This window comes from Mobula hypostoma, chromosome 15, assembly GCF_963921235.1.
Source record: "Mobula hypostoma chromosome 15, sMobHyp1.1, whole genome shotgun sequence".
NCBI lineage: Eukaryota > Metazoa > Chordata > Chondrichthyes > Myliobatiformes > Myliobatidae > Mobula > Mobula hypostoma.
Genome location: NC_086111.1, coordinates 22,251,661 through 22,317,939, shown reverse-complemented (window position 1 = coordinate 22,317,939; position 66,279 = coordinate 22,251,661). Strand labels below are relative to the sequence as shown.

The window sequence follows — 66,279 nt, the reverse complement described above, 5'->3', positions numbered from 1 at the left end:
AACTTCTGAGAAAATATCCTCATCAATGAAAATAGGATTCAGCATTCCATGTGAGCATGTGCAATTCTGATAAGAAATAAGCACCACTAAACTTAAATGAAAGCACAATCCAGAAAAATGAAGAAATCATCACTGCTGAAAAAAAGTCAACCAATGGAAGAACATGAGCCTCCATGGAAGATATCCCCATGATCCGAGCAGGCTAGATGTTGACAAGGAAGCATCGAACACCTGTCTCCTTTTGGCAATACAGGACCAGATGGTTAACACAAAAAATATCAAAAATACATAATAAAAGACCAACAAATTGAAGCTGATAAATGCAGAAAATGGCAATTGAAACCAGAAACTATGCAACACATTACAGAATCCTGCAGTAGCTTCTCCAACTTCTGATAATTCCCTCCCCCTCCCTTCCTCTATCCCTATGTCACTCTGCCCCCTCCCCCAGCTGCCTAGCACCTCCCTCATGGTTCTGCCTCCTTCTATTTCCTTCTTCACCTTTATTCCTCTATTTTTCCTCTATGCCTTCACCTTTCCTGCCTATCCCCTCCCTGCCTCCCCTCCCCCACCCCTTTATCTTTCCCCTTACTGGTTTTTCACCTGGAACCTACCAGCCTTCTCCCTCCCCCCTCCCCCCACCTTCTTTATAGGGCCTCTGCCCCTTCCTTCTACAGTCCTGACGAAGGGTTCCGGCCCGAAACGTCGACTGATCGTTTCCACAGATGCTGCCCGACCTCCTGAGTTCCTCCAGCGTGTTGTGAGTGTTGCTTTGACCCCAGCATCTGCAGATTGTTTTGTGTAGCTTAACTTAATCTGATTACTTACACAGGCTCAATCAAGTGGCAAACATCATTCACCAAAATCTTGTTTTAAAATACAAACTCATAAAAATGCCATACCTTACTATAAATACAACACTGATCCCGTTTTAGAGTCGGAGGCCCACAAATTATATTACGACTGATCCATTATTACAGATAGAACAATCCATTATAAATGTCCGGATATAATGTTACAGGATAAACCAGCAAGGACAACTTACTTAGTAGATATAGCCATTCCAGACTCACACAACATACAGCAATTAGTAAGAGAAAAATACCAGAAATATGTTGAATTGAAAGAGGAAATTGATAAACTCAAACAACAGGAATTCTGCAGATGCTGGAAATTCAAGCAACACACATAAAAGTTGCTGGTGAACGCAGCAGGCCAGGCAGCATCTGTAGGAAGAGGTGCAGTCGACGTTTCAGGCCGAGACCCTTCGTCAGGACTAACTGAAGGAAGAGTGAGTAAGGGATTTGAAAGTTGGAGGGGGAGGGGGAGACCCAAAATGATAGGAGAAGACAGGAGGGGGAGGGATGGAGCCAAGAGCTGGACAGGTGATAGGCAAAAGGGATACAAGAGGATCATGGGACAGGAGGTCCGGGAAGATTTTTATACACACATTCTTTCTCTCACTCTCCTTTTTCTCCCTCTGTCCCTCTGAATATACCCCTTGCCCATCCTCTGGGTTCCCCCCCCCCCACTTGTCTTTCTTCCCGGACCTCCTGCCCCATGATCCTCTCATATTCCTTTTGCCAATCACCTGTCCAGCTCTTGGCTCCATCCCTCCCCCTCCTGTCTTCTCCTATCATTTTGGATCTCCCCCTCCCCCTCCAACTTTCAAATCCCTTACTCACTCTTCCTTCAGTTAGTCCTGACGAAGGGTCTCGGCCTGAAACGTCGACTGCTCCTCTTCCTAGAGATGCTGCCTGGCCTGCTGCGTTCACCAGCAACTTTTATGTGTGTTAATTGAAAAACTCAAACATGAACAGGCTATTCGTTGTCACAATAATAATAATATCTGCAACTGGTACCATCCCAAAGTCACAACACAATAGCATTAACCAATTTGGCCTACACAGTAATATTTGTGTAAATCTCTGGAAAGCCACAATACTAAATACCAATAAAATAGTCTGAAAGTTCCTAGCAATTGATAACTGAGCATGCTTGGCTATGTCTGTACCTTAGGTTTAACCAGCTTGAGCTGATAAAAAATAAAAATATAATAATCATAATAATAATAAAAATTATAACATCATGCATCTTGCAACTAATTACCACTCACTTAGATAACCACGACAGAAAGGATGCCATTAGACTATAAAAGAATGTAAAGAACAACTGATAATAGAGACTGGGTGACAGTAAGGAAGGGGAAAGGGGTTACCCCTGTGGCTATTCCTCCCAGCAACAGGTATACTACCTTGGGTACTGTCAGGGGAGATGACCTAGCAGAGGAAAGTGACAGCGGTCAGATCTCTGACACTGTCTGAGTTTGTCACTCAGAAGGGAAGGGGGAGAAAAGGTGAGCTGTGGTGATTGGCGATTCAGTAGTTAGGGGAACGGACAGGAGGTTCTGTGTATGAGAATGAGATCCCTGGGTGCCAGGGTCTGGGACATCTCGGACTGAGTGCCCAGCATTCTTAAGTGGTAGGGTGAGCAGCCAGAAGTCATGATCCGTATAGGTACCGATGATATAGGTAAGAGAGTGATGAGGTTCTGCATGGGGAGTTCAGAGGGTCAGGTGCTAAGTTAAAGGGCAGGACCTCCAGGACTGTGGTCTCAGGATTGTTACCCATGCCATGTGCTAGTGAAGGCAGAAATAGAAATATCGGTGCTGGTGATGCAGAAAGACTAAATAAAGACTTCATGACCTACTGAATAAGCAGTGGAGCACCCTTTCAAACAGACTCATTCAGCTCCACTGTCTCAAGGATCGTTACAGAAAATCTTCCTACCAAATGCGATAACAATATACAACCGTTCATCTCTGTGCAACAGGTGAACCCACATCACAGTACAATAGTCTCTGTCTTATTATTTTATACATTATTCTCGCACAGTATTGCACATTGGTAAATTATTATCATGTATATTATTATTCAGTACTTTATTATTAGTTAATATTATCATTATATTTATTATTATTATTTATTATTGCTAAGTGTGTTTTTAAATGTTGCTGCTGTAACAAAATAATTTCCCACTCAGGATCAATAAAGTGCTTATTATTATTATATAGTTTAACATGTGGCTAAGGAGTTGGTGTAGGAGGGAGGGTGTCAGATTTTTGGATCATTGGGCTCTTTTCCAGGGAAGGTGGAACCTGTACAGAAGTGATCGTTTGCACCTGAACTGGAGGGCGACTAATATCCTCGTGGAAAGGCTTGAAGTTTTGCTAGTGCTGCATGGTGGGGGTGGGAGGTTAAACTGCAGAGGCAGTGGGATGTGAACCAGCGTGTCAGAACAGATAGTGGAGAGGTTGTGGAGACGGATATTGTTAAGAACTCAGACAGAATCAAAAGGTTCTGAGCTGTGTATATTTCAATGAAAGGGGTATCGTAGGAAAGGCAGATGAGATCAGGGCATGGATCAACACCTGGAATGATGTTATTGTAGCCATTAGTGAGACTTGGTTGCAGGAGGGGCAGGACTGGCAGCTCAATATTCTGGGCTTCTGTTGTTTTACACATTATAGAGAAAGAGAGAGAGAGATTTAAGGGAAAAAGGTGGTGTTTCGAGTCTGAAAAAATGTCATGGCAGTGCTCAGTCAGGACAGACTAGAGAACCCATCTAGTGAGGCTTAGTGAGGGATTTGAGGAATATGAAAGGTACGGCCACGTTAATGGGGTTACATTACAGACCACCCAACAGTCCATGGGAATTAGAGGAACAAATGAAGGTAGGACCAATTAGAGATAAAGGTGGGAAGATGTGCCTGGAGGCTGTGGAAGTGAGCGAGGTCCTCAATGAATACTTCTCTTCAGTATTCACCAATGAGAGGGAACTTGATGACAGTGACTATAATATGAGTGAGGTTGACGTTCTGGAGCATGTTGATATTAAGGGAGAGGAGGTGTAGGAGTTATTAAAATACATTAGGACAGATAAGTTCCCAGTGCTGGACGGAATATTCCCCAGGCTGCTCCACGAGGCGAGGGAAGAGATTGCTGAGCCTCTGGCTAGGATCTTTATGTCCTCGTTGTCCATGGGAATGGTACCGGAGGATTGGAGGGAGGCGACTGTTGTCCCCTTGTTCAAAAAAGGTAGTAGGGATAGTCCGTGTAATTATAGACCAGTGAGCCTTATGTCTGTGGTGGAAAAGCTGTTGGAAAAGATTCTTAGATTTGTGGGCATTTAGAGAATCATAGTCTGATCAGGGACAGTCGATATAGCTTTGTGAAGGGCAGATCGTGTCTAACAAGCCTGATAGAGTTCTTTGAGGAGGTGACCAGGCATATAGATGAGGGTTGTGCAGTGGATGTGATCTATATGGATTTTAGTAAGGCATTTAACAAGGTTCCAAACGGTAGGCTTATTCAGAAAGTCAGAAGGCATGGGATCCAGGGAAGTTTGGTCAGGTGGATTCAGAATTGGCTTGCCTGCAGAAGGCAGAGGGTCGTGGTGGAGGGAGTACTTTCGGATTCGAGGGTTGTGACTAGTGGTGTCCCACAAGGATCGGTTCTGGGACCTCTACTTTTCATGATTTTTATTAACAACCTGGATATGGGGGTAGAAGGGTGGATTGGCAAGTTTGCAGACGAAACAAAGGTTGGTGGTGTTGTAGATAGTGTAGAGGATTGTCAAAGATTGCAGAGAGACATTGATAGGTTGCAGAAGTGGGCTGAGAAGTGGCAGATGGAGTTCAACCCGGAGAAGTTTGAGGTGGTACACTTTGGAAGGACAAACTCCAAGGCAGAGTACAAAGTAAATGGCAGGATACTTGGTAGTGTGGAGGAGCAGAGGGATCTGGGGGTACATGTCCACAGATCCCTGAAAGTTAGGGTAGTTAAGAAAGCTTATGGGGTGTTAGCTTTCATAAGTCGAGGGATAGAGTGAGTCGCGAGGTAATGATGCAGCTCTATAAAACTCTGGTTAGGCCACACTTGGAGTACTGTGTCCATTTCTGGTCGTCTCACTATAGGAAGGATGTGGAAGCATTGGAAAGGGTACAGAGGAGATTTACCAGGATGCTGCCTGGTTTAGAGAGTTTGCATTATGATCAGAGATTAAGGGAACTAGGGCTTTTCTCTTTGGAGAGAAGGAGAATGAGAGGAGACATGATAGAGGTGTACAAGTTGTTAAGAGGAATAGATAGAGTGGATAGCCAGTGCCTCTTTCCCAGGGCACCACTGCTCAGTACAAGAGGACATGGCTTTAAGGTAAGGGGTGGGAAGTTCAAGTGGGATATTAGAGGAAGGTTTTTTACTCAGAGAGTGGTCAGTGCGTGGAATACACTGCCTGAGTCAGTGGTGGAGGCAGATACACTAGTGAAATTTAAGGCACTACTAGACTGGTATATGGAGGAATTTAAGGTGGGGGGTTATATGGGAGGCAGGGTTTGAGGGTCAGCACAACATTGTGGGCCGAAGGGCCTGTAATGTGCTGTACTATTCTATGTTCTATGTTCTAAATGTGTAGAGATCACAGAATGTTGCAGGAAACATAAGATTGTTAAAGTAGGTGATTTTAACTTTCCAGATATTGACTGGGACTCACATACTGTAAAAGGACTAGATGGGAGTTTGTCAAATGTGTTCAGGAAAGTTTCCTTAACTAGTACATAGAACTCCCAATAAGAGAGCATGCAATACTTGATCTGCTATTAGGGAATGAGACAGGGCTGTTGACAGAAGATATTGCAGGGGAACACTTTGCATCTAGTGATCATAATGTCTTTAGTTTCAAAGTAAATATGGAAAAAGTAGGTTGGATCCATGGGTTGAGATTCTAAATTGGAGCAAAAGCCAATTTTGATGGTATCAGAAAGGATCTGGCAATTGTACATTGGGATAGGCTGTTTTGTTGCAAAGGTGCACTTGACAAGTGGGATGCCTTCAAAAGTGAAATTTTGAGAGTACAAAGCTTGTATGTGCCTGTTCCTATAAAAGGCAAGGATAATAAGTTTAGGGATCCTTGGTTTTCAAGAGATATTGAGGCCCTAGTTAAGAAAAAAATGGGGGTGCATAATGAGTATAGGCAGATAGGAACAAATTAAGTGCTTATGGAGTATAAGAAATGCAAGACAATACTTAAGAAAGAAAGGAATGAGCTTGCCCGAGCATACAAAGTGAAGGAAAATCCTAAGGATTTTACAGATTTGTTAATAGCAAAAGGATTGCAAGGGGAAAAATCCTCTGGAAGATCAGAATGGTAATCTATGTATGGAGTCAAAAGAGGTGGGGGAGATCTTAAATGGATTTTTTTGCAACTGTATTTACTCGGGAGATGGATACAGAATCTATAGAAGTGAGGCAAAGTATCGAGGTCACAGACCCCATCCAGATTACAGAGGAGGGGATGATTGCAGACTTGAGGCAAATTAGGGCCTGACAATGTGTTCTCCCAGACCCTGTGGAAGGCAAGTGCAGAAACTGCAGGGGCCCTAGCAGAGATACTTAAATCATCTTCCATGACAGGTGAGGTACTGGAGGATTGAAGGATAGCTAATGTTGTTCCAATTTTTAAGAAAGACTCTAAAAATAAACTGGGAAATTATAGGTCGGTGAGCCAGACATCAATATTGGGAAAGCTATTGGAAGGCATTCTAAGGGACCAGATATTTTGGATATTTGGGTAGACATGGACTGATTAAAAATAGTCCGCATGGCTTTGGGTGTGATAGGTTGTGTCTAACCAATCTTATAGAGATTTTGAGGAGGTTATCAGGAAAGTTGCTGAAAGCAAGTCAGTGGATGTTGCCTACATGGACTTCAGCAGGGCATTTGACAAGGTCCCATGTGGGAGGTTGGTCAAGAAGGTTCAGTCGCTCAGCATTCAAGATGAGGTAGTAAATTGGATTAGACATTGGTTTTGTGGGACAATCTAGAGAGTGCCAATAGATGGTTGCCTTTCTGACAGGAGGCCTGTGGCTAATGGAGCGCTGCAGGGAACGGTGCTGGATCCATTGTTATTTGTCATCCGGTTTGTGATCTGGGTGATAATGTGGTTAACTGCTCAGCAAATTTGTGGATGACACCCGGATTGGGGTTGTAGTGGATAGTAAGGAAGACTATCAGAGTTCACAGGGGGATCTGGACTAGTTGGAAAATGGGCTGAAAAAAATATCAGATGGAATTTAATGCAGACAAGTGGAGCTGTTGCACTTTGGTGGGATCACCCAGGGTAGGTTTTACACATTGAACGGCAGGGCACTGAGGAGTGTGGTAGAACAAAAGAATCTGGGAATACAGGTCCATTATCATTGAAAGTGACTTCGCAGGTAGATAGGGTCATAAAGAAAGCTTTTGGCATATTGGTCTTAATCAAAATATTGAGTACAGGAGGTGGGGTGCTATTTTGAAGTTGGTGAGGCCTAATTTGGAGTATGGTGTATCACTTACCGACATGAAAGATGTAAATAAGGTTGAAAGAGTACCGAGAAAATTTACAAGGATGCTGCCAGAACTGGTGGACCTGAGTTATAAGGAAAGATTGAATAGATTAGGACTTTATTTCTAGGAACATAAAAGACAGATGAAGACTTCCAGACAAGATGACACCTGCGTGCAACGCTCCTTTGGTCGACATCTCCTGGATAGATCATGAAACCACGTGTTTCACTTCTTTTATGTCTTTTACATTTGTTTTTCATCTTGGATATGATTCTGGAACTGTTGGAGTCTGATTTGCTGTTTGGAGATCATTTGTGTTGTTCTAGTGCTCTGCAGTCTCCGAGAGGATGTCGGGAGACAGAAGCAGCGTGTGGGTAGCTCATGGCGATTAGGCTGCAAGCTGATGTTCAATTCAATTTCACCGATTAAAGCTTCCATTGTTTGCCACTTAAAGTAACGAGGGAGATGAAAACATCGAGACAAATGATTGGAGACAGTTTGGGTGCTTCAATGCTCTGCAGTCTCTGAGAGAGACTGAGACAGGAGACAGAGGCAGCGTACGGGAACCTCGTGGTAAAAAGCCTGCGGGGCAGGGTGCAAGCTGATGTTTGACTCCATTTCACCTATTAAAGCGACGAGTGAGATTGAAGCATCAAGGCGAGTGTGGAGGGTAAGTGCTGGCTGCCTGGCTTTTGATGGCACTGCTACTCTGCTGGAGTAGGGAGAGCCTGCCGCTGTGCCCAGAGTGTGTTCCCCAGGTTTTCTGTGTTCTGCATGTGGACTTGGACTCTAGACTTTTTTGCATTCTTAGAGTTTTTTTTTGGTTCTGTGTTTTTTGCCCGATCTTTCCTGTTTTTTAGCATGGGAGGAGGGATTTAGGGGTCAATGTTGCTGTTCTGTTTTGTTTGATGTTTTGTGCGGGTGGAGGGATTTGGGATTTGATGTGCCTGTTCTATTTTTGTTTGTTTTTTGTGTGAGGAGGGGGGATTTTGGGAGTTGATGATTGTCTGCCTTTCTTTTCTTTCTTGGTTTCATGGCAACCTGGAGAAGAAGAATTTCAAGTTGTAAACTTTGATAATAAATGAATATAGAACATAGAACATGGAATAGTACAGCATGGTACAGGCCTTTCGGCCCACAATGTTGTGCCGACCCTTAAACCCTGCCTCCCATATAACCCCCCACTTTAAATTCCTCCATATACCTGTCTAGTAGTCTCTTAAATTTCGCTAGTGTATCTGCCTCCACCACCGACTCACCTTTGAACTTTTTGAAACCTTTGAAGATTGAAGGGAAATTTGATAGAGGTATACAAAATTATGAGGGGTATTGATAGGATAAGTGTGTTTTCCAGGCTTTGGGTGAGACTACAGCTAAACGCTATGGGTTAAGGGTGAAAGCTGAAACGTTTAAGGGGAACATGAGGGGAAACTTCTTCATTCAGAGGAAAATGAGGGTGTGGAACGAGCTGCCATCACAAGTGGTGAATGCGATTACAATTCCACTGAGAAGTTTGGATAGGTACGTGGATGGCTAAGGTATGGAGGGCTATGGTAAGGGTGCAGGCCGATGGGGGTAGGCAGTTTAAATGGTTCAGCATGGACTCGATAGGCCAAAGGGCCTGTTTCTGTGTTGTACTTTTCTTTGACTCTGTGACTCTATGATTCTAAAATCTGCCAAACAAAGCTCAATTGTAAAAGTATAATAAATGTGATGAACACTTTTGCTATACCCTTATTAACATATTCTGTTGGCATAATATTTGGTCCAAAACTGATACGGAAAATTTACAAAGAAAAATAAGAACTCGAATAACAAATTTTAGGAAACACTATGCACACTGGAACAAACATGGATTAACACTACATAGGACAGAAGGAGGAAGAAGAATAATATACATAAAAATGTGCACAATAATTAGATAACATTTCTGAGGATATATTTTCATCAATGAAAACGGGTTCAACACTACATGCAAGCATGTGCAATTCTGATCAGAAGTACACACCACTAAACTTAAAAGAATGCACAACCCAAAAAAGTATAGAAAGTATGACTACAGAAGGAAAAGTTAACCATGACCCTCCATGGAAGGTATCCCCATGATCTGAGCAGACTAGTAATTGACAAGCAAGCGTTGAATGCCAGGCTCAGAGTTGGACACCTCGTCCCAGAAACAAAGAGGTTCCTGTGCCAATACAGGACCAGGTGGTTAGCACATAAATTTATCAAAAATACATAATTAAAGACCAACAAATTCAAGATGATAAATGCAGAAAATGCCAAAAGAAACCTGAAACAACTCATGCACATCTCAGAGAAAGCGACGCAACGAACTTTTAACATCGTAAATCGGGGAGATGTGAAATGAGGACACCTTTTTTTCCCTTATTAGGGAGAGAGAGAGAGAAAGCCTATGGTATGTCGAATTATCGGTTGAACGAGGAGTTTTTGGGGTACTGCAAGTCTGTGTCTTTGCTGCACGCTTGAGTGCTTGGTGGAGGGTGCTGATGCTTTTTTGCTGGTGGGGGTTGTGGGGTGGTCATTGCCTTGCTGTTGCTTGTGTATGGGAGGGGGAGTTGTGGGGGCTTCGGGGTTCTAACGTTTAACTGCCATTCATTCTTTGGGGGCTCTCCTCCGTTTTTGTGGGTGTCTGCGAAGAAAAGGAATTTCAGGATGTACAGTATATATTGTATACATTTCTCCGACATTAAATGCACCTATAAACAGGATCCTGCAGCAGTTTAATTTGATTACTTACACAGGCACAATCAACATTAACCAAAATCATGCTTTAAAATACAAACTCATAAAAAAACACCATTCCTTGCTATAAATACAAGGCTGATCCAGTTTTGGAGTTAGAGTCCTACAAGATTATATTACGACTGATCCATTATTACAAATAGGACAAATCACAATGAGCATCAAGATATAATATTGCAGTATAAACAAGCAAGAACAAATTACTTAATAGATATAGCCATTCCAAACACACATAAGATACAGAAATCAAGAAGTGAAAACCACCAGAAATATGCTGAATTAAGAGAGGATTTTGAAAGACTATGGGACATGAATGGCTGTAATATCTACAACTGGTATCATCCCAAAGTCACTGTACATTCAAACAGTTAGGTCTACACTGTAATATTTATGTAAATCTCCAGAAAACCACAATACTAAACACCAGTGGAATAGTCTGAAAGTTTCTAGCAATTGAGAAATACTGTGCTCGGGTTTTACCTGCTTGAACTGAGCAAAAATAAAAATTCAACAATAATAATAAATTAGTTAATTAAATAAATAGCACAGAGAGCATGAGTTATAGAGTCCTTGAAAGTGAGTCCATAGGTTGTATTCACTGTTGAGGTGAGTGATGTTATCCACACAGCTTCAGGAGCCTGACGGTTGAAGAGTAATAACTTTTCCTGAACCTGGCTGTGTGGAACCTAAGGTACCTCTCTCCCATTCTCCAACCCATTTCCCTTCTGACCTTTTTGCCTTTGGGTTCCTGCACCATTTCAGCCATAGAAAAGCAGCATCCATCATCAAAGTTCCTCACCACCCAGGCCATGCTCTTTTCTCACTGCTGACATCAGGTAGAAGGTACAGGAGCCTCAGGACTAGCACCACCAGGTTCAAGAACAGATACCACCCCTCAACCATCAGGCTCTTGAACAAAATGGAGTAGCTACACTCATTTAAGGACTCATTTATCTTGTTATTTCATGCTCATTATAATTTGCTGTTTATCTATTATCTGCATTTGCACAGATTGTTTACAGTTTACAGATCCTGTTTACAGTTACTGTTCTATAGATTTGCTAAGTATACCCACAGAAAAAGAATCTCGGGGTTGTATGTGGTGAATATGCAGGCATTCACAGTAGATACAAAGAAAAAATTGAAATCATTGAAAAAGTCTATACACAAACAAGACATCAAACCATAAGACTATAAGATATAAGAGCAGAATTGGGCCATTTGACCCATCGAGTCTGCTCTGCCATTTCATCATGGCTGATCCATTTTCCTCTCAGCCAAAACCTCCTGGTTTCCCCCACCTCCTGCCCATATTCTTCATGCCCTGACCAATCAAGAATCTATCAATCTCTGCCTTAAATATACACAAAGACTTGGCCTCCACAGCTGCCTGTGGCAATGAATTTGCACAGATTCACCGCTCTCTGGCTAAAGAAAATCCTCCTCATCACTGTTCTGAAAGGATGCCACTCTATTTTGAGGCTGTGACCTCTGGTCTTAGACTCTCCCACGTAGGAAACATCCTCTCAACATCCACTCTATCAAGGACTTTCACTGTTTGATAGGTTTCAATTAGGTCACCCCTCATTCTTCTGAATTCTAGTGAATTCAGTCCCAGAGCCATCAAACCTCTTCATATGATAAGCTATTCAATCCTGGAATCATTTTCAGGCACCTCCTTTGAACCCTCTCCAGTTTCAGCACATCCTTTCAAAGATAAGGGACCTAAAACTGTTCACAATACTCCAAGTGAGGCCTCATCATTGTTTTATAAAGTTGCAACATTACATCCTTGCTTTTATATTCTAGTTCTCTTGAATGCTAACATCAAATTTGTCTTCCTCACCAGACTCAGCCTGCAAATTAACCTTTAGGGAATCTTGCACAAGGACTCCTAAGTCCCTTTGTGCCTCAGATTTTTGTATTTTCTCTCTATTTAGAAAATAGTCAACCCTTTCATTTCTTCTACTAAAGTGCATGACCATACACTTCCCGACACTGTATTCCATCTGCCACTTCTTTGCCCATTCTCCTAATCTGTTGAAGTCCTTCTGTAGCCTTTCTATTTCCTCAAAACTACCCGCCCCTCCACCTATCTTCATATTTGTCTGCAAACTTTGCAAAATAAAAACATCAATTCCATCATCCAAATCATTGGCGTAAAAAGAATCGGTCCCAACGCAGACCCCTGTGGAGCACCACTAGTCACTGGTAGCCAGTCAGAAAAGGCTTCCTTTATTCCCACTCTTTGCCTCCTGCCATGGACAGATACGTTAGGGACATCTAAAAAAACTCTTAGATAGTCAGGTGGATGATAGAAAAATGGAGGGCTATGTACTGTATGAGGGAAGGGTTAGATTGATCTGAGATTAGGTTAGATATTTGGTACATCATTGTAGGCCAAAGGATCTGTACTATGTTGTAATGTTCTATGTTCTATATAAACCTCCCTTTGTGTATAAGAAAGAAATGCATAAGTATATGGTTCTCTGAAAGTGGTAGACAGAGTGGTGAAGAAGGCTTTTGACATGCTGGTCTTCATCAGTGCAGATTTACAGGACACTGGTGAGGACATTTGGAATATTGTGTTTTGGTCCCCCAACAATAGAAAGATGCTATTAAGCTGGAGAGAGTGCAAAGGGATTTAGGGGACATTACCGAGACTTGAGAACCAAATTCTGGAAATAGGTCAAGATCTATTTTAGGACCTTTTTCATTGGAATGTAGGAGAGTGAGGGTTGACCTTATTATAGAGATGTATAAAATTATGAGAGGCACGGATAGGGTGAATGCACACGGTCACCAGGGTTGAGGAATTAAGAATTGGAGAGCATTAGATTAAGGTGAGAGGGAAGAGATTTAATAGGCACCTGAGGGGCATCATTTTCATCCAGCGAATGATCAGTATACGGAATGAGTTGCCAGGGGAAAGTACATTAGCAACTTTAAAAGGTAATTGGACAGGTACATGATAGGAAAGGTTTAGAGGATATGGGCCAAACATGGGCCTAGAGACAAACAAGCAGAGATAGGAATTGTTTGGTATGAACCAATTGGGCTGAAGGGCCTTTTTCCATGCTATATCACTCTATATCTTTACCCTCTCACCTTAAGTCTATGCCCTCAAGTACTTGATTCACTGTATCTATGCCCCTCTTGATTTTATGCACTTCAGTAAGATGCCTGCCAGTCTCCTATGCTCTAAGGAAAAGAGTCACAGCCTGTCCAACATCTCCCAATAACTCAGTCCCTCAGGTCCTGGCAGCAAGTCTAGTTCAAGATGGCACCAAGCTGCGACATCCGGCGAGGTCATGGCTTGGACTTAACTGTTTTTTTAGGTTCATAGGGATGGTTTTTGGGACAGTATGGAGAGTTAGGGGTCATGTTAGTGTTTAGGGACGGGGATGAGGGGCAATTAGAGGTCATAAGCAGGAGCTGATGTTTGAGTCCACGCCACATGGCTCTGCAGTCAAAGGCCTGCCATCCCCAGGTGTTGGATCGGCAGACACTGAGGACAAAGATCAGTAATTCCCCTGGTCAGGAACCAAGGTCAGCAGGCCCCGACAACATGGGCTCATCATTCCATCATGCCAGCAAGACTCAGGGTAAGAGTTCCATGTGGGCAGGAAGCACAAGGGCCTGTTGAACACCAGGTTGGTAAGTTCTGGGGTTGAAAGCCTGCGTAAGTCTGGATTGATGCTCAGGTTTCAAAGTCCCATGGTTGACAAGTACTGGAGTTGATACCAGTGGTTGAAGACAGAAGGCAGCAAGTTCAGATGTAGAAGTCTGAAAGTCAAGCCCCTGGGTTGGCGTGTCCAGAGGCTGGAGCCTTGATGTCTGTGGCTGTGAGTCTGGGCCAGAGTCTGGAAGTTGGAGGCCCAATATCTGCAAGTCTGAGAGTCCTAGGCATTGTTCCTTCGAAGCTGCATTGATACACTGCCGTGCAGTAACCAAAATGCTCGTAGTTATCATGCACATAGCCTTTTTTGGTACGCAGCTGGAATATTCTTTTACATAATGTTTTATCTAACTGAAATGCTCATAGTTATTATGCACATAGCCTTTGTTGGTACGCAGCTGGAATATTCTTTTATGTAATGTTTTATCTAACTGAAATGCTCACAGTTATCATGCACATAACTTTTGTTGGCATGCATCTGGAGTATTCTTTTATATACACAGTTTTCAGGCCATATAAAAACTTCCTGCTCAGAGAAATGGTTGGTCCTCATAACTAAAAAAAATGAGAGGGAACATTGGTCCGGGGCCATGGATTCCAGAGGCGGCCTGTCCAGGGTTTGGAGATCTGTCTTGTTTTGTGGTTGTTGTTCTGCCAAGCATTGTGGGCATGCTATGTTGCTGCTGGAATGTATGGCAACACGTGCAGGCTGTACCCACCGCATTCTTCAGCGTTGGTTGTGGAAGGCAAATGGTGCATTTCACTGAATGTTTCACATGTGATAAATAATTCCGAATCCGAATCTGAACATCTTTGTGTAGCTTTACTGAACCTTTCCAGTTTAATTACATCTTTCCTACAGCAGGGTGACCAAAACTGAATACAGTACTCCACGTACAACCTCACCGATATGTTATATAACCGCACCATAACCTCTCAAATCCTAATTTCAATGCCCTGACTGATGAAGGCCAGCATTCCAAAACTCTTCTTTACCATCTGTCAACCTAAGACTCCACTTGTGCTCCAAGGCCCACAACACTCTTCTGTGCCCTACCGTCAACCGTGATAGTCCTACTTTGATTTAACTTTTCAAAATCCAACATTTCACACTTATCTGAATTAAATCCATTTGGCATTCCTCATCTCACTACCGCATTGATCAAGATTCCCCCGTCAGTTTGATACTCTTCTTCACTGTTGACAATATCACTTATTTTAGTGTCATCAGCAAACTTACTAACAGTGTCTTGTACATTTCATCCAAATCATTGATATAGGCTTGGCATTGACCCCAGAGACACACCACTTGTCACTAACCCCTGAGGTACACCACTAGTCACTGACCCCAGCAGAGGCACACCATTTGTCACTGATCTCAGAGGTACACCATTTGTCACTGACTCCTGCAGAGACACACCACCAATCACAGACCCATGAGGCACACCACTAGTCACTGACCCCAGAGACACACCACTAGTCATGTGCCTCCTGTTCGAGATACAACCTTCCACCAACAGTCTCTAGATTCTACCATCAAGCCTATTGTGTATCCAATTAACTAGCTCTTCCTGGATTCCACGCAATTTAATTTTGCAGAGCAACCTACCCTGTAGAACCTTACCAAAGGACTCACTCACCATATAAACCATGTCTACCACCCTGCCTTTGTCGACCTTCTCATCAAAAAAAAACTTAATTATGTTTGACTCTTTCGTGAATTGGGAAAGACATTAACGAGACATCACCAATCCGTCAAAGAACCTCATAGGCAATGCCTCGCACCTGAATTTTCTTCTCAAGGAATATAAAACTGAAAATTTTTATTTAGTATAAAACAGTGCAATATGTTCTAAGAAGAGAATTATAATTGTGCTGTTCTACTTGTTCTGTTGAATAACATCCAATAATCTATAGGAAGTCTGTCACTCCTGAACGTGCTGGCTTATTGTAGTTTAATGGTGGCAGCTCTTGGGATTATGCTATTGCAATGTGCAAACCACAACATACAGTATTTCATTATTCCTGCACTTACCACACTGGGATTCCTGTATGGACATACTTGATCACCCCATCTAATAATATCTCCACTTACTGTTTACAGTTAGGAATCTAGGTAAACAATGGCAATGCCATAGCAGCTCCCAGTCTGATTTGCTGCCTGTTAACAAACCAAAGCTGTGTTAAGTTTAGTTCTGACTGTCATTCTCCTCAATTTGAGAAGTACTATGTACATATGGTGATACTGTGCGCTCTTGTCTTGGGAAATATTACCTCCAATATTGTGTCGGCACAACATTGTGGGCAAAGGCCCTGTAATGTGCTGTACTATTCCATGTTCTATGAGGATCTGTTCTGGGACCTCTACTTTTCGTGATTTTTATTAACGACCTGGATGTGGGGGTAGAAGGGTGGGTTGGCAAGTTTGCAGACGACACAAAGGTTGGGGGTGTTGTAGACAGTGTAGAGGATTGTCAAAGATCGCAAAGAGACATTGATAGGATGCAGAAGTGGGATGAGAAGTGGCAGATGGAGTTCAACCTGGAGAAGTGTGAGGTGGTACACTTTGGAAGGACAAACTCCAAAGCAGAGTACAAAGTAAATGGCAGGATACTTGGTAGTGTGGAGGAGCAGAGGGATCTGGGGGTACATGTCCACAGATCCCTGAAAGTTAGGGTAGTTAAGAAAGCTTATGGGGTGTTAGCTTTCATAAGTCGAGGGACAGAGTTTAAGAGTCACGATGTAATGATGCAGCTCTATAAAACTCTGGTTAGGCCACACTTGGAGTACTGTGTCCAGTTCTGGTCGCCTCACTATAGGAAGGATGTGGAAGCATTGGAAAGGGTACAGAGGAGATTTACCAGGATGCTGCCTGGTTTAGAGAGTATGGATTATGATCAGAGATTAAGGGAGCTAGAGCTTTACTCTTTGGAGAGAAGGAGGATGAGAGGAGACATGATAGAGGTGTACAAGATAATAAGAGGAATAGATAGAGTGGATAGCCAGCGCCTCTTCATCAGGGCACCACTGCTCAATACAAGAGGACATGGCTTTAAAGTAAGGGGCGGGAAGTTCAAGGGGGATATTAGAGGAAGGTTGTTTACTCAGAGAGTGGTTGGTGCATGGAATGCACTGCCTGAGTCAGTGGTGGAGGCAGATACACTAATGAAAATTAAGGCACTACTAGACTGGTATATGGAGGAATTTAAGGTGGGGGGTTATATGGGAGGCAGGGTTTGAGGGTCAGCACAACATTGTGGGCCGAAGGGCCTGTAATGTGCTATACTATTCTATGTTCTATGTTCATTTGTGTGTCACATTCGAAGAAATCCACCCTTTGCGCCTGTGAGTGAATGAGTTGTTAGCTTCAAGATTCAGATTGATTTATTACACGTGCATTGAAACCTGAGGGTGTGCTGGGGCCATCTCGCAAGTGTCACCATACTTTTCGGCGTCAACAGACCGTACCCACAATGCTCGGCAGAACAGCACAGAACACAACAAGCAACAAAACAACAACAGTAGAGCAAGTTCATTCCTCCTTCCCACCCACATGCATACATAGTCTTCTAACCCCAAGAACAGTCCATCTTCGTTGCATTCCAGTCTCCATCAAACTCAGATTTGGGCATGGACACACAGACCATCGGACCTTTGACTACCCCAGTGGACTCGTAGAGATTAAAACCAGAAGATAAGTTAGGAAGCGTCTGTTTTCTTTCTTTCTATTTTTACATTCGTGATTTAACATCTTACTACTTCCTACTGTTATCTTCTGACTTTAATCTCTGCAAGTGAAATAGGGTAGTAGTGGGTCCATTGCCTGTGTGTCTGAGAACACAAGTTGAGGGGTCCTTGAAAGTGAGTCTGTAGGTTGTGGAATTAGTTCAGAGTTGTGGTGAGTGAAGTTATCCATGTCAGTTCAGGAGCCTGATGGTTGTAGGGATGTAGGGAGCCTGGTGGTGTGGGACGTGAAGCTCCTGTACCTCCTGCATGATGGTAGTAGCAAAAACAAAGCATGGTCTGAAACAGGAAGTGATGTTGCAGCTATGTAAAACTTGTTGCCCCATTCCAGGAAGCATGTGGAAGATTTGGAAAGGGTGCAAAAGTTTGCCAGGGTACTGACTAGATTAGAGGACTGCAACGAGAGTTGTTGAAATTAGATTGTTCTCCCTGGAATGTCTGGGGTTAACAGCAATACCTACGAGCTCGTCTGCAGAAGCAGCTTGATTTCTACCTCTAATGTCTCTCTTTTACCTTTTCAAGGTGTATGGGGTTCTGTCAGAGACCCTGTCAGAACTTGCTTCTTTGCAGTAGTGGGACCCGCTCCCAGGGGCTCACGACCAGCCAGGTTTTGATATCCAAGTCTGCGGCCTAGAAGCTGAGGGCACCTTCAGGGTTCCGAGACTTCATGGCGCTGTGAATGAGCTAACTCTATGCTGGTACCACCAACTGAAGCGTCGCAGGAGAAAGTGGAACATCAGGACCAGCGGATCAGCTGTTGGAGGCTCTGTGCTCGGCAAATTTCGTTCCCTCTTTCTCTCATTGCTGGGGAGAGTTTGTTGCTGTTTCTCAAGTTGGACAACTCGGGGAAAAAAAGTGACATAGCAGACTTTATCTCCGTAAATCAGCGAGTTGTTTTGTCTATGCCTCCCCTCTCATTGTGAAAGGGTGACACCCCTTTATTGAGGACAGAGAGCCTTGGAATGTCGAATTGTCTGGGTGAACAGTTAGTTTTTGCTGTACTGCAAATCATTGTCTTTATTGGGGGATTTGCTATTGCTTCCTTAGTGGGTGGAGGGTGCTGATGCTTTTTTTTGCTGAAGTAAATGGGGAGGGGGTGGGTCTTTGCTTTGCTGCTGCTTGTGCATGGGAGGAGGGAGTAGGGGGGCTTTGGAGATCTATCATTTTTACCGTCACTCATTTTTTGAGGTGCTTTTCTGTTTTCATGGATGTCTGTGAAGAACAAGAATTTCAGGTTGTATATTGTATACATTCTGATATAACATTCAACTGTTGAGGGGAGATCTAATAGAGGCATAGATAGGGTAGACAGAATCTTTTTCCCAGGATCCATTAATCATATATAATACATAACCTATTCAATGAATGCAGGCTAATTGCATGTTGAGGACAGGATAAAAATGCACACACTCCCTTCCATCAGATTCCAAACCATGATGGCTAAAAAGATGGCTGCACCACATCCTGTTGCCCCGCTGGCTACTGGGTGTTAGCAAATTTGTTGAGGTCCAGTTTGGGAGCACGGATAACAAGAGAGTCTTTGGCAAGGATCCTGATCTGCCAGCTCAACTTACTTCCAGCAGGGTTGAGTGTCTCACACACTACCGCTATTGCTAATATGGTGGTCAACATATGAATGTACTTGTGCATATCACAAAGAAAATCTGAAGCACACCAGCCAGAACAGAGTCAGAAATCAAGCCCTAAATATTCTGTGTGCATTGAGGATTATGAAATATCTTATCCAAGTTGTTTCCTCAACAATTCAGAAAACACAATACTCCCTTCAATTTAAAAATGTTTTTTCATTTAACTTCATTTACAAAGTTGATAAAAACTTGCTCATTGAGCAAAGTTTGCCTGAAACTTTTATTGTTGGAAATTAATTACCATTTGAAATAAAGAGTAAATGGAATTTATTTTGGAAGGGCAACATAATGGTATGTGAAAGTACAGGAAATGACATATGCTCAGCTTGCTATATTAGAGCCCAATACAGAATACGCTCAGTATTGTTTTTCCTTTCAACCGAAATAGATCAGGGTGGGGAAGCTTACCATGGTCAAAGTATTTATTTTATCTAGCTGTGAAATGCACTCATCCCTCACTCCGTATTAGTTTCTAAATAAAGACATTGCATGATAATGGGATATGTCCCTAGGTGTATTTTGTACATGGAAAAGAAAACAAATAAAATGGTAATATATCAAGCCCTGTGGGAGAGAAGCATGAAGTTAAAATAACACCCTGATTCACCTTCTTCCGGACAAGTGCATGACTGGACCACAGGAGAATGAGGGGAATTCTTATAGAGATATATAAAATTATGAGGGGTATAGATAGGATGAATGCCTGCAGGCTTTTTCCTCTCATGTTGGCTGAGACTAGAAATAGAGGTCATAGGGTGAAAGGTGAAATATTTAAGGGGAATCTAATGAGAAACTTCTTCGGTCAGAGATGGTGCGAGCGTGCAACCAGCTGCCAGCAGAAGTGTTAGTCAAATCCAAGTCCACTGGAGGTTGGAGGCTAAAGAATGTGGACTGTCTTGGGGGTTAGAGATCTGTGTACGTGTGTGGGTGGGAGGGAGGCAAGCAGCTTGTTTTGCTGTTGTTCTTTTGTGATGTTCTGTGCTGTTCTGCCGAGCATTGTGGACATGCTACGTTGACGCGGAATGTGTGACAACACTTGCGGACTGTGCCCAGCGCACCCTTGGGTGTGTTGGTGGTTAATGCAAATGATACATTTCACTGTTTATTTCGAAATGCATGTGATAAATAAACTTGAATCTTAGCAGATGCAAGTTCAATAGAACATTTAAGAGAAGATTGGATAGGAACATGGATAAGAGAGGTGTGAAGGGCTATGATCCAGGTGCAGGTAGGTGGGATTAGGCAGAAGACTAGGCTATCATGGACTATATTGGATGAAGGGCCTGTTTCTCTGTTGCATTGCTCTTTGACGCCATGATTCTAAATAAGACCACAAGACCATAAGACATAGGAGAATAATTCGGCCCATCAAGTCTGTTCCACCATTCTATCATTGCTAACCTATTATTCCTTTCAACCCTATACTCTTGCCATCTCCCCATAACCTTTGACATCCTTACTAATCAAGAACCTATCAACCTCCGCTTTAAAGATACATACCCAGTGACTTGGCCTCCACAGCCACATGTGGGAATGAATCCTACAGATTCATTACCCTCTGGTTAAATAAATTCCTCCCCATCTCTGTTCTAAAGAGGCATCCTTCTATTCTGAGGCTTTTCACCTTTCACCCTTATCCCATGGCCTTCAGTTGTAGTCTTACCCAAGCCCAGTGGCAAAAGCCTGCTTTCATTTACCCTATCTATTCCCTTTATTATTTTGTATACCTCTATCAAATCTCCCCTCAACCTTCTATGTTCTAGGGAATAAAGTTCTGACCTATTCAATCTTTTCTTATAACTCAGGTCCTCAAGTCCCAGCAACACCCTTGTAAATTTTTTTCTGTACTCTTTCAATCTTATTTACATCTTTCCTGCAGATAAAGTGACCAAAACTGCACACAATATTCCAAATTAAGCCTCACCTATGTCTCATACAAATTCAACATAACATCCCATCTCCTGCACTCAATATATTGGTTTATGAAGGCCAATGTACCAAAAGCTTTCTATATTAACTTTTCTACCTTTTTTCACCATTTTCAATGAATAATGGTCCTGTAATCTCAGATCTCTTTGTTCTACTGCATTCCTCCTCAGTGTCCTACCACTGACTGTTGGTCCTCCCAAAGTGCAACACCTCACACTTCTCTACATTAAATTCCATCTGTCATTTTTCAGCCCATTTTTCCCCACTGGTCCAGATCCTGCTGCAAGATTTGAGAGTCGTCCTCTACACTGTCCACTACACCCCCAATCTTGGTGTCATCTGTAAATTTGCTGATCCAGTTATTGATCCAGACCATTGATCTAGATGACAAACAATATCAGACCCAGCACAGATCCTTGTGGCAGCCCACTAATCACAGGCCTCCAATCAGAGAGGCAACCATCTACTACCACTGTCTGAATTCTCCCGCAAAACCAATGTCTAATCCAGTTTACTACCTCATCTTGAGTGCCAAATGACTGAACCTCCTTGACCAACCTCCCATGCAGGACTTTGTCACATGCCTTGCTGAGGTTCATGTCGATAACATCTACTGCCTTGCCTTCATCAACTTTCCTGGTAACTTCCTCAAAAAACTCTACAAGATTTGTTAGACACAACCTACCATGCACAAAGCCATGCTGATTATCCCTAATTTGTCCCTGTCTATCCAAGTACTCATATATTACTGCCTACAAAGCAAAACTTAATGTCATGAATGGCAGTGATACTCACTCCCAGATGTGAAACTACAGCTATGGGGATACCTGCAGCATCCGATCACCTTGTGATTTTTGCCTCAGAGGCCGACTTCAGATTACCTTTCAAGTGGGTAAACCCTCGCAAGGCGATAGGCCCCAACAGTATACATGTTAGGGCTCTGAAAAGCCTGTACCAATCAACTGGTGGTGTGTTCAAACATTTTCAATCTCTCACTGCTACAGTTGGAAGTTCCCACCTGCTTGAAAAGGGCAACAATCATGCCAGTGCCCAAGAAGAGAAGGGTGAGGTGCCTTAACGCCTATTGTCCAGTAGCACTCACATCTACAGTGATGAAGTGCTTTGTGAGGTTTGTTATGGCTCGAATCAACTCCTGCCTCAGCAAGGACCTGGAGCCACTGCAATTCACCTATCGCCACAATAGGTCTACAGTCAATGCGAACTCAACGGCTTTTCTCACAGCCTTGGTTCACCTGGACAATACTAATACCTACGTTTATTGACTACAGCTCGGTGTTCAGAAGAGTTCTGGACTTCAGGAGAAGGAAACCAGAGGTCCATGAGCCAGTAGTAATCAGAGGATCAGAGGTGGAGAGGGTCAGTAAATTTTAAATTTCTGTGTGGCACTATCTCAGAAGACCTGTCCCTCGCAATCTTTTTGCTCTTTACTTATCTGTAGAAACCCTTAAGATTCTCCTTCACCTTGTCTGCTAAGGCAACCTCACGCCTCCTTTTAGCTCTCCCGATTTCTTTCTTAAGTGTTCTCTTGCATTTCTTATACTCCATAAATACCTTATTTGTTCCTACCTGCCCATACCTGCTATGCACCTCCTTTCTTAACCAGGGCCTCAATATCTCTTGAAAACCAAGGTCCCCTACACCTGTTATCCTTGCCTTTTATTCTGACAGGCACATACAAGCTCTGTACTCTCAAAATTTCACTTTTGGCAGGCCTCCCACTTACTAAGTATACCTTTGCCAGAAAACAGCCTGCCCCAATCTAGTCTATAAATCTGTCTTTATAAATTCATAAATCTGATTTTTCAAAACACATCTAACTCTGCACTCTCCTTTCCAGGCCCCAAAACGCAGGATCACTAGTCTTTCCACAGATGATTTACAGCTTAAACCAATATGGTGCTGCTCCATGTTAACACGCATCTCCTCAGCACACATATAGACCAACTCTGTGTTGCAAACACCCACTTTATGTACACCAGTACATATAAACGACTCTTCTAATATCATTAAATTCAAAAATCCAACATTCATATGTGTACTCATCCCTGAGAAATGTTGACTTGTTCCTCTCTCACTGCACTTTTAGTAATTGTTCATTTTTGTCAGACTTGAATGCTTTGGATACTGTTTGTGGCAGTACTGTGGTGGCATGGCTACCATATCGAGTGAATTATGGACAAAATCAACACAAGGATGCCTTTAAAAGCAGAACCTGTTCATTACTTGGAGACTACCTATTTTGGATTGAAAAGCAAACCCATGCAAAAGTTTCATGAGCAGTTATACCAGCACTGAGTCTTGCACTTTTGGATTCAAGTTCTCAGGCTCCCATGTGCAATTTAACATCATGTCATATTATAATAGCACAGCATAGCATTATGAAATATAGCCAATGCAGCATGCAATGGTATAACATAACCCTAACCCTCACCATGACGTACACACAGATTTGTAATGCAACCATTACCCAACCATAACGGAACACATCAATATAATAAAACCACAAGAACATAAGAATCAGAAGCCCTTCAGCCCCTTGTTCCTGCTTCACCATTTATCAAAATGATAGTAATCTTTTACCTCGGTACCACTTTCCCGTGCTAACCCTAGGAATCTCTGAATATCTAAATCACTGTCTTGGAGATACTCGGACAGAGCCTCAACAGCCCTGTTGTGCAGAGAAATATTACTGTCCTTTGGGTGATGAAATTTCTTCTCATCTTTATCATGAATCCTCAACCCATTATTTTAGAGTGTGAGTCCTGATTCTAGACACCCAGTGCAGGGTAAACATCATCCCCTTGTCTCACCCCTTAAGAATCTTACACCTCAATGAGATCTCCTCGTGTTCTGCAGAACCCTGTGGAGCACAGAGCCTTTCTGTTCATGTACGGCGGCCCCCTCTGTCTCAGGAATCAGTTGGTAAGCCTTCACCGCACTCCCACAAATACAGGGATATTGTTCCTTTTGTCAAGAGATCAGACCTGTACAAAATATTATACACTCTCAACAGAGCCCTTTATGACACCACAATGGACTGTTCTTTTTTTTTATTCTAATTGTGGTCTTTCTTGTAAAAAAATGCATGTTTTCTTGTAAGTGATACGAAGCGCCTGTGAAACTGCTGCAAATAAAATTTTCACTGCATTTGTCCACACATGTACATGTGCGTATGACAATAAACTTGACTTTAAGACTTTATATTTGGAACAAGGCATTTCCTGTCTGTGATGGTCCGAACTCCAAAGTCAAAGTAAATTATCTAAGTTACCTTGAGATTCATTTTATTGCAGGCAGTTACAGGAAGATAAAGAAATACAATAGAATTTAAGAACTGAACTGAGCTGAAATTAATATGCCTGGACTCTTTTGATGACTTTGCGGTTTGATGTTTTATATTCTGTACTTTTCGCTCTTTTTTGCCGTTTGCGCAATTTTTCTTTTAGCATTGGGGGTTTGATGTTTTTCTTTGAACAGGTTCCATGTTTTTTTTGTTTCATGGCTGTCTGTGGGAAAACAAATCTCAGGGTTGCATGCTATATACAAACTTGGATAATAAATGTACTTTGAATCTCTTTGAATCTTAAACAACAACTAACACAGAACCAACTTGCAAAAGAAAAAACATTTTGCAAATAAAAAATAAATAATACCAAGAACATGAATTGCAGAGTCCTTCAAGGTGAGTCTGTAGGTTGTGAATTTAGTTCAGAGTTGTGATGAGTGAAATTATCCATGCCAGTTCAGGAATCTGATGTTTATAGGGTAAAACTGTCTCTGAACTTGGTGGTGAGGGATCTAAGGCTCCTGTCCCTCCTGCCTGATGGTAGTAGTGAGAAGAGCGCACGGTCTGGATGGTGGGGTTCCTTGGTGATGGATGCTGCTTTCTTGTAGCAGTGCTCCATGTGAGTATGCTCAGTGCTTGGGCGAGCTTTTACTGTGATGGACGGGGCTGTATCCACTACTTTCTGCAGACACCGTTTTTCCTGGCTTTGGTGTTTCCATGCTAAGATGTGATGCAACCAATTTGAATACTCTGCTCCGTGCATCAAAGTTTTCGATGACATGCCGAATCCAGGTGACACTAGTCAATTCTATCTTTCTTCCACTCCTGTCATAGTCATAGTCACAGTCATACTTTATTGATCCCGAGGGAAATTGGTTTTCGTTACAGTTGCACCATAAATAATTAGATAGTAATAAAACCATAAATAATTAAATAGTAATATTTAAATTATGCCAGGAAATAAGTCCTCCAAGGGAGGAGTTGTAAAGTTTGATGGCCACAGGCAGGAATGACTTCCTATGATGCTCAGTGTTGCATCTCGGTGGAATGAGTCTCTGGCTGAATGTACTCCTGTGCCCAACCAGTACATTATGTAGTGGATGGGAGACATTGTCCAAGATGGCATGCAACTTGGAGAGCATCCTCTTTTCAGACACCACTGTCAGAGAGTCCCGTTCCATCCCCACAACATCACTGGCCTTACGAATGAGTTTGTTGAATCTGTTGGTGTCTGCTATCCTCAGCCTGCTGCCTCAGCACACAACAGCAAACATGATAGCACTGGCCACCACAGACTCGTAGAACATCCTCAGCATCATCCGACAGATGTTAAAGGACCTCAGACTCCTAAGGAAATAGAGACCCTTCTTGTAGACAGCCTCAGTGTTCTTTGACCAGTCCAGTTTATTGTCAATTCGTATCCCCAGGTATTTGTAATCCTCCACCATGTCCACACTGACCCCCTGGATGGAAACAGGGGTCACTGGTGCCTTAGCCCTCCTCAGGTCTACCACCAGCTCCTTAGCCTTTTTCGCATTAAGCTGCAGATAATTCTGCTCACACCATGTGACAAAGTTTCCTACCGTAGCCCTGTACTCAGCCTCATCTCCCTTGCTGATGCATCCAACTATGGCAGAGTCATCAGAAAACTTCTGAAGATGACAAGACTCTGTGCAGTAGTTGGTGTCCGAGGTGTAAATGGTGAAGAGAAAGGGAGACAGGACAATCCCCTGTGGAGCCCCAGTGCTGCTGATCACTCTGTCGGACACACAGTGTTGCAAGCACACGTACTGTGGTCTGCCAGTCAGATAATCAAGAATCCATGACACCAGGAAAGCATCCACCTGCATTGCTGTCAGCTTCTCCCCCAGCAGAGCAGGGCGGATGGTGTTGAACGCACTGGAGAAGTCAAAAAACATGACCCTCACAGTGCTCGCTGGCTTGTCCAGGGTGGGCGTAGACACGGTTCAGCACGTAGACGATGGCATCCTCAACTCCTAGTCGGGGCTGGTAGGCAAACTGGAGGGGATCTAAGTGTGGCCTAACCATAGGCCGGAGCAGCTCCAGAACAAATCTCTCCAGTCAATGATGTGGGAGGTCAATGCCACCAGTCTGTAGTCATTGAGACTGCTGGGGCGCGACGTCTTCGGCACAGGGACGAGGCAGGACGTCTTCCACAGCACAGGAAACCTCCGGAGACTCAGGCTCAGGTTGAATACATGGCAAAGTACTCCATATAGCTGAGGGACACAGGCTTTGAGCACCCTGGTACTGTCACCATCTGGTCCTGCAGCCTTGCTTGAGTTGAGACATTTCAACTGTCTTCTCACTTGTTCAGCTGTGAAACCCACCGTGGTGATTTCGTGTGGGGAAGGGGTATAGTCATGAGAGCAGGGTGGGGGACAGTGAGAAGGGGTAGGAGGGGAGAGTGGAATATGTGTTGGTTGGGGGCCGACAACAGATGGCTCATGTGGGGGATGGGCAGGGGTCACAATGTCAAATCTGTTAAAGAACAGGTTAAGTTCATTGGTCCTGTCCACACTGCCTTCAGCTCCTCTGTTGCTAGTTTGCCAGAACCCAGTGATGGTCCTCATCCCACTCCAGACCTCTCTCATGTTGTTTTGCTGGAGTTTCCACTCAAGCTTCCTCCTGTACCTGTCTTTAGCCTCCCTGATCCTGGCTTTCAGGTCCCTCTGTATTGCCCTCAGCTCCTCCCTATTTCCATCTCTAAACGCCCTCTTTTTAGCGTTCAGGATGTCCTTAATGTCCTTTGTCACCCATGGCTTGTTATTTGAATAACAAAGGACAGTTCTTGCCAGAACATTGCAGTCCACACAGAAGTTGATGTAATCAGTGATGCATTCTGTGAGCCCATCAATATCCTCTCCATGTGGCTCACAGAGTGCCTGCCAGTCTGTCACCTCAAAACAACCCTGGAGCGCCTGATAAGCGTCCTCTGACCATTTCCTCACTGTCCTCGAGGTTGCAGGTTTGCTCTTCACCAGAGGCAAGTAGCAGGGTTTTAGATGTACCAGGTTGTGATCTGACCTTCCCAGTGGAGGGAGGGGAGAGGAGCTGTATGCATCCTTAACGTTAGCATACATCAAATCCAGAGTCCTCTCCCCTCTGGTTGTACAGCTCACATACTGCGTGAAGTTGGGCAGTGTTCTAGCCATGGTAACCTGGTTGAAGTCACCCGAGATGGTAATGAGGGCACTCAGGTGCTGGGGTTGTAATCTGGCTATGACGGTGTAAATGATGTTACACGCCGACGTCGGGTTGGCAGAGGGAGGGATGTACACAACAACCACAATTGCATGCGAGGTTTCCCTTGGCAAATAATATGGCCGGAGTCCAACAGCAAAAAGTTCAATATCCAGGCTACAAACACATTCCTTGATCCTAATATGTCCAGGATTGTACCATCTGTTGTTTACCAGAACAGCAAGCCCCCCCCCCTCCTTTACGTTTACCGCTCTCAGTGCACTTCTGGTCAGCCCAAACTGTCTGGAATCCCTCTATGGAAACGTTTTGATTGGGTATGTCGTTGTGCAGCCACATTTCAGTAAAACACATAACATTGCTCTCCGAAATGGTCTCTGACTCCTGACTAGCGCCGTCAACTCATCCATTTTATTACCCAGCGATTTCATATTGCCCATAATGAGAGAGGGGAGACACGGCTTATAACTTCTCTTCTCCATAAACCTCTGTTGTCTCTACCTGGTCTTCTTTCCTCGTCTTTTTGATCCCCCTCTGCGTCCTCTGTGTATTTTCCTCCAGATTTCAGCCGGGGTGTCCGCCACTCTGTTCGCTAAACCGGCCGGCATAAGTGCAATCAGCTGGTCCCTGGAATAAACAATGTGACCATACTGCTGCCCTGCTAATGAGACGTGTCTGAATGTAACTATTTCCAGCGCTAAAAACCCAAATAAAACTCTCTCCACCAGCATGTTAGCCAACATCCAAGCCCCTCTCCTCCACAGCCACTCCTCCCCCTGACTATCCACAGCCACTGGCATTAGTGGGTGGAAGATAGACCTGTGAATTTTCATATTTCTGGGCCACATAGATGTGTGATTAGCCGAAAGCAGCTGAAAATGATCGATGTTTACCTGTTCTTAATCAGCATTATTTAAAGTGATTTATCTTAAAGAATTGAGCCAACAATTACAATGACATTTTTAATTCCTTCTCATGACTGAGAAGCTTGGCAAATTGCAGGGTCTGTGGGAGACCACTCTGTGAGTGCAACATTCTGAACCCCGAATTAAGTTTGAAAGAATAACATTCGTGTTTTCTTAACGAATCAAAAGAGAAGGTTTCTCTTCCAAAACGACCACTGGAATTTACATTCAGCATGACTTCTCAAATTCAGTCCTGGCATCAAGGCAGCAAACATGGCAGTGTCTCAAGCCCACGTACCGTGGGTATAAAATCTGATCTGAAGGATGTAATAGAATCCTGCTCTATCTAACCAGACATTTTCTTGCCTAGACGCTATAAAATGCTGCATCCAAAGTAAGTATATAATGATCTTCAGGTTAATTCTACATGACTTATTAACTATCGTCCTGAATAGAATATTGACCAGCTTTCTACTTCAGACTATAAAGTTGTAGCTGCAAGGCTTTGTGCCTATGCAGTGAGATCCAGCAGTTGTATTTTTCTGATAAGCAGGAGAGATCTTATAGAAATGTTTAAAATTATGAGAGGAATAGTTAAGGTGGACAGTAACAGTCTTTTCCCCAGGGTAGGGGAGTCCAAAACTAGGATTTAGGATGAGAGGGGAAGGATTTAGAAGTGAGAGTGGCAGGTGCATGGAATGCATTGGCAGGAGTGGTATAGAAGCAGGAATACTGTATTAGGGGCTCTTAGATGGGCACATGGGTGATAGAGAATTGGAGAGAAGGGTTAGATTGATCTTACAGTAGGACCTGTACTGTGCTGTAATATTCTATGTTCTATGTCAATACCTTCAACTGAAGGACCTGTTCCTGAGTCTCACCATTCCATGTTTTGTAGTATCTATTTCAGATCGAAACCATCGTATCACTATTTCAAACATCTTTTTGACCATCTTCACCATTGTTTTATCAGTGTACTCGACGAGAGTGTTCATGCTAAATGCGATCAAGTTTTAGCACACCAAAATTAGTGTACTCTGACATTCAGGTCATTTGGTCTGGTTATCGTTTCACTGTAAAGAAGGGAAAGATTCTTCGAGAAAGCAGGAAATCTGACAAAGGCAAATTGGCTTTACAAATGACCAAGTGAACCAGGATTAGGAATATTAAAGCCACAAGGAAAGAATGAGCAAACTAGGAATGTTTATCTGGGAATATGGACTGTTCAGGAAATTCCAGTCGATAAATTTCAGGAGACATAAGCTAAAGCCCATTCACAGTTACCTGCATCTTCAGCCAAAATGGTGATAAATGTACGGAATAAGCACCAGAGAAAGTCAAAATAGTTCGACATGTCAGTAATTTCCAGTGGAAATGAATCACTTTTTAGTGGCAAATATAAGAATTATGTTTTAAATAAATCAGGATTGTTGGAAGGATGGAAGGAGTCTATGATCCTAATATTCATATGGATTTTTCATAATGATTAATACACTACCCATGTATGACATGTGTATTTTGCTACTGGGTCTCCAGATCAATAAATCAACTGGCAGTGTCAGACATACTCTTGCTATATTGGTAGCATTTTGGTCTCTGAGCCAGGGTGTTGAGAGGTCAAGTTCCCTTCCAGATATTCAAGCATATAATACAGGCTCACAGTCCGTCCAGTACTGAAGGAATAAAAGCAGAAAATGCTGCAAGTTCTCATCTGCGGAGATAGAAGGATGACAACTATTTATCAGAACTGGAAGATGAGAGCGCGTGGCAGAGAAGGCCAAAGGATGGAGAGATTAAAGGGAATGGCTGTAATTGCCTGGGGCCAAGGGAGACTGAATGTTATAACTGGTGGTGCAGCTGGATGAAAGGGGGAGGGGTGAAGACTATAGATGCACTGTAGTGGAGACTGTCCTGACTAGTTGCATCATGTCTTGATATGGAAATACCAATGCCCAAGAATTGAAAAGCCTACAGGAAGTGCTGTCTACAGCCCAGTTCATCATAGGTAAAGCCCTCCCCACCATTGAGCTCATCTACAAGGAGTGCTGTCACCAGAAAGCAGCATCCATCCTCAGGGACCCCCAATATCCAGGCCATACTCTCTTCTCACTGCTGCCATTGGGAAGGTGGTACAGGAGCCTTAGGTCCCACATGACCAGGTTCAGGAAGAGTTATTACCCTTCAACCATCAGGCTTCTGAATCAGCGTGGATAACTCCATTTACCTCAAAATTGAACTGATCACTGAACATTAACTGTGGACTGACTTTCAATGAATCTACAACTCATGTTATCAACAAAAGGACTACTCAGCCATATAACAGGACGTAGGCACTGTTTTTCTGAGTGTAGTTGTGTCTAAGTGGCCTGTCCCTTTAAGGTCAAAATGTTTCGTTCCTATAAATAAATATCATTCCCAAACTCAAACAGATATAGATTGGGAATTATATTTATTTATAGCAACTATGCATTATTTAAGAAACTTTCAGGATTAGAATGTACTGACAGGTTCTGGTTTCAGTTCAGAGGCTCTCCCACTTTTTTGCAGATAACATGATTCACAGCACGCAATATCTGCCTGAATCCCCATTAATGGGCCCCTGTAATTGTTCACTTGGTGTCACTTTCATAGTCTGGAAAAAGAGGCTGTTATTTTTGTTGTGTTCGTGTAATCTTGTTATATAGTTCTTGTAAGTTATAGCACAGAAATTTGCCGTTCTCAACCCAGCATGTCCATGTCAACTATCAAGTTCCCAACCATACTGATCCCATTTGTCAGCATTTGAACTTCCAAACCATGGTGATTCAAATGCTCATACTAGAAGTCATAATTCTACTCCTAATTTGTCTAAGACCTAGAAGATTGAACATAGAAAGAATGTAACCTATGGTGGGTGAGTTTAAGCCCAAAGGGGACAATCTCAGAATAGATGGACATCCCTTTAAAACAGAGATGAGGAGCAATATCTTTAACCAGAGGGGGGAGAATATGTGGAATTTATTGCTACAGACTGATGTAGAGGCCAAGTCATTGGCTATATTTAAAGTGGAGGTTGATAGGTCCTTAATTAGTTAGAGTTTCAAAAGTTATGGGGAGAAGGCAGGAGAATGGATTTGGGAAGGGTAATAAATTAGCCATGATGGGATGGCGAATCTGTCTCAATGGGCCAAATGGCCTAAATTTACTCCTATGTCTTATGGTCTTGAAGTACAGATATTCATTGGGAAAACTTTCAAACTGCATGGAAGTCCAGACCTGAAGGTTCCAGATTCCCTAACTGTAATATGCCCTGTCTGCACTTTTTCCAAGCAACCTCAATAGTCAGGAAATTCAAGTTTGATGCATATTGGGCAACTGATAATCCATTCTAAACCTTGCCAAGGTCAAGAACATTGCCCCATCATGTCATATGGAGAAAAATGTGTTGGAGTAAACCATTGTTTGTTCTAGTTTTGTAGAGTTGTACGTCCTCACCTTCGCTCAAAGGGGCTGACAACCCTATGGGTTTGAGTGACAGGAGTTGAGATCCATTCGTACCCCTGGGGATGAGCTGTGGCTGACTGAGTATGCAATCAGAGTAGGCCTTTCACCTAAGTATAGATGAGGCTCTCCACTTCATTTGGATCATATCTGGTCATTGTGCATCATGTTGCAGAGCAGGGGAACGTTCAACCCAACCTTCCTTTGTGCAGTGGCAAGCCCATAAGAAAGAGAGAGAAATAAATGGGAGGTCATTTATATGACTTTCAGCCAGTCCTCCAACTATATGACTGCCGATGTTCAGCCAAGGAGCGCTGGGACCTGCAGACAGCTACGGTTAACTGCCCTGTTATCCATGCTAAGCCCAGTGAGTGGACAAGGGTAGTGTGTGCCCAAATACCCCAGCGGCATCTGACTGTCGTGGGAAAGCAAACACGGGCTCACCTGATACTGAAGAGATGCAAGGCACCGACCGCATGTACAGCTGCGATACAGAGGGTGACAGGGCAGGAGCTGGAAGGTGGGACAGTACTTTTCTTCCTGCAGATGCAGTGGGCCAAGTAACCTCATTCTGGTTTGTAAATTGGCTGTATCTATGATTTATCCCAGTGTCAGGACATATTGATTCTGGAGAATCATTCTCTATACTTACGTAAAGCAATAAAGTTCTTTCAGATAAGTTGCTCAGATGACTTGCACGATGTCGTCAATGATTTGCGACATGAAAACCACTTAAGGTGATGCGGAACAGCACAATGATGCATGCAGCTGATAGAGCTGTTGCCCCGTACCTCTAAAACTCCAGGTTCAATCCTGGCCTCAGGGTGATATCTACATAGAGTTTAAATGTTCTCCATCTGACCACGTAGGTTAACCACAGCCTCTCCAGTTCCTTTCCACATCCTAAAATAGGTTCAATGGCCATTGCAAATTGCCGTTGTGGGTGGTAGAATCTTGGAGGAGCTGAAAATGTGGAGAGGATATAATTGATATCAGTGGCTGCCTGGATGGTCAGCACAGAGACAGTGGGCCGAAAGGCCTGTCTCCCAGCTGTATGGCACTAGGTTCAATGTCACTCATTGACAGTAACACTGTCGCTTCTTCATCAAATCACAAAGGTTCATATCTCAGTCCAGAGACCTGAGCACAAAGATCGAGACTAGTATGTTGGTGCAGTATCGAGGGAGGGGTGTTCTATTGAAGACTATTGTCATTTATATGAGACATTACTCCAAAGCCCTGTATACATTTTTAGATAGGCATTAAAGCTTCCATGCCACCATCTTGAAGAAGAATTAGGGAATTGGAGCATTGAACACAGAACACTACAACACAAGAGGCCCTTCAGTCCATGATGCTGTGCTGACTTTTAACATACTTTAAGATTAATCGCACCCTTCCATACTACATAGCTTCCATTCTTCTATCATACATGTGCCTAATTAAGAGTTTCTTCAGTGCCCAAAATGTATCTGCCTTTAGCACCACTCCTGGCAGTGCATTCCACAGACTCACCACTCTGTAAACAAACTACCTCTGACATCCCCCTATACTTTCCTCCAATCACTTTAAAGTTGTGCACCTGCGTTTTAGCCATTTCCACCCTGAAAAGTAGTCACCAGCTATCCATTCGATCTATGCCTATGAAAATCTTACGCACCTCTATCAAGTCACCTCTCAAACTCCTTCGCTGCAAAGAGAAAAGCCCAAGCTCGCTCAACCTATTCTCATAAGATATACTCTCTAATCCAGGCAGCTCTCTGGTAAATCTACTCTGCACCCTCTCTAAAGCTTCCACATATTTCCTGTAAAGAGATGACCAGAATTGACCGTGATATTCCAACTGTGGTCTAACTAGGATTTAATTACCTCTTAAATAATGTCAATTATAAAACAGGTAATATTGCCATCACCATAATTCCAGTTGTGGATTCCATTTCCTACACAGAATAGTGACTCCACTTCAGAAATATTTCATTGGCTTTGAGACATCCTCAGATTTTAAAGGACTTTCTTTTAGAGTTAGTCATTACTGTTATACATGATGCAATCCTCCTGGTGTTACCAATGGAATTACACAGCATAGAAAAAGGCTCTCCAGCCCAACTTGTCCATGACAGCCAAGGTGCCACCCTGACTTAATCCTATTTTCCTGCATTTGGCCTCTCCCACTCTAAGCCTTGAGCAAAAAAAAAGCAACAAACTTCTGGAGCCACATCTGCTGGAGGAAAGGAGTTGTTGCATTTTAAGTTGAAACCCCACATCAGGTCTGGTCTCGAACCTGTCGCAAGGTTTCAACCTGAAATGTCAACAGTTCTTTTCCACCCACAGATGCCGCTTGACCCACTGAGATCCTCCAGGAGACTGTTTATGCTCCAGATTCCAGTATCTGCAGTTTCTTGTTTCTTCCTCTAAATTTTTCCTGTCCATGTATCTGTCCAAAACATTATAATTGTACCCGCCTCACCACTTCCTCTGGCAGGTTATTCCACATTCTTTTGTGTAAAAAAGCTTATCCCTCCAGTCTCCTTTAAATCTTTCCCCTCTCACCTTAATTGCATGCCTTCCTGTTTTACACCTGCTCTCTCCACCTTACCCTGGGAAAAAGAAGTGTGTGACCATTCACATTATCTATCTTTATCATGACTTTATATTCATCTATAACGTCACCCCTCCATGTCCTACACTTCTCGGAAAACAACCCCAGCTTATTGAGCTTCTCTTTATAACTAAAGCTGTCCAGTTCCATCAACATGTTTGTAAAACTTTCCTGCATCCATTCAGCTTAACGAGATGCTTCCTACAGCTAGACGAACATAACTGCACACAACACTCCAAGTGCAGTCTCACCAACAGATGTAACATGACAGCCCTACTCTTGTATTCATTACAAAACCTGTGAAAGCAGAGTCCCAGGAGTTGAATAGTCAACAAAAAGCAAAACTAAAACTGGAAGAAATTTTAAATAAAAACAGAAGATGCTAAAGTTATGGAATCAAATCTGGAGAGAAAAACAGGGTTATTTCAGATAGAAGACACTTCATTGCACAAAAGTGATCAATCTGAACTGTTTTTCTTTCTCCACAGATGCTGCCTGACTTGCTGAGTGTCTTCAGCATTTTCTGTATTTATTTCAATAATTTTATCTACTTATGTACATCAACAAAAGACAGTGATTGTTTCAAAAGCACGGTTTTAAGGGATCAGAATCACTTTTTAACAAGTATTCCTGTACGTCATTAAACAGAAGCTCCAATGAAGAACAAAATAACATGCTGCAGGCTAGTAGGAGCGACAGCCACTGTTTATTGAAAATAAACAGGATCACTGTGATGTCTGCACTGAACATCTGGCGGGATAAAGGAGACTATTCAGCCCGTTTATTGCTGGGTGAAAAGTACTCGATGACCCTCGATACCAGGATGTGCAGAGTTGAAATGGATTATAAAAAGTGCTGGCAGACGTTTCCATAAGCAGCAAGGCACCTGGCAGCTGGTGTAATGTTACCATATTTAAAGCAACCAATGTGTATGAGTGTACTCTGTAAAAAGCCTTCATGTCTTCAAATTTTCCAGCTAGTTTCTTAAACTAAAACAACAATGCAGTTAAGGACATGAGTTGAGAACTGCTATGATGTTACCCCCAAAATGAAAATCACAAATAAAAGCATACTTTCGGTTTATTTCAGAATGTACAGTCTTACATAATTGCATACATTGCAATTTTGACTTCATTTTTTTCAAGTTTGCCTGAAGTTGCACGTTTGCACAATTTATTTAATACAAAAGAAAATTCAAAAGCTACAATTGAAATGGAGCATTTTGAAGATGCCCAGGCACAGGGTATTCAGCGAGAGGAGCAAATGCATTAGAATCTACAGCTTTGTACCAGCTCTGTACAGTGACGCACCCCAGTCAGAATAATGATGTAAAATCCAGTCTGTCAGGTCCATTGGATCGACCACTTGCAGTTGTCAGGAGTTTTAATCTCTTGCAATGTGCAGGTTGATGCCACTGAAACATTTCCCCATACTTTCACAGCAAGGAGAAATGACTACATCCACAATCGTTCCCCAGATGACCTGGATGCAAGGCATGTTCATCAAGCAGTTCTTGATACAGGGCATGACGCACCTATATAAAGGTAATAACACAGAAACAAGCATTAGTATATCATGGTTTCACATAGTTTATATTACAATAAGAACAAGTTCCAATTATATCACATGTTGGATATTCTAAGAGGCTTCTTAGGAATTTTATCATAGAGTCATGGAGTTGTACAGCTCTGGATCCATTGTGCAATTTATTATCATACAGGATCTGACATCGAGCTGCATTAATTGTATTTAAAGTACCAAGAACCTGATAGAAGAGGTAATTTTTCAGCAGAGGCTTTGGTTAGATAAGGGGAAGGGGTGGAGAGAATTCTAAAGTTTAGGACTTAGCAGCGGGACCTAAACAAATTGGAAGAATGGGCAAAAAAGTGGCAGATGGTCTGCAGTGTTGGGAAATGTATGATAATGCATTTTGGTAAAAGGAACAATAGTACGGGCAATCATCTAAATGGGGAGAAGATTCAAAAATCAGAGGTGCGAAGAGACTTAGGAGCCCTGGTGCAAGACTCCCAGAAGGTTAATTTACAAGTTGTGTCTGTGGTGGAGAAGGCAAATGCAATTATGGCGTTTATTTCAAGGGGAAAAGAATAAAACGCAAGCAGATAATGCTGAGGCTTTATAAGACACTAGGCAGGCTGTGCTTGGAGTATTGTCAATAGTTTTGGAACCCTTATCTCAAAAAGGATGTGTTGTCATTGGAGAGAGTCCAGAGGAGGTTCATGAAGATAATTCCGGGAATGAAGGGGTTAACATATTGGCAGCTTTGGGCCTGTACCCACTGGAATTTAGTAAAATACATGGGGATCTCTTTGAAAGCTACCAAATGTTGAAAAGTCAAGATGGGATGGATGTGGTGAGCATGCTTCCTATCGTGGGAGGTATCCAGAACTAGAGGGCACAGACTCAAAATTGAGGGTCGACCTTTTAGGACAGAGGTAAGGATGATTTTTTTCAGCCAGTGAGTGGTGAATCTGTGGAATGCTCTGCCACGGACTGTAGTGGAGGCCAAGTCTGTGCACATATTTAAGGCGGAAGTTGATCGTTTCCTGATCAGTCAGGGCATCAAAGGATATGACAAGAAGGTAGGTGTGTGGGGTTGAGTGGGATCCAGGATCAGCCACGATGGAATAGTAGAGCAGACTCAATGAGCTGATTGGCCTAATTTTGCTCCTGTGTCTTATGGTCTTATGGCCTTATGACTTGACCTGCATTAGATCAATTTATTTATGTTTGTCACATGTGAGGGAAAGAGAGATTTTGCTGGTAAATTCTAGCACTTACAATCGGAACCACGGCACCCACTCAATTAAATGGAAGTAACTATGGTAACTTGTGAATATGTTTGCCAAGAGGTCTTCCAGTCATTCCGACACATTCAGATTCCCAGGCACAGCACCGAGAAGCACTTGCCTCATTGACCTATTGGGAACTGTGAAGCTTTGAAAGAGAAAGTAGCCCTCCATAATTTTAAATTATTTGGGTTGATTTTAATTTTTATTTATTTACATTTGTGGGGAGTATTTTACTTTATTCGGAAACAGAATAAATTTTTGAATGTTGTTTAAATATTTCTGAGTGCTATATCCTTCTAGCAAGGTCTGAGATGTCCCCTATTCGGACACAGTAAGCTTAGGAGAAGGATATCTACAGGCAGCAATATCAGTAAGGGAACCTTTGCAAAACAACATCCTGACAATTGTAAACACAAGAGATTATACAGATGCTGGAAATCCAGAGTATCAGTCCGAAACATTGACACTTCATTCCTTTCCATAACTTCAGCCTGACTACTGAGTTCCTCCGGCATTTTGTGCATGTTACTCCAAACTAATGTTATATTTGATAATTAAATATAATTCGACAAGAATAGATTATCTGGAAAAATAAGTGCTGAAGATGTATTGTTATCTGAGTGCATGTTGTGAGTTTCTGAACTAACTCTAAGAGCACAGTAAAGAAAACATAAAAGTAAAGCAGCAGGTGTGGGCCATTCAGCCCCTTGTGCCTTCACTACCTCTCCAGAGCAACGTGGATGATCTTTTACCACTTTTCTGCATCATCCATTTATCACACAATTTCTTTAAGATCTAGAAATTTATCAGTATAGAAATTGAGTTCTCTTGGTTAGAGAATTCTAAACATTCAATGTCAAAGTCAAAGTAAATTTATAATTAATGTACATATATGTCACCATATACTACCTTCAGATTCATTTTCTTGCAGGCATTTACAGGAAAATAAAGAAATACAATGGAATTTCTGAAAAACTCTGCATAAATAAAGACTGACAAACAACCAATATACAAAAGACAAACTGTGTAAATACAAAAATAATACTGAGAACATATGTTGTAGAGTCCTTAAAAGTTAGTCTGTAGGTTGTGGAGTCAGTTCAGTATTGAGGTGAGTGAAGTCATCTACACCAGGTCAGGGACCTGATGGTTGAAGGATATTAATTGTTCCTGAACCTTTCTTCTGGGAGAAGAAGCTTCTCCTCATTTCTGAACTGAATGGCTGACCCTTTTTGAGGTTATGGCACAGGTTTTTCCACACCTCTTTCAGTCAGAACATTAGTCCCGCATCTAATCTCACAGAGGATGGAAAGTCTCTTAGAACTCTGTGTCCCAGAGAGTTTTGGAGGTAGATACATTTTTGAAAGATCAGGGGATTGAGATTATGGAGATCTAATACAGAGGAGGAATTCAGGCTTGGGGTAATCAGCCACTATCATATTGAATGGTGGGATAGGCTAGAGAGGCCAAGAGGTGATCCTAGTTTCTTGTGTTCTTGTTCTCCTCTGTAACTTCCCAAGCCCCTTAAAAGTGTTGTAGATGTGATCACCCAAGCTCCTTCTAAACTCAAGAGAGTACAACTCATCCCATTTGTTTTCACACCCTACAGCAAACTTGCCAACCCAGGAATCATTTCTGTCATTTCTGAGATAAAGACCAAGTTCCAGCCACTGTGTATCTGATCCGTAGATGCTCCTCCAGCCCAAGTACATGAGATCTTCTGACATCACTGGGAATACTTCATTTTTCTCCGCAACAGCTCTGTAAAGTGCCAGAGCTGAAAAGCTCTGATCATTCTAGAGTGACTCTCCCTTAAGGCAAAGGGCTGTCAACTAAAGGTAGCACAGTAGAAAACTCACCATTTCCTCCATTCACAGTATTAGCCATAGCTCAGTAGCAACACACTTGCCTCAGGACTGAAGACGTGATTTAAGGGACTCTGAGACAAGAATATTGTGACTGAGCTATACTTGGTGCCTCGGACAGAGCACGGAACTTGGAATGGCTCCAGAACTGCACCAGGGTCGGTTTTGTCCTTTGGATCAGATATTCAAGCAATTCCAACTGCCTTTCCAGGTGGAAATAAACAATCGTTTAGTACTATTTCACAAAGTAAACTTATCCCTGGTCCTGACCATTATATCCTTGATCCTATGTCACAAAACTCACGATCTGGTCGCAAATTACGGTGCATAATTATTTATTTAGAGATACAGCACAGAACAGGTCCTTCTGGCCCAACAAGCTGCCCCTCCTAGCAACCTACCTACTTAACCCTAGCCTGACACAGGACAACTTACAATGACCAATTAACACACCAACTGCTACATCTCTGGAACGTGGGAGGAACCCCATGCGTTCCTAGGGAGGACATACAAACGTCTTGCAGATGACGCCGGAATTGAACTCCAAACTCCGACGCCCCAAGTTGTAATAGCATCATGCTAAACCACTACACCACTGCCCCCGCTCCACCTTCGTACAAGCTATAGCGCTTCAATAGGGTGGCACTGTTGGCACATCACTTTACGGTGCCAGTGATCATAGGTCAGGGTTTAATTCCCACCACTGCCTGTAACGAGTTTGCACATTCTCCCTGCGACCATTTGGGTTTCCTCCGGGTGCTCCAGTTTCCTCCCACACTCCAACGATGTATGCTTAGGGTTACTGACTTGTGGTCATGCTATGTTGGTGCCGGAAGCATTGTGATTTTTGCGAGCTGCTCCCAGCACAATCCCCGAACTGTATTGGTTGTTGATGCCAAACTCCACATGTTTTGATGTGTATGTGACAACTAGAGCTGAACTAATCTGAAATCTTCAAACATTAGTGCAGTGTTTGCACATCAATTATGAGATAATTTGGAACAGAGTTGTAATTTTTAATTTCTTTCTGTTCTCCATTCTTATTATCAAAACCTAACAAATATTGAAAGACCTAGATAGAGTGGACGTGGAGAGGATGTTTCTTATAGTGGGGGAGTCTAGGACCAGAAGCCACAGATTCAGAAGACAAGGAGGAGTATTTAGAATAGAGATGAGGAAGAATTTAGAGTGATGGATCTGTGGACTGCATTGCCACAGATGGCTATAAAGGTCAAGTCATTGGGTATATTGAAAGCGGAGTTGATAGTTTCTTGATTAGTAAGGGCATCAAAGGTTATGGGGCAAAGACAGGAGAATGGGGTTTGAGAGGGGTAATAAATCAGCCACTGTGGAATGGTGGAGCAGACTCGATAGGCCGAATGCCCTAATTTTTCTCTTATGGCTTATGGCTCATGATGGAGCTCACAGCTTTAATTGACGTTGTTAGAGAAGCCCAGATAAGTAACTGAAATGTATTTTGTAGATTTTGCACACTATAACCCTGTACACTGGTAGTGGAGGCGATGGTTGTTTATGGAAGTAAGCAAACTTAGTCCTGGATGGAAAAGAGCTTATAGGTGTTGCAGGAGCTGCCCTCATCTACACAATCGGTGTATGTACCATCAAGCTCCTGTGACTTGTAGAAGGTGGATAGGCTTTGGAGTATTAAGAGGTGAATCATTAAACACACCATACACAGCTCTGACTTTCTCTCGTAGACATGTTAGTTATGTGGCTAGTAAATTCAGTTTCTGGTAACAACCCCACTCCCCATCCCTAGGATATCGATAATGGGGTTTTGATGATGGTATGCTTGTGAATGTCAAGGGTAGGTGGTTAGACTATCCCATGATGGAGTCAGTTATCACCTAATATATATGTTTATAGAACCATAGAAAAATATAACAGCTCCTTCAAACCACCTATCATCCATGTGTCTATCTAACAGTTTCTTAAATACTCCCAATGTATCTGCTTCTACCACCACCCCGGCAGGTTGTACCACGTACCCACCACTCTCTTTGTAGAAAACATACCTCTGACATGCTCCCTTAATCCTCTAATCACCTTAAAATTATGCCCCCTGGTTTTAGCCATTTCTGCTCTGGGAAAAAGTCTTTGGCTATCCATTCAGTCTATGCCTCTTATCATATTATACCCCTCTATCAAGTCATCTCTCATACTCCTTCATTCCAAAGAGAAAAGCCGCAGCTCAGACAGCCTATAAAACGTGCTCTCTAATCCAGGCAGCATCCTGGTAAATCTTCTCTGCACCTTCTCTATAGCTTCCACATCCTTCCTATAATGAGGAAACCTGAAGTGAACACAATATTCCAAGTGTGGTCTAAGCAGGATTTTAAGGAGCTGCAACATCATCTCATCGCTCTGGCACTCTGACTAATGAAAGCCAACACACCATATGCCTTCTTAACAACCCTATCAACTTGAGCAGCAACTTTGAAGGATCAGTGGATGTGGACCCAAGATCCTTCCGTTCCTCCACACTGCTAAGAATCCTGCTATTAACCCTGTATTCTGCCTTCGAATTTTGCCTTCAGGCTCCACTTCACACTTTCCCGGATTGAACTCCATCTACCGCTCCTCAGCCCAACTCAGTATCTCGTTGTTACCTACAGCAACCTTCTACACTATCCACAGTGTCATCAGCTTTCGTTTCATTAGCAAACTCACTAACCCACCCTTCCACTTCCTCATCCACATCATTTATAAAAAATCACAAACAGCAGGAGCCCCAGAAAAGATCCCCACAGAACGTTAGTGGTCAACAATCAGACAGACAGAATATGCTCTATCTACTACCACCCTCTGCCTTCTGTGGGCAAGCCAACTCTGAATTCAGACAGCCAAGTTTCCCCGGATCTGATGCCTCCTGTGTTTCTGAATGCATCTACCACAGGAAACCTTGTCAAATGCCTTACCAAAATACATGTACACCACATTCACTGTTTTACCTTCATCAATTTGTCTTGTCGAATTCCTCAAATTCTATCAGGCTCCTCAAGCATGACCTGCCCCTCAGAAAGCTGTGTAGACTCTCCCTAATCTGACTATGCTCTTCCAAATGTTCTAAGAATCTTCTCCAATAATTCTCCACCTGCTGAAGTAAGACCCACTGGTCTATAATTTCCAGAGTTATCCATACTTCGTTTCCTCAACAAAGGAATAACTTTGTCCACCCTCCAATCATCTGGTACCACTCCTGTGGCCAGTGAGGATGCAAAGATCATCAGTAAAGGTGTAGCAATCTCTTCTCTTGCTTCCCATTGTAACCCAAGTTACATCCCAAAAGGCCCTGGGGACTTATCTATCTTAACATTTTTCAAAAGTTCCAGTACAGCCTCTTTCTTAATGTTGCCATCTTCTAGCATATCAGTCTACTTTATGCTGTACTCACAAAGGTCAATGTCCCCCTCACAGATGAATACTGAAGCTAAGTATTGCTCCTACATCCTCTGACTCCAGCCACATGTTTCCCCTTTTATCCCTGATCAGTCCTACCCTCGATCTGGTCATCCTTCTGTTTTTCACATGCATGTACAAACGAACAATGCCTTGGGTTTTCCTTAATCTTATTTGCCAACACCTTCTAGCTCCCCTAAATCCATTCTTCAGCTCCTCTCTGGCTACCTTGCAACTCTCTTCAATTAGTGATGTTCCCTCTAATTTGTTTTACAGCTGTGTAGACCAACCTTTGCCCTGAGGAGGAAATTTTTACATGGCCTGAAACTGCACACACTTTAAATGCATTTTTATTTGTGATACATATACAACAACACTGGCGTTCAGCAGGCTGGCAGTTTATTAACGATGAGCTGTCGACTTCCATTCTGTGTTTATTGTAACTTGAAACACTGACAATGTAAATATGTTGAAGCTCTAAAATCTTTCAAAGTAAAGTGTATGGTACATTAATTATTTAGAAGATCGTGCTAACTAACATAATGAATTACAGGATAGTTCAAAGATATTAACATAATTTCAAAATTATATTAGTATAATTTCAAAATTATATTCAATTATTTAAAAATCCAATTTAAAAGCATTTCAGGATACATTTCTCTGCCATTAAATGGAACCTTTGAACCTTTGCATGGCAACAAAGGTTATGTACACGGAAGTACTGCAGTTACTGTGCGACTGTGCACCCACGCAGCTTCGAGGGAACAGTGCTCCAGAGCCCTGTCTGATCATTTCTTCCTAAGTCTTAAGTAAGCTTCCTTCTTCTTCTTGATTAGATGTTCCACTTCTCTTTCCAATCATGGTTCCTTCATCCTACCATCCTTTCCCTGCCTCAATGAGACAAACCTATCCAGAACCCCATGTTAGAGGTCCCTAAACAACCTTCATATTTCCTTTAGTATATCCATTCCAAACTTATGTTCCCATATTCCTGTCTGATTGATCATAATTCCCCCTTCCCCAATTAAATACTTTCCTACCGTCTGCTCCTATCTTTGTTGAAGATTATGGTAAATGGCTGGGAGTTGTGGTCACTTATTCTGAAAAGCACACATACTAAAAGATCTGACACCTGATCTTGCTTCATTGCCTAGCACCAGATCCAGTATGGGCTCTCCTCTGGTTGGCCTGTCTACATACCTACTGTACCCTCCTGTTTTTTTAGGCATCCGTTAGTCTCATGAGACCATGGACTTGCGCCTGGGCAAGGTTGTATGGAAGACCAGCAGTTGCCCATGCTGCAAGTCTCCCATCTCCACGCCACCGATGTTGTCCAAGGGAAGGGCATTAGGACCCATACAGCTTGGCACCGGTGCCGTCGCAGAGCAATGTGTGGTTAAGTGCCTTGTTCAAGGACGCACACTTTGCCTCAAGGCTCGAACTAGCGACCTTCAAATCACTAGACGAAAGCCTTATCCACTTGGCCATGTGCCAACACACCCTCCTGCTACGCTCCTATTATAAATGCACAGGAATAACTAGAAGGCCCCCTAAAATTCATTCCAGGCATGGTTCCCAAATCACACTGATATTTAATAAGTTTTTTCTCTGAAATGTATGTATGGATGTCTGATGCTACTCCTCTGAAGAGCCAAAGATGCTAGGGTATTGGTATTGGTTTATTACTGTCACATGTATTGAACTACAGTGAAAAGATTTTGTTTGCATGCTACCTAGGCAGTTCATTCCATACATAAGAACATCAAGGTAGTAAGAAGAAAACAGAATATAGTATATGGTGTTGCAGTCACAGAGATCTACAATGAGGTAGATTAGGAAATCGGGAGTTCGAGAATTCATCTTTTAGCATGAGTGAGGTCTAGTCAAGAGTCTGATAACAGCAGATAGAAGTTGACTTGGAACTTGGTGGCACATGTTCTTAAACTCTTGCATCTTCTGCCCAATGGAAGAAGGTAGAACAGAGAACATTTAGAGTGGGAAAGGTTTTTGATTATGTTGCCTGCTTTCCTGAGGCAGCAGGAAGAGTAGACAGATCCAACAGAAGGGAGGTTGGTCAGGGCTACATTCACGGCCGTACCAAGCTGTGATGCATCTGGGTAGGGTGCTTTCCACAGTGCATCTGTAAAGTTTGATGACAGTCATCAGTGATATACTGACTTTCTTTAGCTTTGTGAGAAGTAGAGGTTTTGGTGTGCTTTTTATTAGATGCAAATTGTTACTGTTTGACACAACGGCAAGACTCACGCAATGAGAAATCATGTAATGGAAGGTCTCCACTACCTGTGGAGCAGTTTAACAACTTCAGGACAGGAGGGAAGGAAGCGGGAAAATACTGGTTAAAAAAAATCATTAAGAATCAGATCTGTGATGAATATCAACAAAGTTGAGCAACAGAAATCACTGAAATAAGACAAAGAGTTCTACAGTATTTAAATTGAACTTACCAGATGTGCAAACAACTTAAAATAGCAAAGATAATTCCAGAGATCAAAGACACGGGCACAGCAAAGATAACAGAAATGATTCTGTAGCACCATAATTTGGACACTTCGAATAAGGCGTCGCTCCAAATCCAGATTTTGTCAAAACTGTGCACCGAATCAGGTTCTGCAATCACATCTTCGAAGTTCACCTTTAAGGAAGCAAACATAGCAAGAGTGACCAAGGATACTGATGGAGACAGAGCATAGATTAAGGATCAACTTGATTCGCCACATACATTTTCAGATTAACTGCCCCCATCTGGCAGAGCAATAGATCAGGGAGCAACTTCATTCACCAAATACACTTACATGTATTGGGAATGTGCTGTGGTGCCTTAGTCAGGCAACAAAAAACATCAACATTCAACAATTATAAAGAAGAAAGAATTACATAAAAATAAAATTAGAGCTTAAGGTACAAATATGGAATAGAATGTGAATAAGTACACACATACTAGCATTTAATTACAATGTAATTTACAGCATTATAAAAAGTGGTTTAAAGTGTTTTTACAGTGCAGAGCAGTTACAAGGGTAGTACATAGAGGGGACGGGGCTCTCTAGAATGGTTGATCAGATTAACTTGCACCAGATAGTCCATACATATATATATGGATTTTAGTAAGCCATTTGATGAAGTCCCACATGGTAGGCTTTTCCAGGAGTTTAAGGCACATGGGATCTAAGGGGGCCAGCTAACTGGATCTATAATTGACTTGGTGATAAGAGGAAGAGCTTAGTGGTGGAAGAAAGCTTTCCTGAGTTGCTCTGAGTTCTAATCAGAATTGATGTTGGGAGTTTCATTGTTTATGATACAAATTAATCACTTGGAAATGAACGTAGGAGGTATGATGAGTAAGTTTGTGGATGACATGAAAATTTGTAGTGTGGTGGACAGGGGGGAAGTTTTGTGCAAGACTGAAACAGGATATAGATCAGATGGAAAGATGAGTGGAACATTGGCAGGTGGAGTTTAATCCAAAAAATATGAAGCAATGCATTTTGGGAACTTGAATCGGGATAGGACGTAAATAGTGAATGGCAGGATACTGAGGAATGTTGATGAACAGAGAGATCTTGAGGTTCAAGTTGATAGTTCTCTGAAAGCGGCAACACAAGTCATTATGGTGGTCAAAAAGACATATGGCCCCAGAGTAACGCTGTTTGGTTTGGCCATATTCATGGGTATTCATGTGTGGTTGAATGACAATTAAACTTGAACTTTACTTTGCCTTCATAGAATGGGGCATAAAGTATAAAAGTTGGAACGTTATGTTGCAACTTTACAGATAGTAGTTAGAATGCACATGGACGATTGTGTGTAGTTCTAGATACCACATGATAGGATTTTCATAGGGTTCTGGTCTCCTGACATTTAACATTTGGGTCCTTGCTCCCTTTTAAGCATTAATCCTTAACATAATCTGGTGTCTCCACCATAAAACAGTTCCTCTGACCACTGTATTGACCAGTCATTTCCCCACCCTCCCTGCGACTAACCACAGGCTAACTCCTGGGATGACAAGGCAATTTCTCAGAATGATTGGGATAATTCCTGGGATGAAAGAATGCCTTAATCCAAACAGCTCAAGAAATTGGATCTACTGTATATTTTTTGGCGCTAAGAAAAACGAGGAGTGATCTTATTGAATCGTATAACATTCTGAGGTAAGTGTTAAGATGTTTCCACTAGTGGGAGAAAAATCACACGAGGAGACGCAGCTACAAGACACTCATTTAAAAGTGAGGTGCAAGAGAATGTCTTTCGGAGGGCGGGGGATCTCTGGAATTCTCTACCTAAAAGGCTGCCAAAAGGAGATCATTGGGAGTATTAAAAAGGCAAATTTTTGAAAGACTGGGGAATTGAGGGCAATCGGGAACTGACACAGAGGAGGAAGTGAGAATTTGGGTAGCTCAGCCAAGATCATTTTGACTAGCAGGGAAATTCTTGCGGCTTGAGAGGTCCACTCCTGCTCTGATTTTCTTGTCTTCCTATTCCTTCAGCCACTTGAATCATGAAGACAGACTGGTGTATTGCGAGAAGAGGCCATGGTACCATGAAGTATTCTAAGAACTGCAGTTTTGATTCTTGAACCCGCCCGGTTTCTGTTAACACTGCGGAATGTATCATGTGTGATGCATAAATTACCATTCACTGGTGCGGAGGCTGATTAGCGTGATCAGATATCATTGCTACCCCTGCTATTTTAGTGGAGGCATTATCCTATTTAAAATGTGGCTTTCAACCTGTATCAGAACAACATGGAGAAATGTGATGAGTGTTTGCTCTGTAAAATTGTGCTCTTGATTCTTGCTCATCTTCAGCTTTCTTCCTTTTTCTGACTGCAAACTTTGCATATTCAACACACAAATGCTGGGCTAAATGCTGCTCTCATCTCACTAGAAGCTCTTGACATGACCAGCGCTGCTGGTTCCTGTCACAGCTGTGACTGTATTTTTATCTCCCAGAAAGAAATAATCGCTGTTAAGCAGCAGCAGAGGAGAGGAAGAGGGTGGGGGGGGGGCCACTAAATGGAACCTCCTGGTGGTCTTCCAGATGGCCAAAATGAAAGGTTTTAATGCAACCATACATATTAGGAACTTCAATCCACTAAAACATCCGACAAGCACACCACAGGGTATTTACGATTTTAAAAATGTTGGCAGTTAACTATTAATAGAGAGAGAGAGAGTGATAGGGAATGTAGGGAGAAAGCAAGAGAGGGCAGAGGGAGAGTGGCGAGACAGTGAGAGAGGAGGAAAGATGGCAAAAGAGAGGGAGGAAAGTGAGGAGAGAGAGAAAAAGAAAGGGGAGCAAGACAGACAGAGAAGGAAAGGAGAAAGGGGAGGAGAGAGAGAGAGAAGGAGGGAGAAGAGAGGGGGAGACTCAGGCAAAGAGAGGAGGATGGAGAGATGAAAGATAGAACGAGAGAGAGAGGAGCAGGAAGGAGAGAGGCAAACAAAAAAGAGAGGTGAGATGTAGTGAGGACAAGTAAGAGAATGTGAGAGAGAGAATAAGAGAGAATAGGAAAGAGAGATAGAGAATGAGAGAGAGGGAGAGAGAGAGGGAGAGAGAGAGAGCCAGAGAGAGAGAGAGTATGAGTTTCAGAAGAAGCTAAAGTCAGATATATCAGAATAATAGTGGAGTAAAGGAAATTACAGAGGCACGAGAGAGGAGCTGGCCAAAGTTGATTGGAAGGAGCACTATCAGGGATGACAGCAGAACATCATTGGTTGGAGCTTCAGGGAGCAATTCTGAAGGTGCTCGAAAGATTCATCCCAAAGATGACGAAGTATTCTAAAGGCAAGATGACACAATTGTGACTGACGAGGAAAGTCAAAGAGAGCATAAAAGCAATAGTGAGGGCATATAATACAGCAAAAATAGTGGGAAGTTAGAGGATTGCAAGCTTTTAAGAACCAACAGATGACACCTAAAAGCCATAAGGAGCGAAAGGATGAAATATGAGGATAAACTATCCAATAATATAAAAGAGGATTCCTCTAAAGAGTAAAAGAGAAGCGAGTGTGGATACTTGACTGCTAGAAAAGACAGTGGGGAATACAGAAATGACAGACAAACCTAGTAAGTATTTTGCTGTAGAAGACACCAGCAGTATCAGTATAAGTGGGATGTGTCATGGTCTCTTGAGTTTAGAAGGAGCCTGGGTGATCGCGTCTACCACACTCTTAAGGAACTTGACAAGTTACAGAGGAGAGTTTCAGGCTCAAAGGTTCAAAGGTTCATTTATTATCAAAGTATACAACTCTGAAATGTTTCTTCTCCAGATAGCCACGAAACCAAGAAAAAAAAGAAAAGAATGGCAGCATGATAATCAACCCCCAAATACTCTCTCCCTGAACAAAAAATCAAACAAAAACAAAACAGGCACATCAATCTCCAAATCCCCCTCCCTCGCACACAAAAATGAGAAAATCAGGCGAAAAACACAGAATTAAAAAAAAACCACAAGTCTGAAGAAAAAGTTCACAGACCAAGTCCACATCCAAAATGCAGAAAACCTGGGCAACATTCTCCATCTCTATAGCAGAGCGATCTCACCAAGGGTAAAAAGGCAGTCTCCCCTCTCCATAGCAGAGCAATCTCACCATCAGTGAAAAGGTAGTCTCCCTTCTCTGTAGCAGAGCGATCTCACCAGAGATAAAAAGGCAGTCTACCCTCTCCGGCAGCAGAGTGATCCCCCAGTGGTAAAAAGGCAGACAGCTAGTATTTTAATCTCCCTCATCACTTTAATCGGCAAACAAAAGAAGCTTTAATTGGTGAAATGGAGTCAAACTTCAACTCACAGCCTTCTCACTTTAAGGTTCTCACATGCTGCCTCTGTCTCCCAGAATTCCCTCAGAAACTGCAGAGTGCTGAAACACCTAAACGATCTCCAAACTGCAAATCACAGTTCCACAATCACAATCAAGACAAAAATCAAACATAAAAGGCATAAAAGAAGTGAAATATATAGTTTCATGATCTATCCAGAAGATGTAGACCAAAGCAGTGTTGTACGCAGGCGTCATCTTGACTATTACTAAGGAGAAGGTTCTTGGGATGTTGAAAGGTGTACAGGTGAATAAGAATTCCGGAGCAGATAGACTACATCCCAGGGTTCTGAAAGACGTAGCTGAAGAGACTGTGGAGGCATTAGTAATGATTTTTCAAGGATCACTAGATTCTGGAATAGTTCCAGAGGACTGGAAAATTGCAAATGTCACTCCACTCTTTAAGAAGGGAATGAGGGAGAAGAAAGGAAATTATAGGCCAGTTAGACTGACTTCAGTGGTTGGGAAGATGTTGCAGTCCATTACTAAGGATAATGCTTTGGGGTACTTGGAGGCACATGACAATATAGCCCAAAGTCTGCACTGTTTCCTTAAAAGGAAATTTCACCTGACAATTCTGTTGGAATTCTTTGAAGAAATAACAGGCAGGTAGACAAGTGAGACTCAGTAGATGTTGTATACTTGAATTTTCAGAGGGCTGTTGACAAGGTGTCACCTAACAAGAAAAGATCACATCGTATCACAGGGAAGATGCTGGCATGGATAGAAGATTGGCTGACTGGCAGGAGGCAAAGTGTGGAAATAAAGTGGACCTATTCTGGTTGGCTTCTAGTGCCTAGTGGTGTTCTACAGACATCGGTATTGGGACCACTTCTTTTTGCTTTATATGTTAATGATTTGGATGACAGAATTGATGGTCTTGTGGCCAAGTTTGCGGATGATATGATCAGTGGAAGGGCAGGTAATATTGAGGAAGCAGAGCCTCGCAGAAGAACTTGGCCAGATTAGGAGAATAGCAAAGAAGAGGCAGATGGAATCTAGTGTAGGGAAGTGTAGGGTCATGCACTTTGTTAGAAGGAATAAAAACATAAACTATTTTCTAAATGGGGAGAAATCTCAAAAATCCAATGTTCAAAGGGACTTGAGAATTCTTGTGCAAGATTCCCTAAAGGTTAACTTGCAGGAAAGGAAAGCAAATGCAATGTTAACATTCGTTTTGAGAGGATTAGACTATAAGAACAAAGATGTAATGCTGAGGCTTTATAAGGCATTGGCCGGACAGCAATTGGAGTATTGTAAGCAGTTTTAAGACTCTTATCTAAGAAAAGATGCACTGGCATTGGAGAGAGTCCAGAGGAGGTTCATGAGAATGATCCCAGGAATGAAAGGGTTAATGTATGAGGAGTGTTTGATGGTTCTGGGCCTGTACTCACTAGAGTTTAGAAGAATGAGGGGGAATTTCATCGAAACCTATTGAATATTGAAGGGCCTAAATAGAGTAGATGTGGAGAGGGTACTTCCTCTAGTGGGTGAGTTTAGGACCGGAGAGCACAGCCTCAGAATAGAGGGATGTCCATTTCAAACAGAGATAGGAGGAATTTCTTTAGCCAGAGGGTGGTGAATTTGTGAAATTCATTGCCATGGATGGCTGTGAAGGTCAAGTCATTGAGTATATTAAATGCAGAGGTTAATTGTGTCTTGATTAATCAGGGTATCAAAAATTACAGGGAGAAGGCAGGATAATGGGGGTGAGAGGGATAATAAATCAGGCATGATGGAATGGCAGACCAAATGGCCTTGGTTTCCTCCTATGTCTTACGGTCTTATAGTATTATGACAATTTCCAACATTAAGGAACCCCAGTAATATTAAACTCAGTAGAAATTAGGGAAAATCTTTTCATTGAGTGTAACAATAGGAATCCCAAAAGAAGATGACTAAGGGAGCTGGAGAAGAAACACCTCGAAGCCCAGGGTATGTCGGCAAGAGGAAGCCCCCGACACAGATTCCTCCATGTAGGTGGAAATGTGACAGTTCACAACTGAGTGGAGTGTTTAGTTCCATTCACAACTTCAGATAATGAAGCAGTTAATAGCCTCAGGGAATAAGATCAGGACAAAACATTCAAGCATCCTCTGGTAAGTATCATGTAACATTTGTGTCAAAGTTATGTGAGATAAATAGTAAGTCTGACTATTTCTCTGTTATATTTGGTAGTATTATCTGTGTCAAATCTCCTGACATCTATATCCAAAAGCCTACCATTGCCTACCATAGTGCTCAGGAATAAGTTCTTCGTCCTCTTGAAACTGTGCAGAACCATCAAACACCCATTTGCACTAATCCTATTTTATTCTCCCCATACTGCGGTTATCGTCCTTTCCTCTACCACTGACACAGAAAATAGAACAGGCAGCGACACAGCCTTTCGATTCACAGTGGTCTTCCAACTCACAATGTTGTGCCCATCTTTTATCCTACTCTACAATCAACCCAACCCTCCCCTCCCACACAGCCGTACACATTAGGGACCGTTTATGGCAGCCAATTATTATTATGATTATGAGGACACGCAGTGCCCTTTTGAGTGGTGATAGATGTGAATGGTGATGGAAATGATAACTGCAGGCCGAACAATGCTCGAGTAGCTGTCTTGACTGGCGTCCTATGCCCCAGCCTAACTGTTCCCTCTCTCCACCAGCCTTGTGTCACAGCTCCAGTCTCCAACATCTGCAGCAACCTATCAAGTCTTCTTTTACAGCAAGTCTAACCTTTACGACCTCAGAGGATAAAGTAGCAGACTCATGGGAGCATTAGAACCCCTAAATTCCCCATTAATGCACACACCATTCCAATCACTAATCAATACCAGGTTAAAATGCTGCGACGACTTCTCTGAAAGCACTAAGGAAGCAGGACTAATCAATAGCTACAGATATTCAATGGGGTAACTCATCTCCACCCTTTATGGAGGAATCAGGGATAGGCATTAAAGGATGGCTTCACCAGTGTCTCTCATCACCTGTGAATCAAGGGGGAAAGAAACAAATATCTCAAATTCCTACTAAAAGTTTTCCACCACCCACAAAAGTGAACTTGCAGAAGAAGAGAGAACGTTCAGCACTTCATGTTAGTTCATGTCAAGATTCAAAGATGCAAGATTGTTTATTGCCATCTGTCAGTGCACGAGTGTAAATGAGAATGAGATGATTGTTACTCCACATCTCATGTGCAATAAAAATACACAATGAGCATAAAGAACACAATTTACACACAATAAATACAAGTATAAAAGCAATCCTACAGACCACAATGTACAAGTAATTGCTTGCATGTGACTCTATATAGATAAGGTTACGATACATAGACTGATTGTATGTACACAAAGTGACACTAGGTGCAAGAATATCTGTACACAAGGTGACTCTGATGGGAAATGTTAATATGGCAGTGACTTTTGGCAAGAGGAACTCTTCTGGGTTAGCAGCAGGTCACATGAGAGCACAGTAGGACAGTGACTTAGTGTAGGTAAAAGGTGTGGAATGTGATTGTGAAGTGGCAGTGCATGGGGGGATGAAGAGTGTTAAGGGGTTGTGGAGAGGAGTGACTGATGTGTACGTAATGGTGTGAGGGTGGAAGGGGGTGGGTTTATAGTGTGGGTGTCAATCAGCCTAATGGCTTGGGAGAAGTTTTTGTTTTTGAGTCCAGTGGTCTTGGCATGGGTGCTGTGTAGCCTCTTACACGATGAGAGTATCCCACGACAGCTAAAACTTTCAACACCATCCAGAACTAAGTCAGCCACTTGGTTGAATCCATTAACCACATACAGCCCTGAAGCAATGCAAACAAGATATGGTGGAGGTACTCAGCTGGTCAGGCACTGTGGTCGGCATGAACTGGTTGGGCCGAAGGGCCTGTATCCAAGCTGGATTGTGCTTTGACTCTATAACATGAACATTTTTTTCTCCTCTCTCCATGAGGCAACTTACAAAACCTACTGCTTCAAAATTTCTCACACCCAAATGCCACCATGCCAATGAATGGCCCCGTGGGCTCAGGGACTAGGCAGTCGTGTGTATATAGACATGCTTTTCTTTTCCGCAGTTACTGCTCCCATTGTTACTGCACTTCTCCCACATCCCAGTGTTCTGGTATTAGTCCAAACATGAGTAACAGATCAACAGATCTTGAATGGGAATTGACATAGAAGTAGGAGTTTTTGTCTTTTTTTTGATACGATGATTGATACCTGACATAAAGTCCAAATGGGTCACCCACAAGGAACGTCAGAAAATGGCTTGAAGCCCAGGCTTAAGTTTTGAAACAAGGGCCTGGGAGAGTCATGAGGGAACCTCACCTAACTTCACTCATGTGCCAACAGGAATCAGAGACAGGCTTCAACCTTCATCCCTAAAAGACAGAGACCCCCTGGCACTCACTGAGCAACAACACACACTCTGGTTGGCACGTAGAGAGAGCTTGCAGAGGGAAAGGAGGTAGCTCCCACATTTAATAAGGGATGAGCGGGAATCAAGGGACTTGCCAGGCAAATTAAACGATCCTGGCAAGTGGTAGTTACTTTGGTCTCTTTCAGGAGTCAAAATCTCCGCACAATGGAGCTATGATAGAGGAAACTTCTTGCCATCTATTTACACCTACAGTTTGGAGATAATCGCAGGTTATGCTATGCAGATGTCTGGGTTCATTGAGGGTCATAGGATTATAGAGAGATACAGCACAGAAGCAGGCCCACTGAGTTCATCCCATAATTTACTAGAATCCAGCATTTTCCGGGCAAGATGGCATCTGCGTACAATGACCTTTCAATCTTCCGGACAGATCATGAAACCAGATATTTCACTTCTTTTATATCTTTTATTGTTTTTCATGCTGAACGTGATTCTGGAACTGTTGGAACCTGTTATATGCAGCTTGGGGATCATTTGGGTGTTACAGTGCTCTGTAGCCTCTGAGAGGATTCCAGGAGGCAAAGGTGGTGAACACGGGCAAGTTGCAGGACGGGGTGCAAGCTGACGTTCGATTCTATTTTGCCGATTAAAGCTTCCTTTGTTTGCCGATCAAAGCAACGAGGGAAATTGAAACATCGAGTCAAATGCGGAAGTTTGGAGCTCATTTGGGTGCTTCTGTGTTCTGCAGTCTCCGAGAGGATTCCAGGAGACAGGCAGCTTGCGGGAACTTCATGGTGAGAAGGCTGTGGGACAGGGCACAAACCATTGTTTGGCTCCATTTCAGCGATTAATGCTTCCATTGTTCACTGATCCAGCTGATGAGGGAGACTGAAACATTGAGGCAACGTGGAAGGCGAGTGCCAGCTGCCTGCCTATTGATCACTCAGTGACCAGAGAGAGGGAGAACCAGTCGCTGTGCCCGGAGAATGTTACCCAGGTTTTCTGTGTTTTGGATGTGGACTTGGACTAAAACCTTTTTTTGCCCCATCTTTTTTGGGTTTTTTATGTGTGTGCATGGGTATGCCATTTGGGGGCCAATGTGTCTCCTGCTCCATTTTTGTTATTTTTCGTGGGGGAAGGGGGGGATTTGCGGGTTGATGATTGAACTGTCATTCTTTTTCTTTCTTGGTTTTGTTGCTATCCGGAGAAGAAGAATTTCAGAATTTGTTCACTTTATAAATGAATAAACCTTTGAACCTTCAAACTTAAATGTATAATGTATTTATTATTCAACCTCCCGCTTCAATATTCCAATCAACTCCCCCAGGATTTATCATTCAGCTATACGTTAGGAGCAATTCACAGATGCAATTAACCAACCAATCCATACACCTTTAGACTGAAGGGGGGATTGGCTTCCCATAGAAGGCAGAGGATGATAGTAGACGGAGAGTATTCTGCTTGGAGGTTGGTGACTGGTGGTGCTTCTGAGAGGATCTGTTCAGGGACCCCTGCTCTTTGTGATTTTTATAAATGACCTGGATGAATAAGTGGAGAGGTGCATTAGTAAGTTTGTAGATGACATGAAGGTAGGTAATGGTGTGGATAGTGTAGAAGGTTGTCGTAGGTTACAATGATATATAGACAGGATGCAGAGTTTGCCTAAGAAGAGGCTGATGAAGTTTAACCCAGAAAAGAGTGGGGTGATTCACTTTGGAAGTTTGGAAGATGGAAGGCAGGGTACAAAGTTAATGGCGGAGTTCTTGGCAGTGTGCAGGAACAGACAGACCATGGGTTCCAAGTTAATAGATCCCTCAAAGGTGCGGTGCAGTTGATAATGTGGTTAAGGAGGCACATGGTGTACTGGTCCTCATTCATCAGGGGATTGAGCTCCAGATCCACTAGGTAATGTTGTACCTCTATAAAACTCTGTTTAGACCGCACTTCGAATACTGTTCTGCTTGCTTCATTAAATGAAGGATGTGGAAGTTTTAGAGAGGGTGCAAAGGAGATTTGTTATGTCTTGTAACTCCAGAAACTAATCAAAAAAAAGCACAAGATGGGGATACTTGTTAACTTTGTTACTTTTCCTTAGTGAGGCACTCAGATGTGATGGTGGCATAATGATGTATGCCATTCACATACCTCTTACATATAACCCATATTGAATTATATAAACAATAAAGAAAACTTAAATAAACAATACATTTACAATATTACTCAAATATTGCTAAAATATTAAATATACAGTATTCATCCCTGCTTAGCTATAAACTCCAACTCGATGTAGAATGCTTAACTCAAATATGTAATGTATTGCTCTCTAGTAATCTAGTAGTCTAGTAAGAGTTGACTCTGGGACCGACAGCTCTGGACACCTTTCTTTTGTAATAATTGACTCTGCTTTCCTCAACTGATCAATGTGTCGTCTCCAAATGACATCAGACACGATCTCCTCTTTATTGTTTATATAATTCAATATGGGTTATATGTAAGAGGTATGTGAATGGCATACATCATTATGCCACCATCACATCTGAGTGCCTCACTAAGGAAAAGTAACAATGGGAGAGTGGTCCAGTTCTGTTCTTAATCTTTTCAAGTACCCCACGTTTGATCACCACCATAATCCCTCGCCAGGATTGCTTGTCCGGAAGCGAAACATTGAACCTCCTTGTTGGAGGAGCGCTCAGTTTGTCTCAGCTGTTTGTCCTGCATGCTCTTTCCGAGACTGGGTTTGAGGAGATCCGAGCGTGAGCACAAGGGGTGACCTGGGAACAGCATAAGTGGTGAGCTGTTGGTTATGGAGTGTGCTGCTTTGCGATATGCCAGGAGGATATTGGTGAGTTTCTGATTCACTGTCATTACAGTCTGTTTTGCTGACCTTACTTGCAATATATTCTTCAGACTCTGGAAAAAACTTTTTTCCAAGCTAGTTGGAGCTGGGTGACATGGTGCAGATGTAACATGTCTTATTCCACTCATTTTTAGGAATGACTGAAACTGTTCCACAATAAACTGTTGTCCATTGTCACTAACTAAAAGATCTGGAACACCTATTCTTGAGAAGAGGTTTTTCAACACATCAACAGTGTGAGAGGCTGTAGTGGGGTTATTAGGAACACCTCTGGCCACTTTGTAGCTGCATCCACGACTACCAAGAAATTTGTGCCCATGAATAGTCCAACAAAATCCACATGAATCCTCTTCCAGGGCAATGCAGGCCTCTCCCAGAGATGGAGAGGTGTTGCTCTTGACATCTTCTGGATGTGTTGGTATGTCAAACAGTGCATGGCAAGCTGCTCGACCTGCTGATCTATCCCAGGCCACCAGACAAAGCTTTGAGCCAACACTTTCATTTTGAACATGCCCAGATGACCAGCATTTAACTCCTCCAGCACTTTAGCTCTTAGCTTGGATGATACAACAACTCTCAATCCTCACATAAGACAACCTCCATCAAGGGCAAGTTCATTGCAGGGCTGGTAAAAATGGGGGAACCTGCATGCTCCAACCATTTTGGGTGGCATATAGACCTGAGACAGTGTGGGGTCTTTTCTGGTTTCCCTTTGGATCATCTGTGCTATAATAGGGAGACTTTTGATCAGTATTAGGAAGGACACATCAAGAGAAGTGTCCCCTTTTGTTCATTTTTCAGACACTTCCTTTTCCAAGGGTAAACGTGACAACCCATCAGCATTTCCATGATCAGTTGTCCATTTGAGTTTGATCTTGTAATTGTGCCCTCCAAGGAACAGAGCACATCTCTGCACTCGTGCTGCTGCTGTTAGTGGAGCACCCTTCTGTGGATTGAAAATGGACCCTAGGGGTTGATAATCAGTAATGAGGGTGAACTCTCTCCTATACAAGTACTGGTTGAAACATTTTATACCCCAAACCAGACACGAGGCCTCTCTGTCAATCTGTGCATAATTTTTCTCTGCAGCAATTACAAAACGCAACGCAAAGGCTATTGAGCGTTCATTTCCATCAGTCATAGCATGTGCACATATACCAAAAGGCGAGACGTCACAGGTAAGTTTCACTGGATGTCTACAAGCCGCCTGCTTTGTCCATTGCCATCTCTTCCCGATCTGTAGTAATGAGTTCAAGGGGTGGAACACAGTAGCCAGGTTTGACAGGAACCTGTTCTAGTAAGTGACAAATCCTAAAAAGGGCCACAACTGTGACCTATCCTTTGGCCTCGGGGCATCCACCACAGCTTGGATTTTCTCAGCACATTTGTATAATCCCTGTGCATCAACGGTATGACCACAATAGGTGATACTTGGTTTAAAGAATTCATACTTGCCATATCACCTCTGAGCCCATAATCTTCTAATCTTTTTAGCACTGTCTTGAGATTTTGGAGATGTTCCTTTCCATCCTCACCGGTAACAATGATGTCATCCAGGTAACACTGAGTGCCTGGCAGCCTTGTGGCACCTGGGTCATAGCTCACTGCCAGAGTGCAGGTGCAGATGCTACTCCAGAAATAAAGCCTATTATAATGATAAAGACCTTTGTCAGTGTTTAAAGTGAAGAAAATTTTGGACCGTTCTTCCATCTCCATCTGTAGGATGGAGATGGCTCATGCCTCAGCTAAGTCCACTTCACCGAAGTGTTTCCTTCCTGAAAGGCTTGCAAAGATATCCTCTATCCTGGGCAGAGGGTGTTGATTTACTTTCAGTACTGGGTTGACAGTAATCTTAAAATCACCACAGATCCTGACATATCTATTCTTCTCACAAATAAGTGAAAATCTGCAGATGCTAAAAATCCAGGCAGCACACACAAAATGCTGGAAGGACTCAGCAGGCCACAAACAAGAGAGAATCTGCGGATGCTGGAAATCCAAACAACACACACAAAATGCTGGAGCACAAACGCTTGGCTATTGGGACTGCTGCCATTGTCCATAGGCTCCACTCAACCTTGGAAAGAATTCCTTCAGCTTCCATGTGATCGATATACTTTATCATGGGCGGTGTAAGGGACAGGATAAATGGGTGTGGCATTTTCATTTAACATTATTTTATTCCTGATACTGTTTGTTTGAGTTTTCCATTGCCATCCTTGAACACTGCTGTGGTATCATCCAGTAGCTTTCTTAATTCCCTTTCAGTTGACTCTGTTGCAGGGGATGTGGCAAGCAAATAGTGACTGGATCTCCAGTCAAGTTGTGGTTCTCTCAGCCAGTTACAGCCCCACAACAGTGGACCTATTCTTACCACATACAAACCCAATGAAGTTTCTTGGTTGGGGTATATCACTGTCACAAATGTCATTCCCACAGGAGTTATCTTTCCTCCAGTATAAATTGTTAGTTAGATATCTGCAGGCTTCACTTCAGTATCTTTTAAATGCCATTCAAGCTTATTTTGTGGAATGACTGAAACAGCCAAGCCAGTGTCCAATTCCAGTTTAATTAATCTGCCATTCACTTCTTATCTTTTTCTCTTCCTTGTTCAGTTGATCTATTTTGTCGTGCCTAAAATGTTTTTGGTATGTGTCCTACCTTGTTGCATTTTCTGCAAGTTTCACCTTTAAACTTGCATTGGCCTGGTGTATGTAAACACTTGCCACAATGGTCACATTATTTGTTCAGCCAGGCCGGTTTCTGTTTAAGTATTGCAATTTTGTTCACACTCTCATCTATTGCTGACTGCAACTCAATTCTGTCTCTGGCTGCTGTTTCCATTGATACAGCAAGTTCAACTGCACTTTAAAATGTGAGTTGTGATTCAGTTAAGAGTCATTTTTGAATGCATTTGTAAGATTCCATTAACTAAATGATCACTCGGTGCATGATTAAGCCCACTACTGAATTGACAATGCTCAGTCAATCTATTCAATTCAACCTCATAAGCTGAAATAGAGTCCCCTTCCTTTTGATTCCACTTATTAAACCTAACGCTTTCAGCAATCAACAATGGTTTTGGTTCTAAATGTTCCTGCATAATATTCATCATATCAGCAAAGCTCAGTTTGACTGGGTTGGTTGGAGCAATTAAACTTCTGAGCAAACCGTATGCTTTTCCATCTATTGCACTCAATAACACTGGCACTCACTTCTGATTGGCTTTTTCATTTGCGTCAAACTACTGCTCAAATCATTCAGTATACATTATGCAGTCATCTGCAGAGCAATTGAACGTGTCTATCTTTCCAGTGTAGCCAGCCATTTCTGCTTTTATTTATTATTATTATTATCCAGTACTCACTGTTCATGAATCTGTGAATTTCAACATTTTTCTTCTTCATTTTTAACTCGACTATTTCCTTCCCCTTCCGAAGAAACACATGCTGCACTTCAACAGGTCTGTAGTCATTTTGGGTCTATGTTAAAACTATCTTGTCACTAATGTTTTGTTTTATTACTCCAGAAGCTAATCAAAAGACAAACACGGAAGACAGTGATATTTGTGTACTTAGTTTATTTTCTTCAGTGAGGCACTCACTTTTGACGTGGTGGTGTAATGATGTATGCCACTCACATACGTCTTAGATAATGAATTATGTAAACAACAAAGAATGCTTAATCAAACGATGTATTTACAATATTATTCAAATATTACTGAAATGTTAAATACTCTATAGGATTTACCAGGTCTGGCCGGGATCTCTTGCTGTGAAGTCACTACACCACCCGTACAGACATTACACTGATTAGAGTAGGGATTAATTTATTCATATTGCTATAATCAGTCCAAGTAGATGTTGAAATCATTACGTTGGAATTTTTGTATCATATGGACGCTCCAGCCTATTTATTGGGGTATCAGGTTGGTGTTTTAAATTGATGTGTGGAGATGTTCACCAGAGTACATTAAGGAATCTTATCTTCTATCAGAAGCAAGATTCAAGATTCCAGATTCAAGTTTATTGATCATGTGTACATCGAAACCTACAGTCAAAGGCATTGTTTGCATTAACAACCAACATACCCGAGGGTGTGCTGGGGGCAGCCCACAAGTGTATCCACACATTCCAGTGCAAACAGCATCCCCCACAATACTCAGCAGAACAGTACCAAACACAACAAAACAGAACACAATAAGCAATGAGACAAGCTCCTGTTCTCCCTCCCAGCCACACTCCAAGATAGAATGCATTCTTCAGCCTTAATCATCAAACGGACCCGGATTCAGACATGGATTTGGTTGTGCACACACTGACATTAGGCCCTTGACTACCCCAGTGGTGTCGCAGAGATTCACAGATCTGGAGCTCTGCCCAATGGGCCTTGACTTCCAGAGTTCCAATTTGACCCTTTGGGCCTTGGTGCTCAGTACTGATGCCAGGGGGCCAATTCACTGAACCCAGGGGCTTTCAGATCTCATTGCTCCTGCCGCACGGAACTCTGATTCTGGATTCCATCGACAATTCAATGACCTGGGAGAGGGGGCAGTACCCTTCATCCACACTGGTCTGTCAGCTGGACAATCTGGCCTGGTCCGCTGATGTCCCATCTCCGCACCACTGCCCTTCAAGAGTAGAGTGGAGACTTAAGACTTAAGATGCTGGCCTGTCTTCTAATTTCTCCAATTCCCTGTCCCTAAAACCCTAACCTCTCCCCTAACTCCCCTCTCTGTCCCCAAAACCATCTCCACAAACCCAAAAAACACACTAAAAACACAACTAAGACTAAGCCGCAACCCTAACAGAAGTCGCAGCTCAGAGCCATCTTTACTTGGATGTCCTTGGGAATCCGTAGTCCCAGATAGTGCTCGCTGGTGGAATTCTCCACCATACTTCAGTGAAGACTCCCTAATGGTAAAAGAGTCTTGTGTACATGTGTGCTTCTGAGAAACAAGTCAATCGTCAGGAGGAAGTTCCTCTCCAGATCCACAACCACTTGCACATGTGAGGGAATGCAAACCTTTCCCATTGAAGGGGTGGTCTGGGTTACCTATGGGCACTTGAGTGTTGTCAATGCTGCTTGGAAACAACAATTCTTGGTACCTCTTCCTCCCCCACATCAAAGTAAATTAAACCATTATTTGTGAATGGTGCCTGGATGATCTCTCTGATGCTGCGGCTAGGACACACAAGCAGAGGGCACGCTTGGAGGAAAGGTTCAGAGTAAATTTGACTTTGGCGAAGAACGCCAGGCAGAAGAAAATGTGTGATGATCAAAGTCACACAGCTCACTAACAGGCCATTCATCCTGACTAGTCCCTGACCAAAATGCCCTATCCTAGCCAGTTCCATTTGCCAGCATTTAGTCCGTAACTCCTAAACCTTTCCAATCCATGCACCTGCTAAACTCTCTTTTAAAAGTTTGTTATTGTACCTGCCTCAACCACTGCATCTGGCAGCTCATTTGACATACATATCATACTTTGAATAAAATTTGCCCATTAAATTCCTATTAAATCTTTCCCCTCTCACCTTCAACCTGTGCTCTTTAGTTCTTGATTCCCCAGCCCTACAGAAAGAATTAAATTTATTTACCCTAATTATGCCCCTCAAAATGCTATACACCTCTTAAAGGCGTGTCGAAGAGGTGGAGCTTTGGACGATGGCACCTAATGGTGCCTCCTTTGCTTGTATCTTTGGAACAGCTCTATTTCTATCCTTAGTATCTCTTTTTTCCCTTTTCAGGGTTCTTTTGAAGACCCTGACCTGGAGTTACATGCTGACTTTGGTTCTTTGCGGAAATGGGGCTCGCTCTCAGAGCCTCACGACCAGCTGCTTTTCGATATGCCAAGGACGTGGCCTGGAAGACTAGTGCGCCTCAGGGTGCCAGATTTTCGTGGCTCTGGAGGCGGGCGGATTCGAGGTCAGTGCCGCCACCTGATGTGTTATGGAAGTATCTATTGAAACCTATTGAAACAGCTACTAATAAAATATATTGGATCACCATCTAAACAACAGCAAAACATACATCAGGCTGTCCCTCAGTATTGATCAACAAGTTCCAAAAGCCGGGCCTCTGTACTTCCATCCAAAACAGGACCTTTGAATTCCTCATGAGGAGACCAGACAGTGTGGATCTCCTCCTCACTGACAATCAACACAGGTGCACTTCAAGGACGTGTGCTTAGCCCATTGCTCTTTTCCCTCCACGCACATGACTACGAGGCTAAACACAGCTCAAGCTTCACCTATAAATTCACTGGTGATACCATTGTTGGTAGAATCTCAGATGGCGACAAGGAGGTGTGCGGGAGTGAGATAGATTGGATGGTTGAGAGGTGACGCAAGAACAACCTTGTACTCAATGTCAGCGCGACAGGGGAATTGATTGAGGACTTCGGAAGGGGAAATGGGGAGAACACACATCAGTCCTCCCCTAGTATGGAGGCTTCAATACACAGGATGGAAAGAGGCTGCTGTGGGTTATAGGCTCAACCAGCTCCATCACAGGCACAACTTTCCCCACCATTGAGGACAGCTTCAGAAATGCGACATCTATCACTAAGGACACACGCCATCTGGGAGAGTCCTCTTCTCATTACTATCATTGGAGAGCAGGTACAGGAGCCTGAAGACCCACACTCAATGATTTTGCGAAAGCTTTTTCTCTCCACCATTAGATTTCTGAACGGTCCATGAACCAATGAACACGACCTTATTATTCCACTTTTGCACTATTTATTGTTACTTTATGTCTTGGCATTGTACACTACCAGAATATAACAAATTTCATGCCATATACAGTAAGCCATATATAAACCTGATTTGATTCTGATAAGATCATCTCTCAGTCTCCTAGACTGTAAGGAATAAATTCCTAGCTTGTCCAATCTCTCCCTATAACTCAGTATCTCAATTCCTAGCAGTATCCTCATAAATCCTTTCTGCATTCTTTGCCAGTAACATTTTTCCTACAGAGTGACTGAAACTAAACACAATACTCCTAGCGTGGCCTCATCAGCATCCTGTACAATCATACCATAACCTCCCAACTTCTATACCTGTTGCCCTGAATATGAAGGTCAGTGTCCCATAAGAATTCATCTCCACCTTTTCTTCCAGTGACTCCACTTTCAGGGAACCATGTACTTGTATTCCAAGACCACTCTGTTCTACAGTAACCCCCAGGGCCCTGCCATTCACTCTGAAATTCCTACCTAGATGTGACTTCTCAAAATGCAACAAGTCAGACTTACCCTGGTCTCCTTGCAGATTATTACACATCTCAGTGATGTGCTGGACCATTTTGGAAAACCTGAGCCTACCAACAGATTGTTCTTTGGAGAGTTCCAGACAAGCAAAGTGAACAAAACAACGAAGTGAGAGAAATGTAGTCCAAGGTGAGATTAGGGTTTTTCAGGTTGATCTAAGAATCTGATGTCAGTGGAGAAGAAGCTGAAGCTGAACCTTGAGGTATGGGAATTCAGGCTCTTGTTCCTCCTGATGGCAGCATTGAGAAGAGGACATGGCCCAGATGGTGAAGTTCACTGATGATGGATGCCACCTTCCTGATACTTTGCCTCTTGTAGATGTTCTTGATGGTGGGGAGAGCTTTGCCATTATGGAACTGGTTGTGTCCACCACTCTTTGTAGCCTTTTGCATTTCTACAGATTGGCATCTCCACATCGGACTGTGATGCAACCAGTCAGAAAGCCTTTCACTATATATCCTTACAGGCTTCACAGAGTCTTCAACGACAGCCTGAAGCACCTTAAATTTCCCTGGAAAAATCAGCCCCTCTTTGTTGTAGCCACTCAGTTTGAAGGTGCCTAGATAGGACACCCAACATCAGAATACCCCTTTAGATGGTGAAGAAACTACTAAACTAGTGAAAGGTGTCCCTGGTTCTACAGCGACCATTCCACAATAGTTGTAGCATGTTTCTGCTCCTACTTACTGTAGGTGTACCTGTGTCACATCTGGTATACACATAACACCAAGACAATGTCAGGCATGATCATCGCATAGAAATGCCCAGTCCAATTGCACATCTGCACAATTTCAGCTGGAAATAGTTTCCAGCTCATTCTGGACAAAATCAATATTGGATTCAGCAGTACCTTACAAACACACACTGTACATTCAAGTATTTCGGCCATTTATCTTCCTTTACCATAGTACATACACATTGACTGTTCCATACATTTGGTGCTAAATTATAAAAGGTAGAATGCATTAGCAGGTCAATAAAATAGCTCAAATTGTCAATATCCTGCTTAGATGGACCTGCAAACAAAAAAGACCATCGCCCTCATTTGTCCCTGGCCAAGAATTACCCTCATTTGTCTGTGGACAGTTTGCAGGTGCAACAATAGGTGAAAAATGTCTTTAGCATATCACTTGAAAATGCTTTGAATCAGGCATGTGCACCAATCAATCTTTTAGCCTGGACTCTCTTCAAACAAGACTCTCCTGCAGGGGGTGGAGCTTCTGAAAATACACCATTTGTGTTTTTCACTGCCCGTTCTTAAAGGGGAGTGTTACTTAGACCAGCTGAAGATTACAGTGAGTTACTCGATTACCATATACCACTCCCAATCTGCATGCTTCCACAAGGCCAAGCAGAACTCACCTTTAAGTGGGCATTGATGCCTCTGGGATCCCGGTCCTCCACCGCTGAAATCTGTTCTTTTGCTGCTGGGACATTTTGATCTGGCTGCCCTTGCTCCTCGCCGAGGTCAATTTTGGTTTCGTTCAATTGCTCACCCGTGAGCATGCTTCCACATCCGATGGCGGAGGATCAGATCAGTGGTGGGGAAGGCAGAGCAGGCGGCAGCCGTTGAAGGGGATGGGACCGGAGCTGTGCTTGGAACTGTAGATGTTGCAGAACCAGCCCATGTAAACCTATAGCCCTGTTGGACGGCCTGTGCTATGTGAGCAGCCTGTCATTGGCATCAGCTGTTCCCAAAGCACCAGAGATTATTCTGTCTCTGACATATCAGGGAAAGGAATGCCTGATTGCAGCACTGTCTGCCAATGGCTGCCAGCTTTGGGCTTTTCGGCCTAATGCTGAATAAATACAGACTGCTTCAACCGTAGGCCACAGATTTCTCTCTCTAAATATAGACTTCTTCCTCCAAATGCTAATGAAAGTGGAAGCATTTCATGAGAGTCTGTAGTATTCCAACAATTAAACTGAACTTCACCCATGTTTACTGTTTCTCCAGCAGCTCGCCTCATTCCCAAACACCAGTTCTACTCATTTGCCCAATGGCTACTACTTGCTTTAAGGATTTTTTAATTGGAATACATATTTATGATTTAATAATTTATGTTTAATTTAAGTTTAGGACATAGAACATTACAGCACAGTACAGACCCTTCGGCTCACAATGCTGTGCTGATCTTTTAACCTACTCTAAGATCAATCTAACCCTTCACTCCTGC

At 42.7% G+C, this 66,279-nt stretch overlaps 1 protein-coding gene across 1 annotated transcript; it reads right to left on the bottom strand.

Moving 5' to 3' along the window:
• Positions 1-35,733: 35,733 nt before the first annotated feature.
• Positions 35,734-65,795, bottom strand: LOC134357064 (caveolin-2-like). The gene is made up of 3 exons (XM_063068380.1): positions 65,465-65,795; positions 45,226-45,413; positions 35,734-36,199 (listed from the first exon to the last, which is right to left on the bottom strand). The coding sequence occupies exons 1-3, from the start codon at positions 65,606-65,608 to the stop codon at positions 36,049-36,051; spliced, it is 483 nt and encodes a 160-aa protein (XP_062924450.1). The 5' UTR covers positions 65,609-65,795; the 3' UTR covers positions 35,734-36,048.
• Positions 65,796-66,279: the final 484 nt, after the last annotated feature.

Bases quoted from the DNA above. Each gene is read 5' to 3' on its own strand.
- LOC134357064 (XM_063068380.1), bottom strand. From the start codon at position 65,608: ATGCTCACGGGTGAGCAATTGAACGAAACCAAAATTGACCTCGGCGAG. The intron at 45,414-65,464 runs GTGAGTTCTGCT...GCTTCCTTAAAG, and splicing joins GCATCAATGCCCACTTAAAG to GTGAACTTCGAAGATGTGAT. The intron at 36,200-45,225 runs GTAAGTTCAATT...ACCTTTATATAG, and splicing joins TTAAGTTGTTTGCACATCTG to GTGCGTCATGCCCTGTATCA.